The sequence below is a fragment of the Malaya genurostris genome, chromosome 1 (genome assembly GCF_030247185.1).
Source record: "Malaya genurostris strain Urasoe2022 chromosome 1, Malgen_1.1, whole genome shotgun sequence".
Taxonomy (NCBI): Eukaryota; Metazoa; Arthropoda; class Insecta; order Diptera; family Culicidae; genus Malaya; species Malaya genurostris.
In genome coordinates, this window is record NC_080570.1 from 88,908,454 (window position 1) to 88,960,479 (window position 52,026).

A 52,026-nucleotide genomic window follows, 5' to 3' on the forward strand; every position below is an offset into this window, starting at 1 on the left:
ACCTCCATGCTAATTTCATGCAGAATACAGGTTTAATACATATTGTCAAAACTATATACATAATTGTGCCTACTTCTCATCCTCCAACACAATTCAAAATCGAACCCGTTTTGTTACAATATTTACTTGCTTCTGGTCTGCCGCCTCTTAATTTCGGGTGAAAACTACCAACACAATAAAAAATAGTCTAGATGAACAACGTTGAGTCAAATAAATGGTTACCTTCCAACATCGCGAAAATGTTAAATATATTATCAACGTAATCCAATAATTTATTCATTTCGATTCATTTTCGAATATTTTGATGAAATCAGGCATCCCTGCAAGCAGCTGATCGGTGTTGACAAACAAGGAGAAACCAACTAGTAAAAAAACTTTACATAACACAAGGGATGTACAGATAGTAAATATTTCGCGCAGTACAATACAGGTGGAACTAGTGCATCACGAAAAATTAGTTTTAGAATAATTTACTCATACTATCATGTCTGTTAGTCTGTGATATCGGTATCAGAATCTCTTCTCATAAGTACAGGAAAATGTCAATAAAGCTTATTTTGGTGAGCAAAAAAAAGGTCCCACAACAACTTTCCCCATGTCTATCCTAGCTAAAAACCAAAATCTGTATTTATCTCTATGATCCGTAAATTATCGGTATTTTGGGAGTGCGTATCTGTATTGCGGTATAGAGGTCAAAAATTTGTATAAATACCGAGAAATCGGTATACCTGGCAACGTTGGTGTTAGTACGAGGGAGAAGTTTCGCTTGCTTTTTTTCTCAGAGGAGATGGACACAAGTCCCTGCTGGGCCGCCATGTTTTTGTGACCATCATCTTTTCCGCAAAGACGAAAACAACGAAGAAGTATGTAAACATAAATAAAAAATTGTTGATGCTAAATATCTGTGATTTATTGAAACAAAGTGGATTTTTATATGTTTGATTATGAATGTGTTATCGTTATAAAACGTGCGGTGCCAAATTGCAATACTGACTTTCACAATCGATGAAGTGTTGTATTTGTTTACTTTGCTCTCACTGGCTTGCTAGCTTTGAAGGCCCCGAAACCGAGATGTTGGTTACGATGGCACTGGCTAGAGCGCCTTATTGTTGCTACCGAGCTGGATGGACATCTCTGAACGTCAGTGCTACCAAACAGAGTTCAAACGAAAAAAAAACAATTTATTTTTCAATATTTTTGTGAAATCTATAAATCTGTATTGAGTTTAGGAAATCTGTGCAAAGTCTGAATAATGTAAAAAATCTGTATGCGTATGTAAAAATCTGTATAATACAGATAAATCTGAGTGACAGATAACGAAAAGTGATGAAGGACAAAATTTAATAAGAAGCCTTTTGTCTGGTCTTGTCCAAGGACATTTCCACAGCTCATCTGTAATTACCAGAGGGTAGCCAACGGCGGACAGGAGGCTCCGTTCCTCATGCAGAGCTGCCATTTTAAAATTTCAACTTGAATAATCTATTTATCATCTGTGATCCATATTTTCGATTTAAATCTGTGAGAAACGTTTTAAAAAATCTAAGTTTTGTGAAATAATGATAAAAACCTGTAGTTATTTGTGAATTTTGAAAAAATCTGACGCAGAATTTGTCCAGCATGTGTGAATGAATTTATTAAATATATATATATATATATATATATATATATATATATATATATATATATATATATATATATATATATATATATATATATATATATATATATATATATATATATATATATATATATATATATATATATATATATATATATATATATATATATATATATATATATATATATATATATATATATATATATATATATAAATAAGATGTGGTTTATGCGGTATTATCTCCTAGGGCCAAACGAAAAACTAATACAGCAATATTTTAGTATAAACAAGAATCGTTTCCAAGTAAAATAATAGGACTAAAAATGAGTGTGGAAGGATGCTGTGGGGCAATAAAGTACATCATTATCTTGGCTAATATTGCAGTTTGGGTAAGTTAATTCTATTTATTTTGTTGTAGGAGCTCAGTTAATGTAAAATCGTATAAGCGCAAACGCCATTTTAATAAATTTAATGCTAAAAAATAGTTTAAATGAAATTGGTTATCTCTATTCGATGCACTGATCAAATGAGTAAGATGAAAATTAGTGCATTCGCTTCGAATTCTTGCGCTGTTTCGCTTCTTTAGACTATACTTCAGTTTTTCAGCAATCTGTGTTGAATCAAAATTGAAACCATCTGTTTTTTTTTTGTATTTGTTTAAGGACCTTTTAAACTTTGTCATTCAGGTCCGTGAAACCATCTTAATCGTTTGAAATATGAGACAAAGTTCATAGCGATTCCTAAATATATTCCGATTCAAATGCAATAATCGATTAAAACAAGAAATCGTTTGTTGCACCTGAAGCAGAATCTATTCGACTTCCGGTGAAACTCTCAACGGGTGAGCACGTTGCATCGGGTTAGTCCGGAGAGAACTCGAGTATTTCGCAAGAAAGGATTTTCATCCGTACTTTGACGACTCGACGCAGTCACACAATTTCGCTTGTAGTCTATTGAAAAAAGTCCATTGGACTATAAACGAAAATTAACTGGCAATGTAGCCTTAGTTGCTGTTCCATCAAATCGGTGTGCTAGCAAGAAAAGAGAGCCGTATCGATAGAGCTCGTGGCTCGCTGATATACGAAACACGCGAACTAGCAGAAAACACGGACACGAAGTCTAAAACTCACGCTCGTGTGCCGTGTTGCTACTAGATCGAGAGTCGTGTGTTTCGTCAGGTACAGTAACTTTACGCCTGGGTTTCGAAACGACTAGGGGACCTTTAGCCATAATATGGTTTTACTTCGCTTTCCTGTACTGCTAGTCGCATCGTTGATAGAAGAGTTATTTGTCGATACTCGAGCAGAAGGTCTCGAAAGGGATGATCAGAATGAACAGCTTTAACTCCAAAAATAGTCGCTGAAGCTAATCCGCCAGTTGTTTTTAATTTGGTTTTGTTATCAATTAGGCAGCGGTTTTTCCCTCCCGCAAATATCATCAGATACAATCAATTACAGTTAGAGTTTAATATAGATATATGTTATTGAATTTAATGAATGAAATACGGAACGAGTTGAATAAGATGTTGATTGCATTACACTCCAAACATCCGGGGTTTTGAGAGGCCGGTAGGGCTTAAATAAGCTCTGTTTTATGATTCATTTTTATACTACCGGCCCTTATTACCAGTGTGAAGTGGAAATTTAATGGAGTGATCGTATTCAATTGGGTTTCACGCGATGACATCAAACGAACGGTAAATGCAGTCCATCTTTGACGTTTATTGGTGGTTTGTGTACCATGGAATACTATGGAGTGAGATAGAATATTGTAGAATAGAATAAAATAATACAGACCGAACAAATGAGCAAACCACTGATAGCTATCAAACGATGTTCATCCAGTTCATTTTGTGAGGTTGTGTTGTTTTCATGTGAGACCTGATGGGTGAGATTATATGTGAGTGAAGTGTAAGAGAAAGTGTATGCAAGAACGGTAATAAAGGTCTCCGTTTCGGCTCAGAACTAACGATCGACCAATAGTAGAGGTAAAAGTAGGGTAACGGTACCCTCATTTATCTCAGCTCCATTAGTCATCTCATATACGAAAACCATTAGTTAGAGTGAGATCTGTTGTCTCTGTTCGATAGATTGACTTCAAAAGTAAGATGAAATTAGGAGCATTCGCTTCAAGTTTTCGCGTCGCTTTAACAACAGTATTGAACAATTTTCAAACTACTTTTTCTGCGATAGTGCTTCACAAATCCAAAGCAAAGATATTGTATTCGATTTTATCACAATGCATTAATTGAAAGTCGAATAATCGCTAAAATAACATGGTGACACTACTAATGAGATGATTATTGGTACATTAACCCTAGTCAGAATCTGTTAGAAGTAAAAACAGTAGCTCAATGTTACGATGTTTGCTTGTGGAGTACATGTATGTATGTATGTATGTGACAATTATTAAATTAATTCACACTGAGAAAACTGAAAAATCGAACTAAGAGAAGCACCTCAACTTGGAAAAGTAAGGAAGAAGAAGAAAAGAAAAAGAATGATGCAGAATACCAGAAATATAAAAAACGATAAAATAACGCAAAAATATAGATAAGTATGTAAAAAAAATACATCAAGTACCCAACAGGCAAACCCATTTAAAAGATTATTATTATTATTGTTATTACTATTACCATTATTACATTGCTATCACAGTTATTACCACTACAATCCATACAGACCATTACAAGAACCACATACCATAATTTACATTGTCACAAAACCAGATCTACGACCATTGTCATTACAAAAAAAACTAAACTATAAAACACAACCACACATTATAAAGACAATTTCATACAATCCTGTTAACCTGTCAATTCGATGAACCATATAATGTGGATTGTTTTTCAATTTGACCTTTAGTTTAAGAAATGTTTCTGTCACAATGGCAATATGAATTTTGTGAACTTTGAGAAAATTATAAAATTCATCTTCACTCGATTTTAAAGATCGAGCATTCCAATTTAAAATATTTAAATAATTATTTAACATCATTGTTAAATTTTAAATTCACTATAATATTATTTGCAAATTGCCATCCAACTTGAAATGCTTCAAAAAGTGAAGTCGAATTCATTCGGATGATAATTTGAAAAAGCTGATCTTGTAGGTAGATCATTTTATTTTCCGTTATATCGACTTCGTTTAACGAAGCGAATGGCATTGAAGGAATACTGGTACCTACCTGTTACGCTAGTGTAACTTTCATTAGAAGAAGATGACGTGGCTAATCTACCCATTAATCAATTGTTTTCGTTAGTAGAATAACTGGAAAGCGTTCCTGTTTTTTGTTTGTTCACATTAGAAGAATTAAATGGCAGTTATCTACCTGTTACGATAGAGTAACTGTCATTAGAAGAGAGATGATGACGTGGCCGATCTTCCTGTCAATAAATTGTTTTCGTTAGAAGACGAATTTCAAGGCATTACAACGAGGTACCTACATTTTTTTTCATTCAAAGAAATAAGTGCCTTAGAAGACTTAGGCGTAGCATTTGTATCTTTTTTTTATTTCCTGGTATGTTCTGTAAATTTAAGGTCGTTGATTTGACTTGTTGTTCAAGCGAACGAGTGTTTAAAATATTTTTCCCTGACCGGTCATTTCAAATAATTAGATTTATGATTTCCACCACAATTAGAACATGAAAATTTATCAGTGGTTTCATTCGTTGGGCAGACGTCTTTCGAATTCGATTTATCACAATTCAAACTCCGTATATCCATATGACAATTTTTGGTTCCATGGCCGAAGCCTTGGCAACGACGACATTGCGTTAAGTTTGGAATACCATTATGCCGTTTATAATATTCCCAATGAATTATAATGTGGAAAATGTAACGTACTTTTTCTAAAGTTTTCAAATTGTTTACATCACTTCGATTGAAGTGTATTAGGCAAAGTTCATGGGAAATTCCAGAGCGTGATTAGAAGCACCTTTTTTGTAAAAATACGGCTACATCTATTCTATTGTTATTTTCATTAACGAAGCATATGTACTTTATGAACATACTCAAAATTTCCACTCTTTTCTCTTTAAACCTCTGAGAGCAGGTCTCATAAGTTCTTCAAAAGATAGACGCCTTCAACCGTTTGTGATACCTGTTAGTTTCAGCTGTAGGGCCGTCCAATCCGGCGCGACACGAGCACAGGTACTGATTTTCTCGCTCACTAACAGGTACAGCTCCGATCGTTGCGACGATGAGAACAGCTTCAGAGCTATGTTAAGCCATGTGCATTGCCAGTCGATTGTCGGATTATTTCGTACCACCTTTGGCAGGTCGGTTTGTTGTGCAAAATAGCGTTGGATTTGATGGGCAGAGGGATTTTGTCGAAGTTGATGAGGAATTTGGGATAAATTTGAAAGGATTGGTTTGAGATCGGAAAGATCTGCTGGAATTAATGGTCGGGGATTTGCGTGGTGAATTAAGGATCTATAGTAGGGAAGGGAATCGATTTCACGGAGATGCCGATTGATTTCGAGCGATTTGAACTTCGGCGCTGGTTATTGCAGCTTTAGTCCATAGTCCTCTCTACAGCGGGTCAACTGCATTATTGAGACGCGGGCGATCATTCCTCTCCAAAGCAAAGTGCCATCGTTGACGTGATTTTAACCGTGTGCACTGCAAATGGTGGCAGAATTGATGACATAAACCATATCCTTGAAGTGCCATACGTATTCAGCAGAATATCCTTTTGGTGAAGTGTTAGCTGCCGTGGAGAGTGCAGCCACATTATTTGAGTGAATTTACTTGTAATCGCATCCCAATTCATTGTCATCAGCCGTATCGAGCTCGCGAATACAACACCCAGGATTTTCACCGCATCTGTTTTTTGTATCAACGAGGTACTGATTGCATGCCCCTCCCAGTCTCCAACGTTAACTGCAGTTGATTTTCGATGGTTGAGTTTGGCACCGACAACTATCTCGAAACGAGCGAACAATACTCTCATCGCTTCTATCTGCTCGTTGGATGTTACGATCACTGTGACATCATCTGCGTAAGCCACCAGCAAGTCATTGCCGCAGACTCGCTCAAGTTCCTTAATCGGATGTAACTGCAACACGAACAAATGCATTGCAATTGGATTGCGGGGCCTCTTCTCATGTGCTCAACAGTGCAGAAAACGACGAAACCCGGCAAGGAGAGTTGCTCGTTCTCTACTTCTTGCAAGCACACGATATCTAGCCAGTGGCTGCTGATGAAAGTACGAAGCGCATTTATTTTCGTGGGGTTCGTGATCGTAGCAAAGCCTTGGTATACATTCCTGTAGTGGAATTTGACCTTCTGTTACAACAGACTTCGCAGCCGATTCAGAGTGTACAGAACCATTGCATGGCTGGTGCTACGATTCTACTGACACTGCGAATCCTTCAAGGGGTTCGTGATCGTGCCGATATTAATTGAAGCGACGTTGTATGATGTGGCAGCCGTCCCTCCCCAACGAACGCTTGCTCTCAGTCGATCGTAAACCATGAATCAATGTTTCGTTTAAGGATCATCCGGGCAGACCAGACTCCGAGTGGAACTCCCCCGAAGTCGAAGCCTTCACCCAATGTCAGTTCACGAATATTTAGCACTTCACCGAACGCACTCAAAAGCTTCACGATTTTCGCTTCGCTCGCGTCTTCGGAAGGTGCACCTTCACTTCGACACTTCCATCCTCCAATGTTATACGGAGTCGCGAATACGACTTACTTTACTATGGGGCGCCTTTTCAAAATTAGCCATATGGAAGAATGGGCAGAACTTAATCGTGAATATCTCGACTTGTATTAACGACAGCAACATTACTCTTTCACTATTTCATCAAAAATCTAATTAGGAATTTTGAACAGTGTGAGTTAATCACAAACAACTCAAAAATTAAGTTTTCCCAACATTTGAAAACAACGCGAAGAACTCTTTACTTTCGCTTGGGTTTTTCGCGTAAGGACGATGATTTTGAGGTAGTCAGGTACATATCTTCAACTGAACATTATAAAAGGGGAACCGTGGTCGACAATTGATAATTTCTTCTTGTGCGTTGAGTGGAAGCAGACGTCAGGGCGAGAAGACGTGTTCAAGCAGCGGTATCGGATAGCGCACCTTTTGCGCGGTTGAAAAAAGAAACACACAGATCGTAGCTCTCATAATTTGATTTGCTTCGTGCACTTTTCGTTGTACAGCATCTTGATAGTTTCTTTCAATGAAATATTCAAATTCGAAATGAAATATAAGGGGACGGGTATAGCGTGATGGGTAAGTCGATGCCCTTTCACGCAGCCCACTTGGGTTCGATTCCCATCCCCGCACATAGGGTCAGAGTTAAAACCTCTATAATCGAAACAAAAAAAAATCCGAAAAAATACTACAAACGAAATGACGTAAAAAGAGGCCTTTTAAGAAAAATTGATTCAGTTTGACATCATTTGGCACTGCGAGCGGATGTGTTGCGGTTTGTTCGCAAAGCTAGTTCCAATTCAAGCAAGAGCGATTGCGTCAGACAACAGAGCTGCTGGTCGTTTGCATTGGAGAGAAAGAAAACGAAAAGTGGACACATTATGTAAAATCAGTCGTTCTAATGGCTCTAAATGTCATCTAGATAACTATTAAGATTACTTCTTCGCAAATCGAAGGTAAAAGTTTAGTGAAAATCCAAAATAATTTGATCTGCTTCGAGCACTTCTTGCTGTGCGAAAATTGTTCGAGAAAAATGTTCCGAACTGTGCGGTTATATATTTTTATCGTAGAGAATTCCACAATTTGGTCCTTCTAAAAGGTAGAAATGAATCCTATACAGCATCTTGATTGTTTCTTTCAATGAAATATGCAGATCCGAAATGAGATAATCGACGTCAAAATTCTATAAGTGCCTATATGTGTGGCTGTTGGAACCGCCCATTTGTGAAAAAGCTACAAACGAAATCACCTAAAAAAGATGAAAGTTTCACAATTCACACAATCGATCAACTATCAATTCGAATTCGAAAGTATAAAGAAGTTTTATTCGTATTCACGACATACAGTTATGTCTCTGACATTACACACCCGTAATTTTTCCCCTATGACTCCACTTCATGGTTTCCATTGTGATCGTCGACAACTCTTTGTGCTATCTCTAGGTCACTGACCTTCACGAAAGCACACGCTCCACCTCGGTGGCACTGCAGTCTCTTTACATCTTCTTTCGTCAAGACCAGCACTGTACGCAAAAAGCATGCACTTTTTCGAACGACGGCTTTACGGGAAAGGCCAAATAGTCGATCTTAAAAGTGTTTTCTCGCCTCATTTTGAAAATTTCACACGCGGCGTGGCACAATTAGAGTAGGGAGAAATAATCGAGAATAGCTTCAACGGTTTGACTCTCGAATAGCACAAATGGATAAGACGTCCGTTTGGTATCAAGAACAACCGATGTATACCATTCACTCTTTTCTTCATAAGTATTTCTTGGGAAGAGGCAAAACTATCGTAAATATTGTTAGACGGCATAGGTTCAACGGAAGAAAAGTCCGTCCGTTGTCTTTTATTTTTACATTCAGATTCTATAAGATCGTCAATATTTTTAGAAAAAAATGGAATAACGGACTGGGATTTCTGCCGGATTGTATTATTTTTAACAAATAGACTTGTTGTATAGCCTTAAAAAAGGCTGACTAATTGTTAATCTTCAAAAAGACTGTTAGTGATTCAGGTAGCCTTGAGAAAGACTGAAACCTTGAATCAATGAAACTCTAGGTAGCCAGAAAAAAATTCCAAGAGCTATTCACGTGTGGTGCGAACATCTTTTTGCACTAACTTTTCTCGGAGATGACCGAACCGATTTTCACAAACTTAGATTCAAATGAAAGGTCCTGTGGTCCCATACAAAATTCCTAAATATTATTTGAATCCGACTTCCGGTTCCGGAGTTATGAGGTAAAATGTGCAAAAAAATGAAAATATGTGTTCTAACTTTTCTCATAGATGCCGCGACCGATTTTCACAAACTTGAGTTCAAATGCAAGGTCCTGTGGTCCCATACGTAATTCCTGAATTTCATCCGGATCCGACTTCTGGATCTGAAAATATAGGGTAAAGTGTGTTAAAAATTTTATACCATCACTGAAAAGGGCGGAAAATCGTAAAAAGTTTTCTAAATCGACCTCAAATCTTTTCTAATTGATAGTTTTTATCAGTAGACGGTCAAACAAACTGATTTCGGTTATTCTTCTAAGAATGTAAGAAAATTATTTTGAAGAATACCTCAGTGTTATAGATGATAGTATGATTGATATGAGAAAAGCATCATTACACTACTAGGTGGATTAAAACAGGTTTTTCAGAGTAGCAAGCTTCCGTTTTTGGGATTGCTGTTCCTTATTTTTTATTTAAAAAGGCCTATTTGCGTACAAGCTTTACGTGGCCGATTTAGCTGAGTTTTTAGATATTTTTTTTTGTATTGGATCTCGTTGTCACCCTTTTTATAGGGGGAGAGGAGCTTCAATTTTCCTCCTGCGAGGATTGAGGGGCAGTTTGTTCGTGGTTCGTCTCGTCATCCATTGCCGTGGTATTGTTGTTAATTTCGTTGCTAGTTGCTGTAGATGCGCCTTGTTGTACATTGTTTGCAGTTGCTGGTTGGTTGGATGGTAAGCTGTTAACTGCAGCTGGTGTACTTTGTTCTATAGGGGTTACGTTGGATGGTTTCGTTGAAGGGGATACTTCCCTGTTGTTGGTGACGGTCACAGGTGTACTGAGGATGCTTGGGGTTGATGTGAAGGAAGCACCGTTGTCCTTTGGTATAGTTGTCTCCTTGTCCGGTTTATCACATGACTTACCGTAGTCAACAGCTTTTTGGCAATATTGACATGTGACCATCTGATTGTCATAGCTAACAAGTGATTTGCACGGTATTCTTGTATCCTGACCGAATGTCACATAAGAAGGCCTCCTCAAGCGCATGCGTAACAAACGTACGCCATTTAGAATACCGGGGAAAGAATTCTTCCACTTTTCTTCTTCGATAGAAAAAATTTCTCCTTATTGGGACATGGTATGGCGAATATAAGGATCGATGACGCTTGATGGAAGATCATGCACACGCACTTCTATAGCACTATCTTCCATATATACTGGAATGTTGTACTTGATATTTTCATGCTCCACATGGTGCACATTATTGTTGTCTTTAGCGAATTGAATTGCATCCAACTCTTTATAGAACTGGATATAAACAACATTATTGGTCTTATTGCATTGAAGTAAATGCACACGTTTAATGTCAAGATGCATTGCAAACCTTCAAGTTCTCGTATTGAAGGGCGAATTTTGCACTGTCTGAAGTCAACAATAATTGTATTCTTTCGTACCGGCGGTAGCTTTTGTTCGTTTGGTTCACTCATTTTCGAGGTCTATTGTTTCTCTACACAATACTGTACTTGATTTCTTCTGTCCCCAAGCGGTTTTGTTTTATTGACTGACTTGGATGAGATGTAAACCCGAACTGAGCTGTTTCTTATTGATTTACTTTCAATCATATGTATATCAAAAAATAATAAAACAGTCATGTGCACTCGGAAGAAATCGGTTACGTGTAACTAAAACCCCTCCATGGCTAGAAAAAGGCTTCACGCTTCATTTATAGATCGGTCTACGCAACCAGAGCTGACTGTAGAGCCAAATTTGATTATTAATAAAATCGTTTGGCGCCAAACGAGCTTACTTGTGCAAAAATTTCAATGAGCATACTTGATTCACGTGTTTCTTTATTTTAAATCACATGTTAAATTAAGCAAGGGCACCAAATGAACAGCATATTGGTTTCCATTTTCCGATATATAAATTTGGGTTCAATGCCGTCAAGTCAAATTATTTTTTTTTTTATTTAATAACATATTTTAAGGCACATTGCGTTAAGCTATAAGATGCCGAGGGCATATGTTTAAACTACTTAAACTAGATTTTTTTTTATTTTCACATCATATGAGCTTTGGGAGATCTAGTCTTCAACGGGTGGTCGGCAGTGGCTGGCTGGATCTTGTACGCTGGAGTAAACTGGCACGACGTTGGTACGCATCACTGTTGGTCGCATCTTTTCGTTCGTGTGGGTCCGCGGAAAACACCCCCGACTACGGGGAGCCGGCTGATGGCCCGCATAATCATCGACTTGAGCGGCTCTCCGTGGTGGTGAATTTTGTGGAAGAGAAGGAAAGAAACAGAGAGAAGTTTATGTTGTTGAAAAAGGTGGTAAGGGAGCGAATCTACTTAGGTCAGCGATAAGATCTAATTAGTTGACATCGAGATGGTGAAGAGGCGGGGACGGGGGAGCAAAAAATTAGTGACAGCAGAAAGATCTTGTTAGTTTTTCGATGAAGATGGTGGACAGACGACAGTTGGGGAGGTTCGAGCGGATGTTAGGTACGAGGTTGAAGGAGGATGTTGTGGAACCCTTCAGCAGATCAGACTTGTAAGTTAATGTTCTTTATGAACTGATATAATAGCAGCATATAGGGAAGGTCTCGATGGGCCAACACGTCTCGTACTGGGACCATGGGTGATATACCTCGGGCCCGAAGGGAGTCAATTAGCTGTGATCTGGCGCCACAATACTCGGTACATACCCAGACAACATGTTCAATGTCGTGATAACCCTTACCGCAAGTGCAGAGACCGCTCTCCACGAGGCCGATACGCCGGAGGTGTGCATTCAAGATGTGGTGATTAGACATGAGCCGGGACATCACACGAATGAAATCCCGACCCACATTCATCCCTCTGAACCAAGGTTTCGTCGATACCTTTGGGATAATGGAGTGTAACCATCGTCCCAGTTCCCCATTACTCCATGAAGTTTGCCAACTTTCGAGCGTCCTTTGACGAGATACACTGAAAAATTCGTTGAAGCAAATTGGTCTTTCATAAATTTCACCTTCTAATGCGCCCACCTTAGCCAACGCGTCTGCCTCTTCATTGCCTGGAATGGAACAATGTGATGGGACCCAGACTAAGGATATTAAATAAGACCGACCAGATAAAGTTCTCAAATGTTCCCGTATTTTCCCCAGGAAATATGGGGGATACTTTCCTGGCTTCATTGCCCGGAGAGCTTCTATTGAGCTTAGACTGTCCGTCACAATGAAGTAATGGTCTTTGGACAAGGTTTCAATGATCTCGAGGGTGTACTGAATAGCAGCTAATTCTGCGACGTAAACTGAAGCCGGATCACTGAGTTTGTAAGAAGCGGTGATGTTTTGATTGAAGATGCCGAAGCCTGTGGACCTGTTGATGTTTGATCCGTCAGTGTAAAACATCTTTTCACAGTTGACTGTTCTAAATTTATTATAAAAAATATTAGGGACCACTTGAGGGCGTACGTGATCCGGAATTCCACGAATCTCTTCTCTCATGGAAGTGTCGAAAAACACAGTAGAATCAGAAGTATCCAAGAAATGAGCACGGTTGGGAACAAACGAAGAAGGGTTAATATTCTGAGCCATGTAATCAAAATACAAGGACATAAAACGGGTCTGAGAATTGAGCTCGACAAGCCTTTCGAAGTTTTCAATCACCATCGGATTCAAAATATCGCATCGGATTAGCAATCGATATGAGAGATCCCAAAATCGATTTTTCAACGGTAAGACGCCCGCGAGCACTTCGAGACTCATCGTATGAGTCGACTGCATGCAACCTAAGGATATACGCAAGCAACGATACTGTATTCTTTCCAGCTTAATGAAATGCGTATTCGCGGCGGAGCGAAAGCAGAAACACCCATATTCCATAACGGACAATATCGTTGTTTGGTACAGCCTAATCAGGTCTCCTGGGTGGGCACCCCACCAAGTTCCGGTTATTGTACGAAGAAAGTTGATTCTCTGCTGGCATTTCTGTTTCAGATACCTAACATGACATCCCCAGGTGCCTTTGGAGTCGAACCAGACCCCGAGATATTTAAATGTGAAGACCTGAGCTATGTTTTCACCCCCTAGTTGAAGCTGTAGTTGTGCTGGTTCTCGCTTCCTTGAAAATACAACCAGCTCAGTTTTCTCCGTAGAGAACTCGATACCCATCTGAAGAGCCCATGTTGACAAGTTATCGAGGGTATCTTGTAATGGTCCTTGAAGATCGGCTGCTTTGGGTCCTATAATAGACACAACGCTGTCGTCGGCAAGTTGTCTTAGCGTGCAAGATGTGTTGATACATTCATCAATGTTGTTTACGTAAAAGTTGTATAAAAGGGGGCTTAAGCATGAGCCCTGAGGAAGACCCATGTAGCTGAATCGTATTTTCGACAATTCACCATGCGCGAAATACATGTATTTCTCGGACAATAGATTATACAAAAAGTTATTCAAAATTGGTGAAAGACCATGCTGATGCAACTTCTCACATAGGATGTTTATGGAAACTGAATCAAAAGCCCCCTTGATGTCTAGAAAAACTGACGCCATTTGTTCTTTACGAGCAAATGCCATTTGAATTTCGGTTGAGAGCAACGCAAGACAATCGTTCGTTCCTTTGCCCCTGCGGAAGCCGAATTGTGTATCTGAAAGTAAGCCATTAGTCTCGACCCAATTGTCTAGACGAAACAGAATCATTTTTTCGAACAATTTCCGGATACAAGAAAGCATGGCAATCGGACGATACGAATTGTGATCGGAGGCTGGTTTTCCTGGTTTTTGAATGGCGATAACTCTTACTTGTCTCCAGTCATGTGGGACAATATTATCCTCAAGAAGCCTGTTGAATAAATTCAATAAGCGTCTTTTAGCAGAGTCAGGCAAATTTTTCAACAAGTTGAATTTAATTTTGTCTAACCCCGGAGCTTTATTGTTACACGACAAGAGCGCAAGTGAGAACTCTACCATCGAAAAAGGTGTTTCGTTTCTGTTTGATGAGGCGACGCGCATGATCGTCTGTTCCGGAACAGAGTCAGGACATACTTTTTTAGCGAAATCGAATATCCAGCGGTTAGAATATTCCTCGCTTTCGTTCATGGTGTTTTTGTTGCGCATTCATCGGGCTGTGTTCCAAAGAGTGCTCATCGATGTTTCTTTTGTTAATCCGTCAACAAACCGTCGCCAGTAACCTAGTTTTTTTGCTTTAACTAAGTTCTTCATTTGCTTTTCTAGCGCCGCGTAATTGCGATAATTATCAGGTGTTCCATATTTTCTGAACTTTTTGAATGCTAAAGATCTTTCCGCGTTCAATGATGAGCACTCTTTGTCCCACCACGGATTGGGAGAACGGATGTTAGTTTTCGCGCCGGGTACACGTTTCGTCTGAGCTTGAATCGCGGAGTCGAGAATCAAGCCAGCCAAAAACGTGTACTCTTCCTCCGGAGGAAGTTCTTGTGTTGTTTTGAGTTTCTCAGACATCGAATTAGCGTATTCTTTCCAATCAATATTTCGTGTGAGGTCATACGAAACGTTGATTTTCTCCGATGGTCGTAATCCGCAGGTGATTGAAATTACGATAGGTAGATGATCGCTACCGTGGGGATCAGGGATCACCTTCCACTTGCAATCCAGCCGTAGTGATGTCGAGCAAAGGGATAAATCCAGCGCACTTGGTCTTGCTGGTGGTGCAGGAATCCGTGTCATTTCTCCCGTATTAAGAATTGCCATATTGAAGTTATCGCAAAGATCATAGATCACGGTTGATCTATTGTCATCATGAAGACAACCCCAACCCGTACCATGTGAGTTGAAGTCACCTAAAACTAACGTTGGTGCGGGAAGGAGCTCAATGATATCGCTTAGCCGCCGATGCCCAATCGAGGCCCTTGGAGGAATGTAGATGGAAGCAATGCAAAGGTCTTTGCCTTTAATTCTGACCTGACATGCGACAACTTCAATACCTGGTATCGATGGGAGGTTAATTCGGAAGAAGGAATAGCACTTTTTGATCCCCAAAAGTACTCCTCCGTAGGGATCATCTCGATCCAGGCGAATTATGTTAAAATCGTGGAAGTTGAGGGTTACATTTGAGGTCAGCCAGGTTTCACACAAAGCAAATGCGTCGCATTTCAAACTATTTAAAAGAACTTTGAAGGAATCAATTTTCGGGAGGATACTTCTGCTATTCCACTGTAGTACAGTGATTGCATCCTTAACCTCGTTCGATGTATTAGCCATCAAAGGATACAATCTCTGAAAGGAGGGGCCATTTTGCAGTCAACTGCTTCAAAAATGTTTTAATTGTTGGCATAAATGTCATCAACAGACTCTTGAGAGGATCAGTGACGTTGAAGGTTCTAAGAATCCAGTCCACAATGTTAGAGAATTTCAGTATTCCAGCACTTGATTGATTCTCAGTTTGTATTTTAGGGGTACTCGGGGTTTTTGGTGTACCGGGAAGTGCAGGAAACTCTTGGTCTGATGCTAAGTTCGCTAGACCAGGAGCCTTTTGCTTCGGTTTTTGGGAAGCACTTCGAGTATTTGTAATTTTTTTGATCCCCGCAATGGATATCCTTGGGCCTTTACAAGGCAGTTTAGGAGATGAGATCGTCCTTCTTTTCCTAGAACCGCTAGGCATAGTAAAGGATGATCCCTCTTGAGGGTCATCGGAATCATTCTCGTCGGTAGGCAAACAATCAAAGAGATTCATCGATTCGACAGGTGGCATGGTGTTCTTCAGCATCTCTGCGAAAGTTCGTTTGGAACGTTCTTTAAGAGATTGCTTCAATTTTTCTCCGCGCAGTTTGTACGCGGGACATGAATTCAATTCATGTGGGTTTTCCCCACAGTAAAGACACTTTGAAGCTTTTTTGCCACATGATTCGTCTGCATGTTCCCCTCCACATTTAATGCACCTTTGCTTATTGCCACAGTAGGTGGCTGTGTGACCCAGCTGCTTGCAATTGGTACAATTCATTACCCGCGGGACAAATAAGCGTACAGGTAAGCGAACCTTGCCCAGAAGGACGTAATTGGGAAGAGCAGATCCAGCGAAAGTTACCCGAAATGAGTCTGATGAAGAATAAGTTTTTGTCTTATCTTCTGCAATTTTTACTGAACTCAATTGCTTGCAGTCCAGTATTTTAACATTCTGAAGAGCAGGATCTCTGAAACAGCCAACCCCACTCTTCAGAAGGTATTCGCAGGTCAAACTCGCCTCACTAACCACGCCGTCAATCTCCACTTCCCGAGCTGGTATGTAAACGCGGTAATTCCTCGTAAAGGCCTCATGGCGAACGATCTGATTTGCCTGCTCGAGGGCTTTCACGACAACTTTCAACTTTTTTGCTCGAACTTTTGCTATCTGGATAACGTCCGAGTAGTACTTAGCCAGCTCACTTGATATTTGCATCAAATTGAGTGATTGTTCTTTTTTGGACCGGAAGTATACCACATAGGGCCCCGCAGAACCGGTTGGCCACACGCGTGTGCGAGAGGGGTTATCAGGGGAAGATAAATTATTCAGGAGTTCTATGCCATCCATTTTTATGGAGAGATTATCATTTGAGGGAGGACGCCCTCCGCCCTCGTTCATAGTAAAGTAAACACACGCTTTATTGAGATATGTTGAGATAAACGGGTAGAATGATATAAACAAAACACTAGGATTATACTTAGCTAGACACCACTAATCCAGTTCAAGGTCAGCAAGATGATTGTCTCTGCTGCTAGTGTGCGGAACCTTCGCACGGGAACAATCACTAGCACCGCAAACAAAGAGCTAACCCTCTTGGATACACAATAGAATAACGGCAGTTTTTTATGATAGGCACCGTCTGATCACTGTTATACTAGTCTGGTAAACTATCGAATGTGTGAGAAAAAAACCTTTAGCAAGGAAAAACACACACGGCACTGCTTAAGAGCACGAAATAACGTCCGATCGATCCGAGAGATGCGGTACGAATGAAGTCAAATTATAGAACGACTATAAGAAAAGAAAGTGATTAACGTTATTTATGATTTGTTGTTTTCCTCAAAATCCAGAAATAGGAATTCTATCTTCACGATACATAAAATTATTGCTGTCACAATGCGCTGAAATTTTATCCAGATACAACAGGATTGAGGGATGCTGCCACTTCAAGTTAATACCGTTATCTCTAAAACCAAAACTGTTCGGCTCTCTACTTTTTGAAACAATTCCGTTCGAATTAGAAGGGTGCTTTCTATTTTTTTTCTCACAGAAAGAAAAGATGAAACTTACACGACATGTAAACCGACAGTACTATGAAATATACATCAGTTGAAACGAAAATCGGATTTAAAACCATGATTGATGTAAAATTATATTAAAACTCATTTAGTTTTTCATTGAACAAAGCAAAGCCTTGGTATTACATCCTTGTAGTGGAATTTGACCTTCTGTTTCAACAGACTTCGCAGCCTATTCAGAGTGTATGCCTGGCTGGTGCTACGATTCTATTGACACTACGAATCCTTCCAGGTCGGGGCTCAAACAAACGACAACTGGTTTGTAAGACCAGTGCCTTATGCATTGAACCGCCAACCATCATTGAACAAGACTGTATATTTACAAACCACTTAGTTTTGTAATGTAACTTTCCATTCAATTGCATGCTCCAAATATGTGCATGAAAATATATGTAAATTCACAAAAGTTTGGTTATTTACTTGAGTCCAAACTTCTTGAATTTGCCCAAACACGGTCCAAATTATATCAATCCAGAGTTCTTCGAAATTTCAAATTATTTGCGTTTGAGTGGCTATGAACAGTTTCGTCCAATGTACTCGAACCATCCCGTTTGCCTCCTGTTATAGAATTACATCGATGGAACCAAGATTTGGGAACTCATCGACATATTTTACCTCTATTGGAACGATTTACTCTCTTGCTCATAAACTGTCACTGATTTTGGTTATATTTTGCTTGAGTCATTTGGGACCTTGAGAACAAGAAAAAACTGCTTCAACACTCTTCATACCAAGCCTAAAAATGTTACGCGGAGCACCAAGCCTAAAAAAAAAGTTGGAACGGTAACTTTGAGCTACCATAGCTCAGTTGTTACTTGACCAATTTCTATAAATTTTACACCCCCGAGTTTTGTGAAGTTTGTAGATTATTTTAAATATATTGACGATCGTTTAGGAAAAACTAATGAAAATCTGATTTTTCCCGTTCCAAGTTTTTTTTAAGCTCAAAACGTGCCCTATCTGCTGCATTCATGCGGCACCAGCATCGCGAATCGGATATTGAGAACTTCAACTTTACCGAGTCATAACTTTGTTGTAAGTCAACTGATCTTCAAAATTTGTTCACCATTGAAAAGGTACTACTTCCAGAAATAAAATGCACTGAAAAAAAAACTAAAAACAGGGTTGTCTACCCAAAGTTATAATGAAAACTGTAGATAGATGACCTAAGAAAAGATGAGACTTTTTACAATGATCGTAAATATCTCAAATTTCAAAGAGATGACCTATATGTTTTTACACATCATTCGATTGCTAGTGATACCAGCTACAATTTTCGCTCAACTACCATTCCTGCACAATCAAAAGAAAACATGAAGAAATCGATGAATTTATAAATATATATGAATTTTTCATTTTTTTCACATTTTTGTATATAACTCAAAAATTGAAGCGATGACATGTACATTTTTTTGATTCAAAATATTGGAATCATTACCAGAAACAATGTATTGATGACCAAAATAATACATCCGTTCAAAGAAGCTCAAGAAATTTGGTACAAATACAGAGAATTTCTATTATTGACAAAATTTTGCAAACAAAATCAAATCAAAACTTTTAAATTTTATGACATATATTTTTTATTATTTTAGTTGGAAATTTATTATAAACAAAATTTACAAAAAAAAAACTGAAACTTGGATTTCACCGACAATTTTAAAAATTTTAGTAAATAACCTGAAACTCTAAAAATAGTCATATTTTTGTATTGGACAAACGATCTAAACAATTTGTATGCACAACCAAAACGCAATTGATAACTACTAAAATTCTGATTTTGTTGTAGGTTTGCCGTAGAATCTCAAAAAATAGGTAAAAGATCGGAAATTTTAAAATTTCCATTCCATTGCACAGTGGTCCGGATCCACAATTTAGGGGGACAAAAACATTTGTGGCTTAACCTTATACTTTAGAGCTATGATGTCTTCAAAACAAATGATCAGTGAAGATAAGCCATATGATTGGTTGGTTGGTGCTAATCGAAAAAGCTGCTGCAAAGCCAATATTCGGGGCGATTCCAGTTTTATAAGTACCTGAAATAGTGGAACTCACTTCACTGAGAAAGATGGCCTAACCGATTTGAGAACTGTTTCATTTTGTAGGTTACACTAGTTCATGCACTAGCTTTCATGTTTTTCAAAAATCAAACAAAACTGTTTGAAGAATACATTTTTTATATGAGAATAAGAGAGATATGAGAAAGGCATCATTACACAACTAGGTGGATAAAAACAAGTTTTACTTAATTTCGTGTGTTTTTTTGTGCTAAATTTAGAATTCTACTTTTTCTGAATTGTTTACTAATAGAAAATTCAAATAATTTTCGAATTCTATACATTCCAAAATAATTCTAAGTTTGTGATATTTAAATTTTAATATTCTATTGATTATAATTGATGTCTTTTAGGATAGTGGAAAATTTAAGATATATGTTTTTGTTCTTAATTGCTTGTAAAACAAAAATCAAGCAATAATTTTATTTTTAATTGTAGTTGGTTTATTTTGCCATGGGTTAGTATATTAAATTCATATAATTTTACGTTCTGTCACAAAATTTGTTTTATTAATAAAAAACAAATTCTACGTCTCTTTGAAACAGATGAAATCAAAATATTAATATATTCTCTCTATTTGTACCAAATTTCTTGAGATGCTTTGAACGGATATATAATTTTGATCATCAATACATTATTTCTGGTAATGATTCCAATATTTTGAATAAAAAAAATGTACATGTCATCGCTTTAATTTTTGAGTTATATACAAACATGTGAAAAAAAATGAAAAATTTATATATATATTTATAAATTCATCGATTTCTTCGTGTTTTCTTTTGATTGTGCAGGAATGGTAGTTGAGCGAAAATTGTAGCTGGTATCACTAGCAATCGAATGATGTATAAAAATATATAGGTCATCGCTTTGAATTTCGAGATATTTACGATCATTGTAAAATGTATCATCTTTTCTTATGTCATCTATCTACAGTTTTCATTATAACTTTGGGTATGTAACCCTATTTTTAGTTTTTTTCAACGCATTTTATTTGTGGAAGTAGTACCTTTCCAATAATGAACAAATTTTGAAGATCGGTTGACTAACAACAGAATTATGACTCGGTAAAGTTGAAGTACTCAATATTTTCTATGCGACGTTTATGCCAAAGGAAAGAAAATTGGAAAGCAGATAGGGCATATTGGGCGCATGAAAAAAACTTGGAACGGGAAAAATCAAATTTTCATTGGGTTTCCTTTACCAATCGTCTGCTACAAAGGTTTGGAATCAATTTACGAACTTCACAAAATTCGAGGGTGTAAAATTTATTGAGATTCGTTGAAAAACAGCTGAGCTATGACAGCTCAATGTTACCGTTCCAACTTTTTTTGAGGCACGTGTGTACCTGTTTTGGAAAAAATGTTGAGATCGAATCGAAAACAATTGTCACATGATTAATTTTTACGAAACATGGAGGATAATACCTTTCACTGTGCGAGAAAAATACCATTCTACTTCACTGATCGTTCGATTATTCTGACTTTAGAGTATTCGAAATAATTTCCATCCAAAGATAATTTTGGAGCTGTGAGAAGTTCACCGGGACAGCTACAAGAACAGAAATAAAAGGAACAAGTACAGAAGGTAAGTTCAAGAAAAAATAAAAAAGATACAGGAACAAGTGCAGAAAGTACAAAACCAAGTACAAAAATGAAAGAAACAAGTAAAGGAAGTACTGGCACAACTTCAGAGAGTGCAGAAAAAGGTACAGAATATGCAGATGCTACCGATATAAGTACAGAAGTTACAGACCAAATACAGAAAATACTGGAGTGGGTACAGAAAGTACAGGAACAAATTATAAAACAAGCATAGAAAGTACAGGAACAAACACACAAATTACAGAAAGAAGCACACAAAGTACAAAACAAAGTGCAGAAAATAAAGAAACAAGTACAGAAAAAAATTTAAAGTCCAAAAGTTAATCGCAAATGTTGTCGAGATAACAATTTTGAATGGCAGATTAGAAGAACAAAAATTTTTATTTCAAGCATTTCAATGATGCCCACTGATATGTCATTTAAATTTGAACGTCATTTTCTCACCCATTTAACTGTTCTGTTACCGTCAATAATCGTTAGGAGTTAGGCGTGAATTTAGTTTTTTTTAGATGGAAAATTGTATGCTGCCTGTATGCGTTCGAACAAACCATCGGTTTTATATATTTCGTCCTGTTGTCCGCGATATAAAAAGGTTAGGACCGCTGTCATAGAGCATAATAATTATTTTTTCATCAATATTCATTAAAATTGACAAGTAGTTTTGATTGTTTACATTCAATCTAATATTATTGCGCTACGAAGTGTGCAGGGGTCCGCTAGTATAATCTATATATGTATATGGGGCATTCCACGCAAAATCAGCCATGCAAAATTTTTTTTTCTTCTAACTATTTTTTTCGGTAAAGAACTCGAAAATATTCTACACGTATTATTTTATTTTAATATGGTTCGTGAAATTTTCGAGATATGATTTTTAGAAATTTCGCGTTTTCAAGAAAGAGCTTTTTTTCAACAGCCTATACTGTAAAATTTAATAAAGATACAAAAATTCGTCCAAGACATGAAATGTGCTTCTTTTCCTTAGCTATCAAATAAGCGATTCCATAAAACAACCTTCAGGAATCAGAACAAATTGGCTCAAATGGCACGTTCCCCTTGATATTTGGAGATTTGTGCCTTGCCATCAATTTGTTTTTAGCATAATTTTCCCGATATATAAGAGGGAAGGATTGGAAGGAAATGGTAGGGGTTGGACTAGGAGGATGGGAAAAATTGACGACACAGAAACACATGAAAGCAGAAGTAAATTCTGCACCCCTAAGGGATGCTGAACAATCTGCTGAGGATCACATTTATTGGAAGCAGAAGTAAATTCTGAACCTCTACGAGGTCCCGAACAGTCTGCTGTTAATAAAACCTCCAACCCCCGAGAGGATTTAGAGATATTACAAAAGCGACACCATTCTGCACTCCCGGAAGAATGCAGAACGACTCGCAGTATGTACGAGCAGAAGTAAATTCGGTGCCCCCTAAAGGATGCCAAACAATCTACTAAACCCTGTTTAAGGTGAATACAGAAGGGATTCATTCACTCCAGGAAGAACGATGAACCCTTCTGACTATAGCTCCTTACCACATTGGGTGAGAAACGAGGGAATATCCTTTAATTTTAGCTCCGCATACACAGACTCAACCATGTATGGAGAACCAAAAACCCGGATACGTAGCTGCGTCAATGCTTTACAGTTACATATCAGATGATATGAAGTACCATATTCGCATTCACACAAATCACATGAATAATACTCAGCACGTTGAATAGTAGCCATGTGATAATTGAGTTTGCAATGTTCAGTCAGAGCTCTGACCAGAATACTGCAATGATGCTTGGAGAAATGCAGTAGACACTTTGACATTTTCAGATTAAAATCTGGTAGAAATGCTTTTGTCTGAGCGCAGGTTTGCAAGCTCCGCCAGTTGCTGGCATGTTTGGATGCAGCCCAAGAACGAATCTTGTGCTTTATCCAACTAGTTGAAAGTGGTGAAGCTGGTTCAGGACCAACGAAATCATTCGTTGCACCAGCTCTAGCCAACTCATCAGCCCATTCATTTCCAGCAATACCAGAATGGCCGGGTACTCATAAGAAGTAAACAGCATTTGAAATGCTGAGGTCTTCAATTTGAGTTCGACATGCGATCACTAGACTCGACCGTGAGTCATTCGAACTGAGTGCTTTTAAGGCTGCCTGACTGTCGGAACAAAAATAAATACGTTTACCACAGATCCTCTGCTGAAGTGCCGATTGTACTCCACACAGAATTGCGTAGATTTCTGCTTGGAACACAGTACAGTATCTACCAAGTAAATGAGACTGCTCCAGCCTCATTTCACGACAGTAGACACCAGCACCAGCACGACCATTCAACAGAGAACCGTCCGTATAACAAACTATGTGTTCATCAAGTTGTCGTTCGAGACAACCAGACAACCATACCTCACGAAGAGGATAGCTCACATTGAATGTTTTGAAAGGAAAACTGCATGTGAGAGTTAGGTTACTAGGAGCGAGTAAATACTCATCCCACGTAACCATTTGAGACCACAAGCGAGTGTGGCTGGTAGCATAATCTAAATGGTTACTGTTCCAAAGCCCTGTAACTCTAAGACGGTATGCACAAGATAATGCTTCTTGTTTTAGGAACACATGTAGTGGTTTAATACACAGTAGCGCCTCTAGAGCAGCAGTAGGAGTTGTCGTGAATGCTCCTGTCATCGCCATTAGGACCATCCTTTGGAGATGATTTAGCTTTGACTGAACTGTCGCGACTGCTCCTTTCTGCCACCATACAAGACATCCATATGCTAAAATTGGTCTAACAATAGTTGTGTAGATCCAATGAATATATCTGGGTATGAGTCCCCATGATTTTTCAAAAGCTCGTCTGCATTGGCCGAAAGCCATGCAAGCTCTTTTAATCCTGAAGTCAATGTGAGCAGACCAATTCAATTTTGAGTCAAGAATAACCCCGACGTATTTAACTTGATCGACCACAGTGACCTCTGAACCAAAGAACTGTAACGGACGAGCTCCTGTGATTATCCTACGATGAGTGAAAAGCACCATTGATGTTTTGCCCGGATTTACAGATAATCCAACCTAACAACACCATTGCTCAACAGATCGCAGGGCTTGCTACATTAAATCAAAGAGAGTGTTATAGTGATAATCGTCGCAAAACCATAAGTCGGAAATCCAAGGTTATTAAGTTTCCTTAACAAACCATCAGCGACTAGGTTCCATAAAAGTGGGGATAGTACACCACCTTGAGGACACCCACAGACACTCAGCTTTCTAATCTCTGCTTGCCGAAGCGATGAACAAAGAAGTCGATTGCTAAGCATTGCGTGTATCCAATTTGTGATACTTGAAGGTATGCCATGACCACGGGCTGCTTCCAGAATTGAATTGAAAGACACGTTATCAAAGGCACCTTCAATATCTAGGAAAACTCCCAAGCAAGATTGCTTTTGTGAGAAAGCTTTTTCAATGTTGTACACAACATCATGTAACAGGGTTGTAGTGGACGCTAGTAAGCATGTTGCATTCCATGTAGAGGATGCACGCCCAAATTAACATTCCTGATATAGTGATCGACTATGCGTTCCACTGTTTTAAGAAGAAATGAGCTAAGACTGATAGGCCTGAAACTCTTCGCTTCCTCATAAGTGTCGCGACCGCCTTTGGGAATAAATTTGACAATTATTTCCTGCCAGGCTCTTTGAATATATCCAGTCGCAAGACTAAAAGTAAGTATTTTCTTCAAAACATGTTTGAAATGTTCATACCCTTTCTGCAGTAACACTGGAAAACTCCATCCTTTCCAGGAGACTTGTACGGAGCAAAACTCTCAATTGCCCATTTGACCGATTCAATCGTCACAACGCTTCGAGCAAGGGCCCAAGAATCGTAACTACCTGAAAAAGTCTCGGGAAGAGCTGTCGGTGATGGATCCATACATCCTGGAAAGTGAGTGTTAAAAAGATAGTGAAGTACATCACCTTCTTCAGACAAGTGTTCACCATCTGAAGTTCTTAAGAGGCTGACATTAAAGTCCTTAGACTTCGAAAGTAACTTATTTAATCTGCTAGCCTCGTTGAGACTAAAGACATTTGTGCAGAGGCTTTTCCAACCACTTCGCTCAGACGATCGAAGAGCATTTTTGTAAGCCCTTCGAGCCGACACGAATGCCTCCGTCCCATCTCTGCGTCGGTGGTTCCAAGCTCTTCTGCATAGTTTCCTTAGTCTAGCAAGTTCAGCATTCCACCAAGGAGTTCCTCTAGTAGCTTGCACAATCCGAAGTGGACAAGCCTCTTCATATGCTGCAACTATGAGTGAGTTTGTCTCGTGGACAACATTTTCCAAATCAATTGGGGTTTCGATTGTTGGTTGGTACCCGTAAAATCTAGTCGCCAAGCCCTCTTCATAGAGGTCTCAGTTTGTGGATTTGGGATTACGATATGTGATAATATCAAATTTAACGTTTGAATGATCAAAGAAGATGTACTTATGATCAGAAAACGAAGGTTCGAGCTCTTCGGAGACGAGCCAATTCACCAAGTCATGTGCAATTCCTTCAGAGCAGAGAGTTACGTCCAAAACCTCCTCTCTTCCGAATCTCGCAAAAGTTGGACGGTTTCCTGCATTGACTATGTGCAGGTTTGTTCTGCTCACAAATTCCATTATATCAGAGCCTCTCGAATTTATATCTGTGCTGCCCCAAATGATATGGTGAGCATTTATGTCACTGCCGATAACAAGCGGTAAATCACTCTTGCAGCAGTATGATACAATCTTTTTGAAGTCATCGCTTGGCGAAGGTTGGTTATGCGGTAAATATGCCGAACAATAGACATATTTCCTGTCTATTCCATCAATAGTCATACCAACTGTGACAGCACAAATATGCCGAGTTGTGAGCTCCGATATGAGAGAAACATCGAGAGCACTATTTGCAAGTATGCATGCTCGAGGCATTTCACGTGGATTAGTCATACCGGTCTTGTTGAAGGCAACAAAGACTGGGTTTAACAATTTTTCAACGTAGAAGTTTCCCTTTTGGAAATATGGTTCTTGAACCAAAGCTATAGAAGCTTTACCTTCTTGCAGAAGTCTGGATAGATTCATAGTTGCTGTACGTTTATGCTGAAGATTGATTTGTGCCACTCTAACCATTATCAATTAGAGTAACGAACATTCCACCTCCAGCACCAACCGTACAACAACTACATGAAACCAAATATATTGGCTTATAATCGCCTATAGCGAACCATGTAAGGATTTTTTTAAATGTTTTAATCATTTAAATCCCACGAGTTGCGAAGAAAGAAGTCGTCCACTGTGCCATAGCTTCGCTTAACACAGTAAGGGAAAACCCCAAGATATTCCGTTCACGACTGCATTGATTAACCTCCTGCCATTCAGCCATCGGCACGGAAATACACCTTGACTTAGGAGTTCCTATTTTTGTGGCCTTTTACGACATGGAACAGGAAACCAGTGGATCAATTCTTGGTAAAAAATAATTCCGCCGGATGTCACACGGCTTACCTGTTTGGTGGACTTATACCACCGGTACAGGTGGACCGTAGCGTTATTCTTAGCCAGTTGGGAAACAGCCGTGTGATATATAGTTAATATAATGAAAAACGTTAAAAATTAATAAACAAATAAAAAAAATTAAATTTTTTCAATTACGATCCGCACGCGCGTAGCGATTGAGTGTCATTTGCTTGAATGAGTTTGATCTGCGTTCCAAAAAAGGAGTGATTGAAATACCTTCGGGCCAGAAGTTGGATGAAAGTGTACGTTTTTCAATTTCCTCAGGAACGTTGAGTTTGAATGAAACGTATGAGAGAGGACGTATGTTTGAATCTTGGAATGCCAACCAATGGCAGCGGATGAGGTTTGGATTACAATTAGCATGAACCGACACATAACGAACAATATTTGACTCAGATTCGTAGGGAAGAAATCGAGTAACATAGAACTACTTCTCGTTATTGAATGGCATGGCTACGACTAGATTCGATGTCACGTCAGAGCTAGCAAGTGATATAGTGGTAGTAGGTTGTACATTCACTGGCCTGATAATAGTATCAGACAATACACCCAAACCTCCTTTTACGAACCTTATGTATGTATGTATGTATGCTTACACAGTCACTCGTCTGCATATATGTGTAAATATTTATACATATAAATAATCGCTTTTACTTCACCAATATTATATGTATTAAGAAATACAAATATTTGCACACATGTGTACGTATATTAATACATATATAAGTTACGTAAATGGAGCTTTGGGTGTACTGTGATGGCAGCACTATTGTTATTAGAGCCAGTAATTAAAGTGGTGAGAGGCAATCGATAAGAGTGTTTACAAACTGTGGGCAGTGTGTCGTATTTTGAATTTGTTGTGTCTTTCCTAAAACTGAAGTATTGCCTTCATTGCGCATATCTGACTGGTTACTAGCAGTATGAATAGATGATGTTTGCATGAATGGAGCGGCGAATCGTTAATGGTGATGTATATTGTTGATTGGCGATTCAGGGTAACTAGACGATGTGTAACAGGGTTGGCTCGATGAAGCGTCGAACTTTGAACGATGGTTGGTGGTGTTGATCGAGTTGAGGTGATTAGTAGCTGCAGAGACAGTGTTAACAGCAGTAGTAGCAAGATGAACGTTGTTCACGGCGTAAGAGATTGGTTGAGATGCTGTGGCGGTGAGAGGGGTAGCGGTCGTGGAGTTTGCGGCGGTGGTGAATGTAACAGTAGCAGGTGATGCGGTGAGAGGATGTGTAGTAGTAGCAATCGTTGTGGTGGTGTTGAATGCAACGTTATTTGTGTTTGGTTCAGCAGAAGGTGGAGCAAATGTTGTTTCAGCTCAAACAAGTATTCCAGATAGCTGTTGAGCTATGTGATCAGCGACGGTGGCGGAGGTGGCAACAGGCAGGTGATTAGATGTAGTGTCACCTAAAATGGTAGGATCTGTAATATGCGTCGAGATATGATTGGTTACTTGAACGTCGACTTTCGGTATTTTGTCAGGCTGCGTTAAAGATGGTCTGCTAGTGTTGCTAGTACGGGGACGCTTATTGGTTGCATCGACGATTGAATCGAATAGATTACTCATATCAAAGTGTAATTCGTCAATACGATCCTTGAAGGGGCCAGCACTACACCCAAACCTCCATTTACGTAACTTATATATGTATATATGTATTAATATACGCACACATGTGTGCAAATATTCGTATTTCTTAATACATATAAATATTGGTGAAGTGAAAGCGATCATTTATATGTATAAATATTAACACATATATGCAGACGAGTGAGTGTGTAAGCATACATACATACATATATAAGGTTCGTAAAAGGAGGTTTGGGTGTATCATTGTTTTGGAATAGCCATCAATTTGGTTTTGAGAAAGATAATGAATAAACTTTGCAAAACCACTGCAGTGTATCCATAACTGATCCGACGAGTTTAAGCGTAGATGTAGTGCGTTGTAAAATCAGATCAATTGTTTCAGTACACGACGAAGAGCGATTATCCGCAACACGGCAACCGGTACAGAGCTAACAAACACCAGGCCAGTCACGAAGCGATTTGACTGCAGAATTGCTAAGATTTACGCACTTGTGGTGGAACCATTTAGCACAGAATTCACAACAAATCTTATTGACTACGTGAGCCGGAGGAACCGTGACAGGAGTCAGAGTCGCACTTATTGTTTTTTGACATTGTCACCGAAAGGCACTGAAGCTAAAGAATGGTAGCAACCGAATAGCAAGTCTCGTGGGCAACGATGAATATAAAATCGCTGACAAATCGTTCAATAAAGAATAGAATCGTCGAAATAGCACTAATCCGTAACACATTAGAAGTAGTTTATGACTTTGAAAACTATGTCAGCTACAGATTATTCGGTAATCGTAAATTAATCAACAAAATTGAGCACGAAATTCACAGCACGATGCCAATTAGCCAATGTTGCCATAGTTATACAAAATTGTGGTTAAGAACCTTTTTTTTTATCGATTACCGGAAGCAAGAATCCTATCTGGAAGAGAAAATGTGGCACCTTATATCCATTATGTCGAAGCCATTAGAGAGGGATCTCCGTTCAGTGCATTGATTCAAAGAATGAGAGTCGGTGAGTCTGTTCATTTGCTCTATTTTTACTGAACAGATGTTTTTCACATTTTCTCATTAATTTTTTTTTGACGTTGCTTTTTTTGGGCTACAGCGATTGTGTGTCAAATTCCGTTAATTGTTGGTTAATTAATCAGAGAAATATTGGAGAGAAACGTTAATCACTTAGTCGTTTGACAATTCTGCTCCTTTTTGGGTGAGGCGAAGTTCGATGGGTCAGCTAGTATAATATAATATAAAACAAAATAATACTGTATAATACAAAGTAATATAATATAACACAATTTAATTTTAATATAGCTGCTTGGAAAAATATCACATAACTGATTTATACAACAGACAACAATCTAATAAAATATACAAAATAATTTATTACGATACAATATATAACAGTCAATGTCGCAGTGTTAGTTATGCTCTTTTTGCGTCGCAGCACTAAAATGTGTCTCCGCTAATAAAAATTCCACAGTAATACAATGCAATGTATAATAAAAAAACAGAGTGATATATTGCGACACACCATGTCAACAGGCTTTAATTTATAAGCCATTTCGCACTCTACTAACGCATAAGGCGATAGCACCCAGTCGACGCCGTTGGATAGAGTGATGTCAAAGCAACGATGGATAGAGTGGTGTCAAAGTCTTGGCATTACATTCATTATGTGCAATTTGGCCTCTCTGTTTCAACAGATTTCGCTGCCGATTATTGGCGTACAGAATCATTGCATGGCTGGTATTAGGATCCTTCTGAAACTTAGAATTCTTCCTGGTTGGGGCTCTAACATATTACAGCTTGCTTGTAAGACCAGCGCCCTTTGCATTGAACCGAGAATCCGGGCACAGTGATATGCTACGTCCGAATATTTGGGACACTCTCAAGTCCCTTCGAATCTCGGCGAGGGCTACGGCAAGGTGATGGACTCTCTTGACTCTTGTTTAATATTGCTTTGGAAGGAGTGATTCGAAGAGCGAGGATCGACACAAGTGGTACGATCTTCCAAAAGTCCGTACAGTTTTTTGAATTCGCTGACGACGTCGATGGAAACATACACCAGGCTGAAAGCCTGAGCTAGTCGTATCGGATAGTTATAAATACATCGAAAACAAAACACACGAGAGGAAGAGGCTCTAAAGAAGAAACATTACGCCTTCCACCAAGTGTATTGATTGCCAGTGACGATAGAGATTTTCATTAGATTAATTATAGTTAACATTAACACTTTATCAGGCTCAGTACCGCTTTTTGTCTTGAAATTTAACTCTGTGTTCGTTTCAATTACAGTTTTAACCGAACAAACACATTTTCCGGCATACAAACTTTGCTAATGCCATTAATACTATGTTTGTATTTCAGCTTATAGGTTTTGCACTAGTTCTGCTCTCAGTATGGATGTTAACAGATCCAACATTCCTCGTTTCATTGACACAAAATGAAAACAATTACTTCATCGGATTGTACATTTTGCTAGTTGTAGGTGGATTGATGTTAACTATTGCATTTCTAGGATGTTGTGGTGCATATAAAAAATCGCAATGCATGCTGTTTTCCGTAAGTAAAGATATTTTATTGAACTTATGCATCACAAATAATTTTCTGTAAGTTTTTTAGCTGCCTGTTAATCGTTCTTGTTGCCGAAGTGGTCGCTGGAGCATGGGTATACCACAATTCAGCAAAGTTGAATACATATGTTCGTACTGCTGTGAAAGAAGCAGTGCAAAACGAATACTCTATAATTGCCACTAGGACGGCCACCCTGGATTCCATGCAAAAATACGTATGTAGATAGTATTCATTTCTTATTTTATTTTATTTATTCATACTTCGTTCTAATAAATAATTCACAACCACGTTCAAATTGTGCTGCAGTTAAAAATGTCAACGAAAAATAATCTAGCGAAAGAGATTCAAATGAAAGTACTAAAGCTACGATCAGACCAGCCAGTTTATTTGTCACAGTTTATCTGCCACAGAGAATAATTTTTGACAGTTTATGTTTGGTCTAGCAATGGGGTCACACAATTTACAGTTAAATGACAGCGATAGTCAATAGTCAGGATAGTCAAAGATTTTTCTTTTGTCATTCAAATTGTCTCATTATAACATTTTTTTGTTGAGTTAATTTTTGGCACAAGTTTAAGTGGATTGATTTGGGTCCATTCAGAAGTAATCGAGCAATTCATCTAACCGTATTCCATCGCTTACGTCACATATTCGATTTTATTGACAATACTTTCGATTACGTAATCGAAAATGTTGTCAATAATATACATTTGAATTAGATCATTAGGGGGAAATTGAATGCGCATCGATAAACAGCAACTTATATGGTATGTTAATATAAATGACATAGCCGACAATTTCACTGCATCTGTCCGCCTCTGTCTTCGGAAAAAAGTGAAAGCATTGTGAACTTATCAAATAACCTAATAGTAGCTTTCAAACGCGTCTATGATTTTCGAAATCGGTTCAGGCATCTCCGACAAAAATGTGGTTTCCTAGCTATAAAAAATAGGAAATGTTTGCCACCAAATTTCCGAACATGATCAGTGACCTTAAATTTCCAGAACCTCCTGAGTTGAAATAAAGGGGTTTCTAATAAAAGGCAGTCATTCAGGTTTCGGTACGTCATGGGTAACGGTTTGCACTAAAGCGCATATGACTGTTTTGATTATTTTACGTTTCGCATACAGCTCTTCAGTGCATTAGCAGATTATGTTGGACTGCTAATGCCAGCTTGTAGATCAACGTAATCCGCCAAGTAGACATAACGTTACTGCTATTTACAACGCACTTTTTTGCACTAAATTTGTTACAAATTTAGTACGACTTTGTAGCTGTTATTACCCATTTTTTTAGGGGAAAGCTTTACCGTGCAAATCTAAAAATAGGTTTCGCGAAGTAAAATGAAATTGTATACCTTTAGGCGATTTGATTTGTCATAAAAAAGCCATGCAGCTACGCGACTGGTTCCGAGCCGGGAAGTTTTGAATTGCAAACATACGCTACGATTGCATTAGGACAAGAGAACCAACTGAGGATGGCAGTATATATTGGCCTCATAAAATGACTGGTGTAAGTCTCTATCGCTACAAAAATAATCTATCGCTCCCCACCTCTTTCGTCGTTTCCTTCCAACCGGCTTATGAATGACAAAGGGGCTATTTTAAAACCATGAGCAAGCTTTTTTGGTGCTCAACAATAGTTGTAAATGAACGGAAATGACTAAATTCAGTGAAACAAATTTCTTACTACCTTAGAGAATCTGAGGAAATTAACTAATGAGTGATAGTTTTTCCGGTTTCTCTGCTTTGCACCAAGACTTTCAAATAACATTCGAATCAGTTTGCTCGTTCAATTGAAGTAGTGAATTGTCTGTACGTGTATGTATGTCAATTGGCGGGCATATTGGATTAAAATGTGCACTTAATTTTCTCGGCGATCGCTGAATCGATTTTCGTAAATTTAGATTAGAATAAAAGTTCGTTGAAAAGACAGTGCAAAGAAGAAGATATAACATCGATTCGATTGGCAAGTTTTTATGATTGATGATCAACCAATTGCCCATTAGTCACAATAGTTTGCGATATCCGCTTCCAGAATGTTGCAAGTAATGTTAAAAATTAATCGGAATTGAACTTTCATTCCGGTTTGATTGTCTGATATCTACCTAGATTGACTAACACAAAATGATTCAAATGGAAGGTCTCATAATACGGGTCGGTTGCGTTAAACTCAACATTTAAAATTTCTAATTTCAAATCAAGGGTATTTTACAGGTGTTGGATCCAAAAATTGTGAAAGTGATTCGATATTACTTTAGTTTACTTTTGGGCCAAGATGATATAATCAGCGCCGCCAGTGAACATTTTCCAATGTAATATTAGCAATCATATCATAGACCCACCATAACTACTTAAAAATCATCAGATCAACATACTATAATAGTACAGTAGTAGTAGTACAGCAAGAACTAAAGATAAATCGATACGAGTATTTTTTTAGATTTTTTTTTCCTCTATTTCCAGTACATCCGGGGTCCAGTAAAACTGAAGTCGCTATTTTCAACCTGCAACTAAATGACCTATAAATCGAAAAAGTATTGAGCTTAGTTTGGATTTTGGTTTTGAGCTCAGTTTAGAGTTTGTTTTTCGTTTATTGCACCGTCACTTTTGAAGACGTTTTAGAAAATTTAACACTTATCATTCTGTATTTTCGGAACCAAAAATCGGTCACCGATAAAGTTAAAGAAGTCAAGCATTCATTTGACTCCAAGCTTGTAAAAATCATCTCTTAGGAAACATTGCGGGTTCAATGAGCTGAGTCGAATGCTATATCACTTTTTCCAATATTTATTAGTCGAGTTTTAAAGCTTTTGCCTTCCTTTGTTCGAAACAGTAAAAGCGTGAAATCATGTTGAAAAATATTTGTTTTCATTTTAAAATTAATATTTGAATAAAAACTTTACAATATTTGAATAAAAATTTTACAATTTAAGTAAGAATTACAAAAGAACGTTCTCAAATTCCTGATTTGGAATCATATTTATAACATAACAAGACATAAATATTTAGATCATATATAATTTTGATAGAATTCTGATATGCTCTATTGATCGGGATGTTATTAATAATGGAAACAATAACAGTCAAATGATCACCACGGTTACGGTTACAAGACCATATCCTTTTCATAACATTTTTCAACAACAAATCGCAAAGTTTTTGCTGTGCGTCTTCAACAGCTTCACGAACTCCATATTCGAGGTCTTGAGTCTGGGCTTTTGGCGTTGACCTTATCTTTCACATGGCCCCAAAGGAAGAAATCGTAGCACCGTCTTGTGAAAAAAATCGAACCTCTATACTGAAAATCAGTCATAGTGAAATATCAGTCACATTAGTTGACCATGATATTGATTTCACTTGTCAATCGATTTTCTTTCGGTGAAGTGAAACGCGACTGATTTTCAGAAACATAGACCTACTGGTTGTACGACAATCTCTCGAAAACCATTTCCCAGAAAAGAAAGCCACGAAGTATTTTCCCTAGAATGTACCATTCTCCAGAAAACCATAGTCACGAAGGTATCAATTAGTAGAAAGACATACAACAGAATGTATCATTCCCCAGAATATCATCTCCCAGAAGAAGCAAATACCTAGAAACTGTTTCCCCATAATGGAAAATGATACAGAAACAATATAGGAACAGATCTTTCACCAGAAAAGCATTTACTAAAATCAGGCGCGTATACATGGGGGGGGAAATTAAACCCCCCCCTCCGAAAATTAAGAAATTATTAGGGGATACAGGGGTTAGACCGGACACGTTGTTAAACTGGACAGCTTAAATATCTTATCAACCTGCTAATAATTCAATTCATAGATTGACTTTGTAAACGCGCTTGGAGATGACGCGGTAGAATTGATTTCAATAAAAACCCAATTTTAATGGATGTTTTTTTTCAATTTCTAAAAAGTGTCCGATTTAGCCCACACCCCGAAATTTTTTTCTGGGTACGCGCCTGACTAGAATGAACCAGTACAACGAAAATAATTTTCGCGATAATTTCGTAAATACTCATTAACTGTAATTTCCAAGACAACTATGCTTATTTCAAGCTTTGTTAGTCTGAAAAGGAGGGTTCTGAAAATAACGAGTTCGATAAAAAATAATCAAATTATTTAACGGGTATGAAATCATTTAGCTATATTTATTTAAATTCAAACATAGCTTTAAATTGGGTATTTGTTTCTGCATATAGCTTATAGTAGCAAGCTAACCTTTCGTCGTTAATTCGGTCTAGTGATGAAGGGTAGTAAATAGCACAATACCATTTTATATAATTATTTTATTTAATGCTTACACAATATTCTGTTCGTCATAGATGATTCAGGTCGAGACGGCCGAAGGCCGCGAGTGCGCCGGCGACCCGCCGTCGGAAGCGCCGGCCACTGCGGGGGGGCAGCGCCCCCGCAGAAATCACCTCTGTCTAGTTGCGTGCGTTTGCCCGGATTACCCAAAGCTAGGGGCTATCCCTCAGTTAAGTCCGAACGAGCGGCAGCGAGGTCGGACAGCAGGTCATTAAAAACGATGAGGCGTAGCCGCATTAGACCTTTCAAAATCGCAGTAAATTAATACAAATTCTATTAAGCAGCATGTTGATCTTTTATGCCAAATAACTATTATGCCAAATAACCATCATGCCAAACGATATTATACCAATAATACTGTTTTAGCGACTAATGCCTTCGAGTGTATGGTTTTCTGGACTTTGGTACATTCTGGGATTTTTTTTCTGGATTTTCTTACTTTCTAGAGTTTGTATTTCTGGAGATTAATACTTTCTGGGCAAAAAGCTTCGGTTTTTTATGTTCTGGAGAATGGTTTTCGGGGAAATGTTATAAAACCAGACCTACTGTATCTATCTAGGTATCAGTCAACCCGTGTGAGCTCTATCAGCGAATACGTGTTTATCACCAATCACCATTCGCCTGGCTGCTTGGCAGCCATCAGCCTTTAAGCATGTCACGGCACGTACCGACTGCAGTACCATATGTGACAACGCTGTGAGTGCACTCACTCCAATGTGTACATATGTACATATTTTCACATATTGGAATGGTCGTGTTAACAACCTGCAAGCATGGGTAGTCTGAATAGATCGGAATATAAAGACTTCCTCTACTAGTCGCAAACCCCTGCCTGTAAACCTGTCGTTTGTAGGAGGTATCAGGTATCGAAATTATATATCAGGATGGCAAGTGACCGGGAATTTTAGTGCAAATCCGGGAAAAATTTACTAGTCCCAATCTTAGTAACGATTTTCAGCATCATGATTTTCCTGATACAACAAATGAAAAGATGAAGGCCATTTTGTATTTGAACTAGGAGTTCTGTACAAGTTTTGAAACTTCTTATTGTCCCTCACAGGTTCAATGGTGCACAATCCATTGAAAATGGAGCCAACACCTCAGAAATTTTAAATCAATAAGAGCTTTCTTAGTTGCCATCAATAACAGCACAATGAATGCTCATAATGAAAGATAAATATAATTTGGATGCTTCTGCAGGATTTCTATTAAATCTCGACAAATATTAGAAAAGATTCCAAGTGCAAATGACAGTTTCTCTTTGTTTATTTTCTCTTTCAATTATTACGGCGTATTCCTGTATTTTCCAACATTTTTTTTAAAGCAAATCGAAAGTTGATAATTTCAGTCGTTATTCTATGCAAAGTGTAAGATAGAATGACTGCCTATAGGACCGCAATAATCGAAAGAAAGAGGAACTGTCATTTGCACGTAATAACTTTTCTAGTGTTTTTTTTTTTCAAATTTCAGAATAAATATGCATAATGGTAAAAGTAACATCAGGATATTTTTTTAAGAGCCGTGGTTTTAGTTGCCAGCCAATAATTTCCCTAATTTTACCTAAATTTGTCTCAGTAATGTCAAATTGTAACAATACTTGTTTTATAATTTTGGTATTGATTTCAATAGGATTCACAAAATCGACAAAGCTGTCGACTTTCATTTTATCCACCGTTTGCAAGGAGTATTTGATTGCCTTCTTTGACAGCTGGTTTTTCAGAGTTCGGAAGAGCCTGTTCAGTGTCGATGATAGGAAAATCAAATTTAGATCATATCAGTCACTGGAGGCATAGATTGTTGTTGTTTTTCCAAAGTGACAAGCGTATATTTTAAGAATTCTAGAGGGATTTTGTTCTCTCGCCAAAACCCAACTCTGAAAGAATATCGTATATGTTGTTAGCAATGACCTCTCGTCCTCATGTGCACCTCGTGCACTGCACAACTGGTCAAATAGGCTCTGCGAGAACTTGTATGCACACATTCAGGAGAGGCTTTAGTGGCTTATAAAGGGTGACCAATCCTACGCTTTGAGAATTTTGCTTCACAAAGATAGGAAGAGTCGACATCGAGGGTGACCAAACAACAGCTGCATATACTAGTGTAGAACGGACCAAACCACAATATAATGCTTCGAGGCAATATACAGGGTCCGGCACTCGAAGTGTAACCAATTAAAAAGGCCATAAATTCAGTTTGGAAAATTACTTTTACCTTATTCAAAGTACAAAATGTGTAAAGATAATACAAAATTCAGAATCAATTCACTTTTGCCTTGACTATGGCCTTGGGACGGTCAAAAAACGAATCGCAAGCTGCCGAATGTGACTTGCAGGTATTTAGGCCCACTCGCGGACAATAACTTTTTTCAGCGCCTCGAGACTGGTGTATCTTTTAGTTCGGACTTTGCTCTTCAAAATGGCCCAAAGAGAATAATCCATTGGATTCGCATCTGGTGAATTCGAGAGCCATTGTGTGGACGTGATGAAGTTCGGAACGTTGTTTTTCAGCCATTCTTGGTTCACTCGAGCTTTGTGAGACGGTGCCGAGTCCTGCTGAAACGTCCATGGTCTGCCACCGAAATGTTTGTCTGCCCACGGCTTCAAAGCAACCTCCAGAATACTTTCCCGATAATATGTCGCATTTACCTTGACGCCAGGCTCGATGAAAACGATTGGAGAGCGCCCATCTGCGGTTACAGCGGCCCAAACCATTATCTGTTGCTGGTGCTGCTTCCTGCTGGCCAATCGATGACTCAAATTCTCGTATGAACGGTCGGTCAAGTAAACTCTATCGTTTTGAGAGTTTACGAATTGATCAATTGGAAAAATTTTCTCGTCAGAAGATACAATGTTCGGAAATTGACCGCTTTCGGCCAAACGAAGCAACTCCTTCGCTCTCTCAAGTCAAGAGCAAATTTCTAGAGAGCTGACACCCGTGCGTCAGCTGCGCGAGCGGTCTGAAGTTGGTTACACTTCGAGTGCCGGACCCTGTATGTTTTGCCTTTCTCTATAGAAAGGACTTTCGAACGGAGCCTCGGAGACCCATAGTGTTATATACCATTCGGCTCAGTTCGACGAGATCGAAAAATGTCTGTGTGTGTATGTGTGTGCACTTTTCGAAGATATTTGAGCGCGCTCAATTTTCTCAGAGATGGCTGAACCGATTTTAACAAACTTGGGCTCGTTTGAAAGCTACTGTCGGGCCATTGATCAAGTTCGAAGATCAAATGGCTATGACTTTTGGTTCCGGAGATATGATTGTATAAGTGACGTAACCGACAAAACGCGTTGTATTTTTACGCGCTCAATTTTCTCAGAGATGGCTGAACCGATTTTAACAAACTTGGGCTGGTTTGAAAGCTACTGTCGGGCCATTGATCAAGTTCGAAGATCAAATGGTTGTGACTTTTGGTTCCAGATATTTTGGGATCACCTCTAATTTCGTAAAGCGCTAGTGCTCAAAAGTTGAAGCACCTCGAAAAATGTCCTCATGCAAAATTTGAGCTAAATCGGACATGCGTAAGGGGTGCTGCCCGGCGGTTAAGGTTTGAAATCTGGCGTCTTCGACGGTTTTGATAAAGTGAAAGAGTTCAAAATCATCAGCATACGATAACTTCGTGGATTTGAGCAAAATATTTAAATCGTTCAAGTAGAGTAGGAATATGAACGGTCAAAGATGACTGCCTTGAGGAACTCCGGAACTGACAGTAAATGGAGACGTAGTGCAATCTCCTATTTTCACTGACATGTCGCGATCAGTTAAATATGAGCACAGCCAATTAAGAAAAGGTCCATTGAATCCAAGTCTACTAAGTTTCGCAATTGTGATCCGGTGATTGATCTTGTCGAAAGCAGCTGAAAAATCAGTATATATAGCATCTACTTGCAGTCGCGCTTGCAGAGAATTAATAATAAATGAAGTGTAAGATACGTGATTTGTAGTGGTAGAACGTTTCGGCATAAAACCGTGTTGCCTTTCAGATATATAGTTTGAGCAATTATGTGTGATGAAGTCCAAAACGATTAGTTCGAATTATTTGGATACTGCGCATAACGTCGCTATTCCACGATAATTTGATATGATTTTTTCCATGCGGCCGGAAAATGTCCTGCTTTCAAAGAGCTATTAAACAGTATCGATAGTGGAATCAAAATACATTTGAACATCTTTTTAGTAATATAGATGGAATCCCATCAGGACCAGCACTGAATGATGACTTAAGCTTGGAGCACGCTTTGCTAACTTCAGTGAACGTAATAATTGGATGAGAGCCAAAGGAAGTACGCAGAGGAACGTCACCGATCGCTTCATGAATTTGATCGGCAGTTAAAATTTCGTTCCAAAAAACACTGCTAAAATACTTACGAAACAAATCACAAATTTCAAGAGGTGTTGATGCTTGAACTCCCATCAAGTGACATTTGAGTTGGAAAGCCCGTTTCTTTACGTTGTTCGTTGACGTAACTCCAGAAGCTTTTCGGGTTCGTTCTAAGACTTCTCTGGATGCACTGTTGGTAGTTATGGTAGAGAGTCTTATTTAGACGTTTATAACGGTAGTTTAAACGCGAATAGTGCAATCTGAGATGTAGCGAAGGATATTTGGACAACTTCTTCAAGGCAGGTCGCTTAGCACTTTTATAGTTTTCCAAGATAGAATTAGACCATGGTGGGTGGATTGCTTTACGAGGTATCTTTTTTGGTATGAACTGATCCATGGAGTATAACATAACATGAGTCCAAGTTACTGCAGCTGAGTTGCATTCATTGAATAATATAGAGTTCCAATCTAAAGATGAGAAAAATTACTCATAGCGGTGTAGTCTCCTTTTTTAAAGTTGTAGTATGTTGATTCAGCGATGTGGTTGGTCACGGATATATATATATTTGAAGCGGTGGATGATGGTTACAAATTTTAGCAAATGTTGCTGAAGCTTCCGTTAGTGTAATCGAGGCAGAAAGTTCTTCACTGACGAAAAAATCCAGCAGGCGTCCATTGCTATTATAAACGCCATTTAATTTGGACTAAACCGGCTGTGTTGTAGTCATCCCATAATTTTAAAGCTGTAGAAGATAACGACTAGCTTGTTGAATCAGGGTACAAGTGTCTAGAGGAACAGGGAGTCCACTTGATATGAAAAATGTTGAAATCACCGATCACAAAAATCCTAGCGTTCAAGGATACTTGTGCCGTTATAAGACTTAAGTGTTGATCGATTAGAACAGAATCATTGACACGAGCAGGCGGTAAGTACATCACGCAGAGGTAAAGTGTGTAATTCTTGAAACTGATAGCAACACAAATTTGCTCAACACAGTTGCAGTTCAGTGTAAATAGCTGGCGTGATTTGATTTCAGAGCGACAGGCGACTAGGACTCCACCTCCAGTTTTTAGCACTAAGCAGTTCAAGTTGAGTTAAAATTGTACTGCTTAGTGCTAAACTCGGCAGTTCAATTTGAACCGATAAGCAGACGTAAAATTTCTGCTACTTACAGAACACTTTTTGTTTTGCAACGGAGTGCAATGTCTTTTCTGACGTGCAGAACGAAAACGTGTTTTTGTCTATTTCTGGCCGATGCAGGTGGATCACCTCGATCGAATTCCCAAACATATTTTCAAGTAAGTTCAGGCATATTGACTGTGAGAAAATGTTTTACATGGACGGATCAAGAATTGAAGAGACTGTTGGTTTTGGTATGTTCAGGCACAAATCTCCAATTACCAAGGGGAACGTGCCATTTGAGCCAATTTGTTCTGAATCATTGTGATTGTGGCGAAGGTTAACGCGATATTGATCATGTCGTTTGGACATGCGTGGAGTATCGTGATGTCAGATCCTAAGGTAGACTATCGTCGTGACCTTCCATACATTAAACTTTTCTATCATTTCGTTAAGTCCATTGGAGTCCCAATTTAATTTTTATTTTATGTTGGGCTCCTTATTCTTCCACGAGTTCAAGCAATACCCAGCTATCTTATATTGAATAAAAATGGTGAACTGATACGAAACAAACCTGAAATAGTTATAAGATCATGTACAAAATAAATGTTTTTTATTTAATGTAAGTTTTATAAGTTTTTATTTAGACCCGTTTATTTAATGTAATTTACAATAGTAAATCACTTGATAAAAACAGTGTTTAGATTAACTAATGAATTCCGACAAACTAATATGCCATTCGAAATGTATTGTGGATGCTGCGGCGAAGAAAAACTTATGTATATTGCCTATGAAACAAACGTATTTATGCAAAAAAAATCTTAGGAAGTCGATTCTCCTAAAACTGTTCACAAAAAAAGATAGAACAAAAACGAGATTTTTTGAGAGCCATTGATAAATTGATTAATTGATCAATAATTGATTGATAAATTGATATAACTCGAACAAATGAAGAGGTAGGACAATTGCTTTTTCTGCAAAGTTGCTCAAAGTAAAATTTCCTCCAACTTTGCTGTGAAGTGCAATAATTCTTGAATTCCATTAAGAAAGCCAGAATTCAGATTTAAATCTAAACATGGACCACTCTAATAATCTTTTACATCGCCAGTTGAATATAAAAAAAACTGTTGTGAAGACACAAACTACAAAAAAAAAATTTAATAGCGAACATATTTCTGTCTCGCTAATTTTACGATTCAGACCACTGTGCTCAGTGCATTGTCTACAGAATCTCGTTTTTCAATACCTGGGTAGATAGATGATGCAAATTCATCTGCAAAGCATCAAAATGATGACAGCAAAATCGTATGCGGCTAGTTTCAAATTTTTAATTGACAAAACATCTGAATGCACAAGTATCGATTTCTAATATTTTTTATGCCAAATAATATTTTAACATGTTACATTTTGCAGTTTCATTGCTGTGGCGCGGAAGGTCCAAATGATTGGCAAAGTAGCGTGTATAATAAAGTTGACCGCTCTACTTTCATCAACATTGCGATTTCGAAGTTGAACGTTGCATACAAAGTCCCAGAAACATGTTGCGTCGAAGGAATATCAGTTGATGAATGTGATGCCGTTCGTATTACTGGAGTATTTACTTCGATTGCTAGTCCAGTTATTTATTCTGAGGTAAATCAATAGTTCGTTTCATTCTGTATCAAACTATAGTCCTTTTTATCATTCTAGGGTTGCATGGAAAAACTGATCAATGAAATAAAAACCAATATAAACACATTTTATATAGCATGTGCAAGTATTGTAGGTGTTGAAATACTCGCTTTAGTGTTTACTATATTACTTTGTTGTGCTATACGACGAAATAACAACTACAAGCATTGAAGCAATGTGTACAAACATTAATGTTTAATGACTATATATAAAAATATACATATATGTTAGTATTGAATAAATATTACGAAGAATTTTTTATGTGAATACGACTCACTGTACTATGGGGCACCTTTTAATAATTAATCCTGTGGAAGAATGGGCAGAACTTAATCGATATCTTGAGTTATACTAACCGCAACAGCATAATTCTTTCTCCATGTCATGCCATGCCATAACCCTAAATAACTACGAAAATTAGGATTTCTCATTTTTTTGGAAACAATGAGGGAAACTTCTCACGCTTGCTTGCCTTTTTCGTGCCTTCTCTCTGCAGCAGGACTTAACTTCAGGTTTATAATTTAGTTCCAGGTTTCAGATTCAGTAATTAAAACTAAGACTCCGAAACTGAATCCTAATTCTGCAATCTGGAAATGGTTTTTGACTAGACTTTGAAATTGAATTTAGTTTATTAATTTATATTTCTTTCAACTTCAAAATTCAGGATATGAATTTTAGATTTGGATTCTGAAACTAAATATTAGATCTGATTTTCGAACCCGAATATTGGAACTGATATAAATTCATGGAATTGGTTTAACACTTATCATAACAACACTCAATATATACCTATTTGTACCATGCCCGGCCAACAAGACAGTTTCAATTCAAATTCAATTGACCGGGCTTCGTGTTCCCTTCTTAAATGTATGGAGGGGAGTACTCTAGTGTGACGGTCGTTTTCAAATGCTTTTGAGGATTTTTTTATTGAAAAAAAACACATGAAAACAATTATGTTCCATATCTGTTTGAAATACATTTAAAAAATATTTTCTAAAATTTTTAAAGCCATCACGGAGTATTTTCAGAGGTACATAGATTAACAGAAACAAATATAAAAATAGAGGTGCTTCACTGCTGTCATTATCCCGGCTCTGATTGTCAGAAATCCAAAAAAATAACGCGACGCTTTAGACTTTGCACATAACTAAAATAAAAAACCTATTTTCATCCACCTAGTGGTGTAATGATACCTTTCTCATTAAGGTTTATATGATAAATCGATGTGATTTTCAATTGAATTTTTTTATCGTTGATTCCGGTACTTTAAAAACCAGAAATCGACGTCCGATATAGTCGAAGTTGGTAGGTATGTGCATCAACTAACATAGCCAAGAAATTGGAATAATTTTGAGATCAGTTTTGAATATTTTTTTCCATTTCTGGCATCTTTACACTACAAGACAGTTTCAATTCAATTGCAATATGTGAGACCCTAATACCTTCTATTTTAATCAACAAATTTATTAAAATCGGCTTATCCGTCCCTGTGAACATTTTTGACACATAGTCAGGAAGATCCAATAATTTCCATTTTGATTCGGGATCACAGAACTGCGCTTTAACGTGAGTGCAGTTTGTCGATTGCGTCAATTTTTTGGTTATATAGCAGGAACCGTAGGTGCCGGCCCATCGAATTAGATCGATGACCTAATAGTAGCTTTCAAACGAGCCTAAGATAGAGGAAATCGGTTCAGCCATCTTCGAGAAAATTGATCGGATAGAAAGAAAAACAGTGCATAAGTCGCTTTTGTGATTACATTTCCGGAACCGGAAGCGTCCGTCATTTGCCAATCGAACTTGATCAATGACCCAATAGCAGAGATGGCATTTCACTAGAGTGATACACCAGGGCGTAAGTTTCAATTGTACACTGCGGATACATTTGGTGTGCTCTATACAAAGAGGAAAGCGCACTTCTTCTCAGTGCCCAATACAAAGAATTTGAATGCGTGATTGTGTGGAAAGAAGCTGGTGGGAGAGAATCACATTCTCTTCTCACGAATCTCTCTCACTTGCTCTCGCCTAAATACACCCAAGTGATCACTGGCGCGTGATGGTGAGCGAACACTTCTGTGAACTTCAATTAATAGAGAGTTAATCTGGCCTTGTTATGAAAAATTTGCAAGAAAAACCGAAAATTCAACGATAAATTATTTTATTTTGTTGATTTTGCGTGCCCTACGTTACTTATACGCAAACCATACACCAGAGTGCTCACCGGCGTGCATACCTCGGTGAAAGTATCTGCATCCACCTCAGAGAATTTATTAGCTCTGCGCTAGCACTTGGGTGCGATTCAGTGGAGGTGGTAAAAGGAAATAAACAAACGCACTTATGATGATGTTGAAAATTCGAACGACAAATTGTTTTTTTTTGCGTTTCCAGCGTGTACACCTTTGTGAAAGTATCCACCTCAGAGAATTTACTAGCTCTGCTCTAGCACTTTGGTGCGATTCATTGGAGGAGATAAAAGGAAATAAACAAGCGCACTAATGATGCACGCACACTTTATACACTTTATACAATGTATATATGTGAAAGAAAAAAGCTCTCGTTTAAGTTGTCAGTGCGAGGGGAGAAATTTTGCTTGATTTTCGTCACACAGAGGAGATGGGCATCTCTGTCCAATAGTAGCTTTCAAACGAGCCTTTTTTTTCGCCTCGAACAGTCATCGGGCGCGGTCCGCTTTTGGAGCGCTCCGCAAGTAATTTATATTTATTTATTTTTTTTGACGCGTAGTCTACGTCGCGCGCGGACTTTTTTTATAGCCTTTCGGACAAATTTTATGTAGAATAATGAAGTGCGGTGTAAAATCGTGTGTTAATATTGACGATCGCTTCCTTTGGAAATGCGAGTTCTGTGAAAAATCGTACCATTCAGCCTGCATCGGCGTGCAGCGGCATCAAGAAAATTTTATTCTGGCATTTATGGTACCAGTGTGTGCCGACTGTCAACATTTAATAAGGACAGGAGCTGAAACTCTAAAACTACTTCATCTACAGGAGCAACTTCTAAAGCACACAAAAAATCAAACGGAAACGTATCACCGGACCACTGCAGACATGAAAACCCATTACCTGGAAATATTCGACAGTGTCGAGCGCTTGCTCATCGACGTGAAGCAGTCATTGTCCAGTATCAGCAGAAACGACCACAACATTTGCGGTAAAGTAGGTCAGCGCATGCAGTCATTCGAGGCCTCGTTACACAGTGCCATAAAAAACGTTAGCGATTTTAGTAAAGTAAATGACCAGCACATCAAGGAAATGAGCGAACGGCTTCTTCGCCTCGAAGAAAAAATCCTAAGACCTACCAAATCTGAAGTCCCTGCAATAATACCTAACACTATTCTGGAAGAATTGAGAGTTGAAGTCAAAGCAATATCGACTTCAATCTCCAGTATCGGAACCAAAGACCAAAATACCAAACCTAAGTCTCTAGCTGAAGAACTCAAAGAGAAGGAAAGTCACACATGCGACAGTGGCTGGCGCTTCATTGGAAGTAAAAAAATCTGGGAACGAGACTGGAGTGAGTATGACAAGAAACAGCGCACTCGACGGCTGCAAAAAAAAACAAGCAGAAAAAGCAAACCTCAGACGAAAACATCGGAAGCGGAAACAACAAAATAATACAAATTACAGTATACGCAGTAAAAACAACAACTACACCAACAACAGCAAACACGACAAACACAACTACAACAACAACAACAAGAACAACAACAACAACGACAATAATGTGCACTGCAACAGCAACTTGAACACTAATAGTAACAATACCTGTCACAACAATAACAATAATATGTCATTACAATATACCTTACCCTTGGACAAAGACTTACTAGCAGCTGCACGGGTTCAATTTTCCGGGAATCCAGGTGCAGATATTGCCTCAAAATTCCTAAATTTTCAAAAAGGTAAAACAATCAACCCTTACAAAGGAACAAGAAGTATTCAAAACAACACTACTCCGGTCTTAGGAAGTAATGACATCTAAGCTGCACCACCCACATCTGCAATATCACAGAACATAAATACGTCTGCAATATCACAGGACATGAATACATACAGCCAATTCGAAATTGATCCAATGCGTCCTCCCATTGTACGTCTTACTTCACAATCTGCAAATGGCGACGAACGCTTCTTGAAAGCAAGACTTCGTGACCCGAAAATAATGCACGTCGTCCGTCTGTATTTGTCATACATGAAAAATCAACAATCTACAGTATGCATCGAGGGTATGACACCAACTAGTATAAAAATGCTATTAGCATCAGAAGGCCTTCCAACAACACCTGACCACCTTCTACGAATCTTCATCGAAGTGCATCAGGAATATGGAATGAAACCTAAGGAAGCGCAGGCCGACCTGGACTCTTATGGGAAATTTTTGACAAGTGAACACATCCGCCGACTCCAACTAATCCGGGAAGCCGAACACAATTTTACAAGGCCGAATTTTCGGAAATAACGACGCCCTCTGACGAAGGAATAGAAACAGGAATTAGTAATGTAAGTATTCCAGAATTCTCAAAAACTTCTTCGCTTCATAGACAAAATGTGACTGAAATTTTGGTCTATTGCCAAAATTTCAACCGCATGAAAAGCCCGGCCAAAATGAAAGAAATTCATCAAAATTTAATAACCTCCTCTTTCGACGTAATCTTTGCAACTGAAAGCAGCTGGGATGAAAGTGTTAGAAGCGAAGAAGTTTTTGGAAATAATTTTAACGTATTCCGGCACGACCGAAATTTATCTTTCTGTCACAAAAAATCTGGAGGTGGAGTCCTCATAGCCATTAACTCTTGCTTTACTTCTGAAGAAATTATTACTCCTAAATATAAAGAATTTGAGCATGTATGGGTCAAAGTCTCAATATTGGGAGAAGAACATATTTACTGCTCTGTCTACTTCCCACCCGAAAATGCGAACAAATTCTCTTTTGAATTATTCTTTCAATCTTTAGACACAATTATTTCGAATATGGAACCTAAAGTAAAGCTTCATATTTTTGGCGACTTCAATCAACGTAATGCGGACTTCATTTCTGACATTGAAAATGAATCAATCTTACTTCCAGTCGTAGGAGAAAACGTAACATTGCATTACTTTTTCGACAAAATTTCTAATTTTGGCCTGCATCAAGTAAACTCCGTAAAAAATCAACAAAATGCTTATTTAGACCTTCTTTTCACAAATTGCACAGAAGACTTTTGTGTGAATGCATCAAACCTGCCATTATGGAGCATTTCACACCGCAATTGAATATTCATTATTTACACACAATGCATCCCTTCCCTACGACTTGGAATATGAGGAAGTGCCGGAATACAATAAAATTGACTTTGAAGAAGTCAAGTGTAGACTAAGTATAATAAATTGGCGGAACATACTGAGTACAGAAGGAAATGTCGATGTCGAAGTAAACAAATTCTATCACATTATAAACAAAATATTAGCCGAAACTTTGCCCATGAAAACTTACAAACAAGAAAAAAGTGACGCTCATCTTCAAAATTACTTAAATCTATGCAATCAGCTCAAAATAGCCATTAACACAGCACACAAAGAATACAACCGCAAAATTGAAAACGAAATAAAGACTTGCCCTAAGAATTTTTTTAACTACACACAAACTAAACTAAAAAGCAACAATTTTCCATCTCAAATGCACCTCGACGAACATGTAGGGAAAAATAGTACAGAAATCAATCATGCAATCACTTTGCAAATTTTTTCCAAGAAGTATATACACAGACTAACAGACATGACAGTATGAGTAAATTCTTATAAAAAATAATTTTTCGTGATGCACTAGCTCCACCTATATTGTACTGCGCGAACTATTTACTATCTGTACACCCCTTGTTTTATGTACAAGTTTTTTTGCTAGTTGGTTTCCCCTCGTTTGTCAACACCGATCAGCTGCTTGCAGGGATGCCTGATTTCATCAAAATATTTGAAAATGAATCTTCACAATAAATTATTGGATAACGTTGATAATATATTTAACTTTTTCGCGATGTAGGAATGTAACCATTTATTTGACTCAACGTTGTTCATCTAGACTATTTTTATTGTGTTGGTAGTTTTCACCCGAAATTAAGTGGCGGCAGACCAGAAGTAAGTAAATATTGTAACAAAACGGGTTCGATTTTGTATTGCGTTGGAGGATGAGAAGTAGGCACAATTATGTATATAGTTTTGGCAATATGTATTAAATCTGTATCCTGCGTGAAATTCGCATGGACGTATACAAATCAATACATTACAGGTAATTCTGTATGAATGGCAACTCTGTTGGTAAATGAAAAAAATAAACAAAGTCTAGATGACAGACAGGATGTTTTTGATAGGGTAACGTGGCGCCATCATGACACATGTGAGTACTGTCCCAAATAAAGGAATATTCGAAATGACCGTTAAAATGATTGAAGAATCTAATTTGAGTGTCCTGTCTGTTAGTCTGTGGTATATACATCTTATTCAGAAACTGACCGTGACCGTGAATACTTCTCTTTCATACCTGCATTTTCCAACTCCATCTCTGTAAACTATCTATCAGAACATGACATTTCGACAGCACTGAAAAACTTAGACGCCTCAAAAGGGCCTGGACCTGACAGTATACCACCAATATTTTTAAAAAATCTTGCTGAAGAACTTACACTACCCCTACAACTACTTTTTAACTTATCACTTAATAAATGTACTTTTCCTAAAACATGGAAATCTTCCTTTCTTGCACCAATATTTAAATCTGGTGCAAAATCTAACATTCGGAACTACCGTGGAATAGCCATTATCTCATGCATTCCCAAATCATTTGAAAAAATTGTAAACGAAAAACTTTTTCATCGATTTAAAAATGTAATAACAAACAAACAACATGGTTTTTTTAAAGGCCGCTCAACTACAACAAATCTCTTAGAATTTATGACATTCACACTGAATGCAATGGACGCCGGCAACTACGTAGAAACTCTTTACACTTACTTTAGCAAAGCCTTCGACCGTGTTGACATACCTTTACTTCTATACAAACCACAAAAATATGGCATAAACCATACTCTTCTTGAATGGCTCAAATCATACTTAACGAATCGTGTACAGGTAGTCCGCTTCCAAAACATTCTGTCTGAACCAATTAATGTATTCTGGCGTACCTCAGGGTTCTCACTTAGGGCCTCTCCTTTTTATTTTACATATAAACGACATTTCCTTCATACTCAAAAATCTGAAAGTGCTTATATATGCAGACGACATGAAACTCTTCATGGAAATTAAAAATATCAACGACGCTGTAATATTCCAGAACGAAATCAATCTATTCCACATTTGGTGCTGCAAAAGTATACTCCAACTCAATGTAAAAAAATGTAACTCAATAACTTTCAGTAGGAAAAATGAAACTATATCTACAAACATACATCTAGGAAATCAACTTGTAGAAAAATGTAAAATTGTAAGAGATTTAGGCGTAATATTAGACTCCAAGCTCACTTTTGTGGAACACTACAATACCATAATCAATAAAGCAAATAGCATGCTGGGCTTTATTAAACGTTTCAGTCATAACTTTCAGGATCCATACACAATAAAATTATTATACAGTACATATGTCACACCTATTTTGGAATATTGCAGCCTAGTATGGAATCCATATAATATTATTCACGAAGAACGCATCGAATCTATTCAAAAACAATTTCTTTTATATGCACTTCGTAAATTAAACTGGACAGCATTTCCTCTACCATCATATGAAGCACGCTGCATGCTCATCAATATACAAACACTTAAAGAACGCCGCGACTTTACAATGCTTTATTTTATCAGCGACATTATTTCTCAACGCATTCAATCAGCTCCATTATTATCGCAATTAAATTTTTATACACCTAGCCGTCAGCTACGTTCCAGGGAATTATTTTTAGAAAAACAAGCTAGAACAAATTATGCAAAATACAGTCCAGTCAATCGAATAATGCGCCATTACAATCAATACTGCGAACATCTTGACCTTACTATGTCAAAAAATCAAATCAAATCTCAGCTTTGTCGTAGAAATAATGCGTAGTATGTAAGTGAACATTGTAAACAATTTATATGTAGTCTACATTTGCTTGACGAAATAAATAAATAAAAATAGTAGCTTTCAAACGAGCCTTAGATAGATAAAATCGGTTCAGCCTATTCCGAGAAAATTGAGCAGATCGAAAAAACAGAGCATAAGTCACTCCGGAACCGGAAGTGTCCGCCATTTGCCCTTGGACTTGATCAATGACCCAATAGCAGCTTTCAAACGAGCCTAAGATAGCTGAAATCGGTTCAGCCATCTCCGAGAAAATTTAATGTATAAAAGTACACATACACACATACATACATACACAGACATGTTCCGATCTCGTCAAGCTGAGTGAAACTGGGTATAACACTAGCAAGCTTCCTGGCTCTGATCGGAAGTCAGCTCCCAGTAAATCTATATTCTTTCTTAAGGGGCGGGTAGGGTCTAACACTTTTGAAAAATCATTTATTATTTTCTTTATATTTTCTTATAGTAAAATATTTGAAGAATTTTCTGTGAAATTTTCAAGCCTATTCGAACGAAACTCTGGAAGTTGTGGACCTTTATCAATGGCTATCTCATTCTACGAAGAAGCAAGAGCTCGGCCCACAGACCCAAGATTTCTACTTCGATTGACTTCAAAATTTGACAAAACATTCTTGAAATGTTTCGTTAGAATCAATTATAAAAGAAAAAATATGATTTTTAAAAATGTTAGACCCTACGGGCTCCCTGGAGTAATTAGTTGTTTCCATTGATTTTATAGACAAATCAAACAACCTTTAAGCCAGCCATATGATGGACCATTCCGAGTACAACGCAGAAAAAAGAAACCTAACCTTACCATCGTATATAGTAACCAGAGCTGCTAAATGTCATTATCAACGACCAACTTTGCACGACGAAGATTGGAAAGTTTATTTATTTATTTATTTATTTATTTATTTACAATCAACAGACACAATTTGGTCCTAATGATAATTCCTAATAATATTCAGAAAATTTGTACGTATTCTGCCTCGTGACACATGTCATGTCACTGTCACTGGACTGCTGCCAACCAGGCTCTACCAATCATCATATATTGAGTGTCTGATGGCCGACCTGTCATAACTTAAATGCTCTTGATATTATACTCACCAGGACGCTCATTGATTGCCGATGCGATTGATATTATCTTCATTTCTCCTGTCACTGTTTGATTACGATGTAACTAAATATTAATCAAGCAGCATAAACATTGAATTAAATTCCTGTACACCAATAAACTCAGAAATCCGATGACTTTTTGCAAAGAACAATGAACTTTATCAATTTATGTTTTATTATTTATGTTAGAACTCTCATGGAATTTTTTTACTGCAACAGGGACTAGGAAAATGAGAGAGAGATGCGTCACCTGTCTTTGACTGTGTATACTTCTATTTGG

At 38.0% G+C, this 52,026-nt stretch overlaps 1 protein-coding gene across 11 annotated transcripts; it reads left to right on the top strand.

Moving 5' to 3' along the window:
* The first annotated feature begins 286 nt into the window (after positions 1 to 286).
* On the top strand, positions 287 to 42,766 carry LOC131440674 (CD81 antigen-like). Of its 11 annotated transcripts, none has more exons than XM_058612163.1 (6): positions 292 to 560; positions 1,866 to 2,007; positions 30,899 to 31,093; positions 31,146 to 31,319; positions 42,267 to 42,485; positions 42,543 to 42,766. In XM_058612163.1, the coding sequence occupies exons 2-6, from the start codon at positions 1,942 to 1,944 to the stop codon at positions 42,693 to 42,695; spliced, it is 807 nt and encodes a 268-aa protein (XP_058468146.1). In that variant the 5' UTR covers positions 292 to 560; positions 1,866 to 1,941; the 3' UTR covers positions 42,696 to 42,766. The 11 variants fall into 11 exon arrangements, with proteins under 11 accessions (XP_058468151.1, XP_058468146.1, XP_058468153.1 ...); XM_058612159.1 differs by lacking the exon at positions 292 to 560 and adding an exon at positions 642 to 863; XM_058612164.1 differs by lacking the exon at positions 292 to 560 and adding an exon at positions 945 to 1,140.
* The last annotated feature ends 9,260 nt before the right edge of the window (positions 42,767 to 52,026 follow it).

Excerpts from the sequence above, each read along its gene's own strand:
- LOC131440674 (XM_058612163.1), top strand. The coding sequence starts at position 1,942 with ATGAGTGTGGAAGGATGCTGTGGGGCAATAAAGTACATCATTATCTTG. Across the intron at positions 31,094-31,145 it reads CGCAATGCATGCTGTTTTCC|TTTTTTAGCTGCCTGTTAAT; the intron begins GTAAGTAAAGAT and ends ATTTTCTGTAAG. Across the intron at positions 31,320-42,266 it reads TGGATTCCATGCAAAAATAC|TTTCATTGCTGTGGCGCGGA; the intron begins GTATGTAGATAG and ends TACATTTTGCAG.